Below are 72,089 nucleotides of genomic sequence, written 5' to 3'. Positions count from 1 at the left end.
ATCAGACTAGCCATCCTCCCCTCCTGTCCTCCATGTATGTAAGACTATCCATCCTCCCCTACCCTCCTCTCCTCCATGCATGTCAGACTAGCCATCTTCCCCTCCTGTCCTCCATGTATGTAAGACTATCCATCCTCCCCTACCCTCCTCTCCTCCATGTATATCAGACTAGCCATCCTCCCCTCCTGTCCTCCCTGTATGTAAGACTAGCCATCCTCCCCTCCTGTCCTCCCTGTATGTGAGACTAGCCATCCTCCCCTCCTGTCCTCCATGTATGTCAGACAAGCCATCCTCCCCTCCTGTCCTCCATGTATGTCAGACTAGCTATCCTCCCCTCCTGTCCTCCGTGTATGTCAGACTAGCCATCCTCCCCTCCTGTCCTCCATGTATGTCAGACAAGCCATCCTCCCCTCCTGTCCTCCATGTATGTCAGACTAGCTATCCTCCCCTCCTGTCCTCCGTGTATGTCAGACTAGCCATCCTCCCCTCCTGTCCTCCATGTATGTCAGACAAGCCATCCTCCCTCCTGTCCTCCATGTATGTCAGACAAGCCATCCTTCCCTCCTGTTCTCCATGTATATCAGACTAGCTCTCCTCCCTTCCTGTCCTCCATGTATGTCAGACAAGCCATCCTCCCATCCTGTCCTCCATGTATGTCAGACTAGCTATCCTCCCCTCCTGTCCTCCATGTATGTCAGACTAGCCATCCTCCCCTCCTGTCCTCCGTGTATGTCAGACTAGCCATCCTCCCCTCCCGTCCTCCATGTATGTCAGACAAGCCATCCCCCTTCCTGTCCTCCATGTAGGTCAGATTAGCCATCCTCCCCTCCTGTCCTCCATGTATATCAGACTATCTATCCTCCCCTCCTGTCCTCCCTGTATGTCAGACAAGCCATCCTCCCATCCTGTCCTCCATGTATGTCAGACTATCTATCCTCTCCTCCTGTCCTCCATTAACTTCAGACTAGCCATCCTCCCGTCCTGTCCTCCATGAACGTCAGACTAGCCATCCTCCCGTCCTGTCCTCCCTGTATGTCAGACTAGCCATCCTCCCCTGCTGTGCTCCACGTATGTCAGACCAGCTATGCTCCCCTCTTCTCCTCCATGTATGTCAGACTAGCCATCCTCCCCTCCTGTCCTCCCGGTATGTCAAACTCACCATCCTCCCCACCTCTCCTCTATGTATGTCAGATTAGCCATCCTCCCCTCCTGTCCTCCCTGTATGTCAGACTAGCCATCCCCCCCTCCTGTCCTCCATGTATGTCAGAAAAGCCATCCTCCCGTTCTGTCCCGTTCTGTATGTCAAACTAGCCATCCTCCCCTCAATGAATTTCAGACTAGCCATCCTCCCCTCCTCTGCTGCATGTATGTCAGACTAGCAATCCTCTCCTCCAGTCCTCCATGTATGTCAGACTAGCCATCCTCTCCTCCTGTCCTCCGTGTATGTCAAACTATCCATCCTCCCCGCCTCTCCTCTATGTATGTCAGACGAGCCATCCTCCCCTCCTGTCCTCCATGTATGTCAAACTAGCCACCATCCCTTCCTCTCCTTCATAACTGTTAGACTAGCCATCCTCCCCTCCTGTCCGCCCTGTATGTCAGACTAGCCATCCTCCCGTCCTTTCCTCCATGTATGTCAGTCAAGCTATCCTCCCGTCATGTCCTCCATGAACGTCAGACTAGCCATCCTCCCATTCTGTCCTCCATGTATGTCAGTCAAGCTATCCTCCCGTCATGTCCTCCATGAACGTCAGACTAGCCATCCTCCCATTCTGTCCTCCATGTATGTCAGACTAGCCATGCTCCCCTCCTCTCCTCCATGTATGTCAGACAAGCCATCCTCACCTCCTGTCCTCCCGGTATGTCAAACTAACCATCCTCCCCGCCTCTCCTCTATGTATGTCAGGCTAGCCATCCTCCCCTCCTGTCCTCCATGTATGTCAGACTAGCCATCCTCCCCTCCTGTCCTCCATGTATGTCAGAAAAGCCATCCTCCCATCCTGTCCTACATTAACTTTAGACTAGCCATCCTCCCGTTCTGTCCCCCCTGTATATCAGACAAGCCATTCTCCACTCCATGAATGTCAGACTAGCCATCCTCCCCTCCTCTGCTCCATGTATGTCCAACTAGCCATGCTCCCCTCCTCTCCTCCCTGTATGTCAGATTAGCCATCCTCCCCTCCTGTCCTCCATGTATGTCAGACTATCCATCCTCCCCTACCCTCCTCTTCTCCATGTATGTCAGACTAGCCATCCTCCCCTCCAGTCCTCCATGTATGTCAGATTAGCCATTATCCCCTCCTGTCCTCCCTGTAAGTCAGAGTAGCCATCCTCCCCTCCTGTCCTGCCTGTATGTCATACTAGCCATCGTCCCCTCCTGTCCACCCTGTAAGTCAGTGTAGCCATCCTCCCCTCATGTCCTCCCTGTATGTCAGAAACAGCCATTCTACTCTCCTGTCCTCCATGTATGTCAGACTAGCCATCCTCCTCTGCTCCATGTATGTCAGACTAGCCATGCTCCCCTCCTGTCCTCTCAGTATGTCAAACTAGCCATCCTCCCCGCCTCTCCTCTATGTATGTCAGGCTAGCCATCCTCGCCTCCTGTCCTCCATGTATGTCATACTAGCCATCCTCCCCTCTTGTCCTCCATGTATGTCAGAAAAGCCATCCTCCCATCCTGTCCTCCATTAACTTTAGACTAGCCATCCTCCCGTTCTGTTCTCACTGTATGTAAGACTCCCCTCCGTTCCTCTCGGTATGTCAAACTAGCCATCCTCCCCGCCTCTCCTCTATGTATGTCAGGCTAGCCATCCTCGCCTCCTGTCCTCCATGTATGTCATACTAGCCATCCTCCCCTCCTGTCCTCCATGTATGTCAGAAAAGCCATCCTCCCATCCTGTCCTCCATTAACTTTAGGCTAGCCATCCTCCCGTTCTGTTCCCACTGTATGTAAGACTCCCCTCCTGTCCTCTCCTGTCCTCCATGTATGTTAGACTAGCCATTCACCCCCCATGTACTCAATGCATGTCAGACTAGCCATCCTCCCCTCCTGTCCTCCTTGTATGTCAGACTAGACATCCTCCCCTCCTGTCCTCCCTGTATGTCAGACTAGCTATCCTTCCCTCCTGTCCTCCCTGTATGTTAGACTAGCCCTCCTCCCCTCCTGTCCTCCATGTATGTCAGACTAGCCATCCTCCCCTCCTGTCCTCCATGTATGTCAGACTATCCATCCTCCCCTACCCTCCTCTCCTCCATGTATGTCAGTCTAGCCATCCTCCCCTCCTGTCCTCCCTGTAAGTTAGAGTAGCCATCCTCCCCTCCTGTCCTGCCTGTATGTCATACTAGCCATCCTCCCCTCCTGTCCACCCTGTAAGTCAGAGTAGCCATCCTCCCCTCCTTTCCTCCCTGTATGTCAGACTAGCCATCCTCCCCTCCTGTCCTCCATGTATGTCAGACGAGCCATTCTCCCACAACCTGTCCTTCATGCATGTCAGAAAAGCCAACCGACTCTCCTGTTCTCCCTGTAAGTTAGAGTAGCCATCCTCCCCTCCTGTCCACCCTGTATGTCAGACTAGCCATCCTCCCGTCCTTTCCTCCATGTATGTCAGTCAAGCTATCCTCCCGTCATGTCCTCCATGAACGTCAGACTAGCCATCCTCCCATCCTGTCCTCCATGTATGTCAGACTAGCCATCCTACTCTGCTCCATGTATGTCAGACTAGCCATGCTCCCCTCCTCTCCTCCATGTATGTCAGACTAGCCATCCTCACCTCCTGTCCTCCCGGTATGTCAAACTAACCATCCTCCCCGCCTCTCCTCTATGTATGTCAGGCTAGCCATCCTCCCCTCATGTCCTCCATGTATGTCAGACTAGCCATCCTCCCCTCCTGTCCTCCATGTATGTCAGAAAAGCCATTCTCCCATCCTGTCCTACATTAACTTTAGACTAGCCATCCTCCCGTTCTGTCCCCCCTGTATATCAGACAAGCCATTCTCCACTCCATGAATGTCAGACTAGCCATCCTGCCCTCCTCTGCTCCATGTATGTCCGACTAGCCATGCTCCCCTCCTCTCCTCCATGTATATCAGTCTAGCCATCCTCCCCTCCTGTCCTCCCTGTATGTCAGACTAGCCATCCTACCCTCCTGTCCTCCCTGTATGTCAGATTAGCCATCCTCCCCTCCTGTCCTCCATGTATGTCAGACTATCCATCCTCCACTACCCTCCTCTCATCCATGTATGTCAGACTAGCCATCCTCCCCTCCAGTCCTCCATGTATGTCAGACTAGTCATCCTCCCCTCCTGTCCTCCCTGTATGTCAGATTAGCCATCCTCCCCTCCTGTCCTCCCTGTAAGTCAGAGTAGCCATCCTCCCCTCCTGTCCTGCCTGTATGTCATACTAGCCATCGTCCCCTCCTGTCCACCCTGTAAGTCAGTGTAGCCATCCTCCCCTCATGTCCTCCCTGTATGTCAGAAACAGCCATTCTACTCTCCTGTCCTCCATGTATGTCAGACTAGCCATCCTCCTCTGCTCCATGTATGTCAGACTAGCTATGCTCCCTTCCTGTCCTCTTTGTATGTCAAACTAGCCATCCTCCCCGCCTCTCCTCTATGTATGTCAGGCTAGCCATCCTCGCCTCCTGTCCTCCATGTATGTCATACTAGCCATCCTCCCCCCTTGTCCTCCATGTATGTCAGAACAGCCATCCTCCCATCCTGTCCTCCATTAACTTTAGACTAGCCATCCTCCCGTTCTGTTCTCACTGTATGTAAGACTCCCCTCCTGTCCTCTCGGTATGTCAAACTAGCCATCCTCCCCGCCTCTCCTCTATGTATGTCAGGCTAGCCATCCTCGCCCACTGTCCTCCATGTATGTCAGAAAAGCCATCCTCCCATCCTGTCCTCCATTAACTTTAGGCTAGCCATCCTCCCGTTCTGTTCCCACTGTATGTAAGACTAGCAATCCTCCCGTTCTGTCCTCCATGTATGTTAGACTAGCCATTCACCCCCCATGTACTCAATGCATGTCAGACTAGACATCCTCCCCTCCTGTCCTCCCTGTATGTCAGACTAGCTATCCTCCACTCCTGTGCTCCCTGTATGTTAGACTAGCCATCCTCCCCTCCTGTCCTCCATGTATGTCAGACTAGCCAGCCTCCCCTCCTGTTCTCCATGTATGTCAGACTATCCATCCTCCCCTACCCTCCTCTCCTCCATGTATGTCAGTCTAGCCATCCTCCCCTCCTGTCCTCCCTGTATGTCAGACTAGCCATCCTCCCCTCCTTTCCTCCCTGTATGTCAGGCTACCCATCCTCCCCTCCTGTCCTCCATGTATGTCAGACGAGCCATTCTCCCACAACCTGTCCTTCCTGCATGTCAGACTAGCCAACCGACTCTCCTGTTCTCCCTGTAAGTTAGAGTAGCCATCCTCCCCTCCTGTCCTGCCTGTATGTCATACCAGCCATCCTCCCCTCCTGTCCACCCTGTATGTCAGACTAGCCATCCTCCCGTCCTTTCCTCCATGTATGTCAGTCAAGCTATCCTCCCGTCATGTCCTCCATGAACGTCAGACTAGCCATCCTCCCATCCTGTCCTCCATGTATGTCAGACTAGCCATCCTACTCTGCTCCATGTATGTCAGACTAGCCATGCTCCCCTCCTCTCCTCCATGTATGTCAGACTAGCCATCCTCACCTCCTGTCCTCCCGGTATGTCAAACTAACCATCCTCCCCGCCTCTCCTCTATGTATGTCAGGCTAGCCATCCTCCCCTCATGTCCTCCATGTATGTCAGACTAGCCATCCTCCCCTCCTGTCCTCCATGTATGTCAGAAAAGCCATTCTCCCATCCTGTCCTACATTAACTTTAGACTAGCCATCCTCCCGTTCTGTCCCCCCTGTATATCAGACAAGCCATTCTCCACTCCATGAATGTCAGACTAGCCATCCTCCCCTCCTCTGCTCCATGTATGTCCGACTAGCCATGCTCCCCTCCTCTCCTCCATGTATATCAGTCTAGCCATCCTCCCCTCCTGTCCTCCCTGTATGTCAGACTAGCCATCCTACCCTCCTGTCCTCCCTGTATGTCAGATTAGCCATCCTCCCCTCCTGTCCTCCATGTATGTCAGACTAGCCATCCTCCACTACCCTCCTCTCATCCATGTATGTCAGACTAGCCATCCTCCCCTCCAGTCCTCCATGTATGTCAGACTAGTCATCCTCCCCTCCTGTCCTCCCTGTATGTCAGATTAGCCATCCTCCCCTCCTGTCCTCCCTGTAAGTCAGAGTAGCCATCCTCCCCTCCTGTCCTGCCTGTATGTCATACTAGCCATCGTCCCCTCCTGTCCACCCTGTAAGTCAGTGTAGCCATCCTCCCCTCATGTCCTCCCTGTATGTCAGAAACAGCCATTCTACTCTCCTGTCCTCCATGTATGTCAGACTAGCCATCCTCCTCTGCTCCATGTATGTCAGACTAGCTATGCTCCCTTCCTGTCCTCTTTGTATGTCAAACTAGCCATCCTCCCCGCCTCTCCTCTATGTATGTCAGGCTAGCCATCCTCGCCTCCTGTCCTCCATGTATGTCATACTAGCCATCCTCCCCTCTTGTCCTCCATGTATGTCAGAACAGCCATCCTCCCATCCTGTCCTCCATTAACTTTAGACTAGCCATCCTCCCGTTCTGTTCTCACTGTATGTAAGACTCCCCTCCTGTCCTCTCGGTATGTCAAACTAGCCATCCTCCCCGCCTCTCCTCTATGTATGTCAGGCTAGCCATCCTCGCCCACTGTCCTCCATGTATGTCAGAAAAGCCATCCTCCCATCCTGTCCTCCATTAACTTTAGGCTAGCCATCCTCCCGTTCTGTTCCCACTGTATGTAAGACTAGCAATCCTCCCGTTCTGTCCTCCATGTATGTTAGACTAGCCATTCACCCCCCATGTACTCAATGCATGTCAGACTAGACATCCTCCCCTCCTGTCCTCCCTGTATGTCAGACTAGCTATCCTCCCCTCCTGTGCTCCCTGTATGTTAGACTAGCCATCCTCCCCTCCTGTCCTCCATGTATGTCAGACTAGCCAGCCTCCCCTCCTGTTCTCCATGTATGTCAGACTATCCATCCTCCCCTACCCTCCTCTCCTCCATGTATGTCAGTCTAGCCATCCTCCCCTCCTGTCCTCCCTGTATGTCAGACTAGCCATCCTCCCCTCCTTTCCTCCCTGTATGTCAGGCTACCCATCCTCCCCTCCTGTCCTCCATGTATGTCAGACGAGCCATTCTCCCACAACCTGTCCTTCCTGCATGTCAGACTAGCCAACCGACTCTCCTGTTCTCCCTGTAAGTTAGAGTAGCCATCCTCCCCTCCTGTCCTGCCTGTATGTCATACCAGCCATCCTCCCCTCCTGTCCACCCTGTATGTCAGACTAGCCATCCTCCCGTCCTTTCCTCCATGTATGTCAGTCAAGCTATCCTCCCGTCATGTCCTCCATGAACGTCAGACTAGCCATCCTCCCATCCTGTCCTCCATGTATGTCAGACTAGCCATCCTACTCTGCTCCATGTATGTCAGACTAGCCATGCTCCCCTCCTCTCCTCCATGTATGTCAGACTAGCCATCCTCACCTCCTGTCCTCCCGGTATGTCAAACTAACCATCCTCCCCGCCTCTCCTCTATGTATGTCAGGCTAGCCATCCTCCCCTCATGTCCTCCATGTATGTCAGACTAGCCATCCTCCCCTCCTGTCCTCCATGTATGTCAGAAAAGCCATTCTCCCATCCTGTCCTACATTAACTTTAGACTAGCCATCCTCCCGTTCTGTCCCCCCTGTATATCAGACAAGCCATTCTCCACTCCATGAATGTCAGACTAGCCATCCTCCCCTCCTCTGCTCCATGTATGTCCGACTAGCCATGCTCCCCTCCTCTCCTCCATGTATATCAGTCTAGCCATCCTCCCCTCCTGTCCTCCCTGTATGTCAGACTAGCCATCCTACCCTCCTGTCCTCCCTGTATGTCAGATTAGCCATCCTCCCCTCCTGTCCTCCATGTATGTCAGACTAGCCATCCTCCACTACCCTCCTCTCATCCATGTATGTCAGACTAGCCATCCTCCCCTCCAGTCCTCCATGTATGTCAGACTAGTCATCCTCCCCTCCTGTCCTCCCTGTATGTCAGATTAGCCATCCTCCCCTCCTGTCCTCCCTGTAAGTCAGAGTAGCCATCCTCCCCTCCTGTCCTGCCTGTATGTCATACTAGCCATCGTCCCCTCCTGTCCACCCTGTAAGTCAGTGTAGCCATCCTCCCCTCATGTCCTCCCTGTATGTCAGAAACAGCCATTCTACTCTCCTGTCCTCCATGTATGTCAGACTAGCCATCCTCCTCTGCTCCATGTATGTCAGACTAGCTATGCTCCCTTCCTGTCCTCTTTGTATGTCAAACTAGCCATCCTCCCCGCCTCTCCTCTATGTATGTCAGGCTAGCCATCCTCGCCTCCTGTCCTCCATGTATGTCATACTAGCCATCCTCCCCTCTTGTCCTCCATGTATGTCAGAACAGCCATCCTCCCATCCTGTCCTCCATTAACTTTAGACTAGCCATCCTCCCGTTCTGTTCTCACTGTATGTAAGACTCCCCTCCTGTCCTCTCGGTATGTCAAACTAGCCATCCTCCCCGCCTCTCCTCTATGTATGTCAGGCTAGCCATCCTCGCCCACTGTCCTCCATGTATGTCAGAAAAGCCATCCTCCCATCCTGTCCTCCATTAACTTTAGGCTAGCCATCCTCCCGTTCTGTTCCCACTGTATGTAAGACTAGCAATCCTCCCGTTCTGTCCTCCATGTATGTTAGACTAGCCATTCACCCCCCATGTACTCAATGCATGTCAGACTAGACATCCTCCCCTCCTGTCCTCCCTGTATGTCAGACTAGCTATCCTCCCCTCCTGTCCTCCCTGTATGTTCGACTAGCCATCCTCCCCTCCTGTCCTCCATGTATGTCAGACTAGCCAGCCTCCCCTCCTGTTCTCCATGTATGTCAGACTATCCATCCTCCCCTACCCTCCTCTCCTCCATGTATGTCAGTCTAGCCATCCTCCCCTCCTGTCCTCCCTGTATGTCAGACTAGCCATCCTCCCCTCCTTTCCTCCCTGTATGTCAGGCTACCCATCCTCCCCTCCTGTCCTCCATGTATGTCAGACGAGCCATTCTCCCACAACCTGTCCTTCCTGCATGTCAGACTAGCCAACCGACTCTCCTGTTCTCCCTGTAAGTTAGAGTAGCCATCCTCCCCTCCTGTCCTGCCTGTATGTCATACCAGCCATCCTCCCCTCCTGTCCACCCTGTATGTCAGACTAGCCATCCTCCCGTCCTTTCCTCCATGTATGTCAGTCAAGCTATCCTCCCGTCATGTCCTCCATGAACGTCAGACTAGCCATCCTCCCATCCTGTCCTCCATGTATGTCAGACTAGCCATCCTACTCTGCTCCATGTATGTCAGACTAGCCATGCTCCCCTCCTCTCCTCCATGTATGTCAGACTAGCCATCCTCACCTCCTGTCCTCCCGGTATGTCAAACTAACCATCCTCCCCGCCTCTCCTCTATGTATGTCAGGCTAGCCATCCTCCCCTCATGTCCTCCATGTATGTCAGACTAGCCATCCTCCCCTCCTGTCCTCCATGTATGTCAGAAAAGCCATTCTCCCATCCTGTCCTACATTAACTTTAGACTAGCCATCCTCCCGTTCTGTCCCCCCTGTATATCAGACAAGCCATTCTCCACTCCATGAATGTCAGACTAGCCATCCTCCCCTCCTCTGCTCCATGTATGTCCGACTAGCCATGCTCCCCTCCTCTCCTCCATGTATATCAGTCTAGCCATCCTCCCCTCCTGTCCTCCCTGTATGTCAGACTAGCCATCCTACCCTCCTGTCCTCCCTGTATGTCAGATTAGCCATCCTCCCCTCCTGTCCTCCATGTATGTCAGACTAGCCATCCTCCACTACCCTCCTCTCATCCATGTATGTCAGACTAGCCATCCTCCCCTCCAGTCCTCCATGTATGTCAGACTAGTCATCCTCCCCTCCTGTCCTCCCTGTATGTCAGATTAGCCATCCTCCCCTCCTGTCCTCCCTGTAAGTCAGAGTAGCCATCCTCCCCTCCTGTCCTGCCTGTATGTCATACTAGCCATCGTCCCCTCCTGTCCACCCTGTAAGTCAGTGTAGCCATCCTCCCCTCATGTCCTCCCTGTATGTCAGAAACAGCCATTCTACTCTCCTGTCCTCCATGTATGTCAGACTAGCCATCCTCCTCTGCTCCATGTATGTCAGACTAGCTATGCTCCCTTCCTGTCCTCTTTGTATGTCAAACTAGCCATCCTCCCCGCCTCTCCTCTATGTATGTCAGGCTAGCCATCCTCGCCTCCTGTCCTCCATGTATGTCATACTAGCCATCCTCCCCTCTTGTCCTCCATGTATGTCAGAACAGCCATCCTCCCATCCTGTCCTCCATTAACTTTAGACTAGCCATCCTCCCGTTCTGTTCTCACTGTATGTAAGACTCCCCTCCTGTCCTCTCGGTATGTCAAACTAGCCATCCTCCCCGCCTCTCCTCTATGTATGTCAGGCTAGCCATCCTCGCCCACTGTCCTCCATGTATGTCAGAAAAGCCATCCTCCCATCCTGTCCTCCATTAACTTTAGGCTAGCCATCCTCCCGTTCTGTTCCCACTGTATGTAAGACTAGCAATCCTCCCGTTCTGTCCTCCATGTATGTTAGACTAGCCATTCACCCCCCATGTACTCAATGCATGTCAGACTAGACATCCTCCCCTCCTGTCCTCCCTGTATGTCAGACTAGCTATCCTCCCCTCCTGTGCTCCCTGTATGTTAGACTAGCCATCCTCCCCTCCTGTCCTCCATGTATGTCAGACTAGCCAGCCTCCCCTCCTGTTCTCCATGTATGTCAGACTATCCATCCTCCCCTACCCTCCTCTCCTCCATGTATGTCAGTCTAGCCATCCTCCCCTCCTGTCCTCCCTGTATGTCAGACTAGCCATCCTCCCCTCCTTTCCTCCCTGTATGTCAGGCTACCCATCCTCCCCTCCTGTCCTCCATGTATGTCAGACGAGCCATTCTCCCACAACCTGTCCTTCCTGCATGTCAGACTAGCCAACCGACTCTCCTGTTCTCCCTGTAAGTTAGAGTAGCCATCCTCCCCTCCTGTCCTGCCTGTATGTCATACCAGCCATCCTCCCCTCCTGTCCACCCTGTATGTCAGACTAGCCATCCTCCCGTCCTTTCCTCCATGTATGTCAGTCAAGCTATCCTCCCGTCATGTCCTCCATGAACGTCAGACTAGCCATCCTCCCATCCTGTCCTCCATGTATGTCAGACTAGCCATCCTACTCTGCTCCATGTATGTCAGACTAGCCATGCTCCCCTCCTCTCCTCCATGTATGTCAGACTAGCCATCCTCACCTCCTGTCCTCCCGGTATGTCAAACTAACCATCCTCCCCGCCTCTCCTCTATGTATGTCATACCAGCCATCCTCCCCTCCTGTCCACCCTGTAAGTCAGAGGAGCCATCCTCCCCTCCTTTCCTCCCTGTATGTCAGACTACCCATCCTCCCCTCCTGTCCTCCATGTATGTCAGACGATTCATTCTCCCACAACCTGTCCTTCATGCATGTCAGACAAGCCAACCGACTTTCCTGTTCTCCCTGTAAGTTAGAGTAGCCATCCTCCCCTCCTCTCCTCCATGTATGTCAGTCTAGCCATCATCCCCTCCTGTCCTCCCTGTATGTCAGACTAGTCATCCTCCCCCCCTTTCCTCCCTGTATGTCAGACTAGCCATCCTCCCCTCCTGTCCTCCATGTATGTCAGAAGAGCCATTCTCCCACCACCTGTCCTTCATGCATGTCAGACTAGCCAACCGACTCTCCTGTTCTCCATGTATGTCAGACTAGCCATTCTCCTCTGCTCCATGTATGTCAGACTAGCCATGCTCCCCTCCTCTCCTCCATGTATGTCAGACTAGCCATCCTCCCCTCCATGAATGCCAGATTAGCCATCCTCCCCTCCTCTGCTCCATGTATGTCCGACTAGCCATGCTCCCCTCCTCTCCTCCATGTATGTCAGACTAGCCATCCTCCCCTCCTGTCCTCCCGGTATGTCAAACTAGCCATCCTCCCCGCCTCTCCTCTATGTATGTCAGGCTAGCCATCCTCCCCTCCTGTCCTCCATGTATGTCAGACTAGCCATCCTCCCCTCCTGTCCTCCATGTATGTCAGAAAAGCAATCCTCCCATCCTGTCCTCCATTAACTTTAGACTAGCCATCCTCCCGTTCTGTCCCCCCTGTATGTCAGACTAACCATCCTCCACTCCTGTCCTCCATGTATTTCAGACTAGCCATTCTCCTATGCTCCATGTATGCCAGAGTAGCCTTCCTCCCCTCCTCTGCTCCAAGTATGTCCGACTAGCCATGCTCCCCTCATCTCCTCCATGTATGTCAGACTAGCCATCCTCCCCTCCTCTCCTCCCTGTATGTCAGACTAGCCATCCTCCCCTCCTGTCCTCCATGTATGTCAGAAAAGCCATCCTCCCATCCTGTCCTCCATTAACTTTAGACTAGCCATCCTCCCCTCCTGTCCTCCATGTATGTCAGACTAGCCATCCTCCCCTCCTGTCCTCCCGGTATGTCAAACTAGCCATCCTCCCCGCCTCTCCTCTATGTATTTCAGGCTAGCCATCCTCCCCTCCTGTCCTCCATGTATGTCAGACTAGCCATCCTCCCCTCCTGTCCTCCGTGTATGTCAGAAAATCCATCCTCACATCCTGTCCTCCATTAACTTTAGACTAGCCATCCTCCCGTTCTGTCCCCCCTGTATGTCAGACTAGCCATCCTCCACTCCTGTCCTCCATGTATGTCAGACTAGCCATCCTCCTCTGCTCAATGTATGTCAGACTAGCCATGCTCCCCTCCTCTCCTCCATGTATGTCAGACTAGCCATCCTCCCCTCCATGAATGCCAGACTAGCCATCCTCCCCTCCTCTGCTCCATGTATGTCAGTCTAGCCATTCTCCCCTCCTGTCCTCCCTGTATGTCAGACTAGTCATCCTCCCCCCCTTTCCTCCCTGTATGTCAGACTAGCCATCCTCCCCTCCTGTCCTCCATGTATGTCAGAAGAGCCATTCTCCCACCACCTGTCCTTCATGCATGTCAGACTAGCCAACCGACTCTCCTGTTCTCCATGTATGTCAGACTAGCCATTCTCCTCTGCTCCATGTATGTCAGACTAGCCATGCTCCCCTCCTCTCCTCCATGTATGTCAGACTAGCCATCCTCCCCTCCATGAATGCCAGATTAGCCATCCTCCCCTCCTCTGCTCCATGTATGTCCGACTAGCCATGCTCCCCTCCTCTCCTCCATGTATGTCAGACTAGCCATCCTCCCCTCCTGTCCTCCCGGTATGTCAAACTAGCCATCCTCCCCGCCTCTCCTCTATGTATGTCAGGCTAGCCATCCTCCCCTCCTGTCCTCCATGTATGTCAGACTAGCCATCCTCCCCTCCTGTCCTCCATGTATGTCAGAAAAGCAATCCTCCCATCCTGTCCTCCATTAACTTTAGACTAGCCATCCTCCCGTTCTGTCCCCCCTGTATGTCAGACTAACCATCCTCCACTCCTGTCCTCCATGTATTTCAGACTAGCCATTCTCCTATGCTCCATGTATGCCAGAGTAGCCTTCCTCCCCTCCTCTGCTCCAAGTATGTCCGACTAGCCATGCTCCCCTCATCTCCTCCATGTATGTCAGACTAGCCATCCTCCCCTCCTCTCCTCCCTGTATGTCAGACTAGCCATCCTCCCCTCCTGTCCTCCATGTATGTCAGAAAAGCCATCCTCCCATCCTGTCCTCCATTAACTTTAGACTAGCCATCCTCCCCTCCTGTCCTCCATGTATGTCAGACTAGCCATCCTCCCCTCCTGTCCTCCCGGTATGTCAAACTAGCCATCCTCCCCGCCTCTCCTCTATGTATTTCAGGCTAGCCATCCTCCCCTCCTGTCCTCCATGTATGTCAGACTAGCCATCCTCCCCTCCTGTCCTCCGTGTATGTCAGAAAATCCATCCTCACATCCTGTCCTCCATTAACTTTAGACTAGCCATCCTCCCGTTCTGTCCCCCCTGTATGTCAGACTAGCCATCCTCCACTCCTGTCCTCCATGTATGTCAGACTAGCCATCCTCCTCTGCTCAATGTATGTCAGACTAGCCATGCTCCCCTCCTCTCCTCCATGTATGTCAGACTAGCCATCCTCCCCTCCATGAATGCCAGACTAGCCATCCTCCCCTCCTCTGCTCCATGTATGTCAGACTAGCCATGCTCCCCTCCTCTCCTCCATGTATGTCAGACTAGCCATTCTCCTCTGCTCCATGTATGTCAGACTAGCCATGCTCCCCTCCTCTCCTCCATGTATGTCAAACTAGCCATCCTCTCCTCCTGTCCTCCATGTATGTCAGACTAGCCATTCTCCCACCCCCTGTCCTTCATGCATGTCAGACTAGCCATCCTCCCCTCCTGTCCTCACTGTATGTCATACTAGCCATCCTCCCCTCCTGTCCTCCCTGTAAGTCAGAGTAGCCATCCTCCCCTCCTGTCCTGCCTGTATGTCATACTAGCCATCCTCCCCTCCTGTCCACCCTGTAAGTCAGAGTAGCCATCCTCCCCTCATGTCCTCCCTGTATGTCAGACTAGCCATCCTACCCTCCTCTCCTCCATGTATGTCAGACTAGCCATCCTCCTCTGCTCCATGTATGTCAGACTAGCTATGCTCCCCTCCTGTCCTCCCGCTATGTCAAACTAGCCATCCTCCCCGCCTCTCCTCTATGTATGTCAGGCTAGCCATCCTCCCCTCCTGTCCTCCATGTATATCAGACTAGCCATCCTCCCCTCCTGTCCTCCCGGTATGTCAAACTAGCCATCCTCCCCGACTCTCCTCTATGTATTTCCGGCTAGCCATCCTCCCCTCCTCTGCTCAATGTATGTCAGACTAGCCATGCTCCCCTCCTCTCCTCCATGTATGTCAGACTAGCCATCCTCCCCTCAATGAATGCCAGACTAGCCATCCTCCCCTCCTCTGTTCCATGTATTTCCGACCAGCCATGCTCCCCTCCTCTCCTCCATGTATGTCAGACTAGCCATCCTCCCCTCCTGTCCTCCCGGTATGTCAAACTACCCATCCTCCCCGCCTCTCCTCTATGTATTTCAGGCTAGCCATCCTCCCCTCCAGACCTCCATGTATGTCAGACTAGCCATCCTCCCCTCCTGTCCTCCATTTATGTCAGAAAAGCCATCCTCCCATCCTGTCCTCCATTAACTTTAGACTAGCCATCCTTCCGTTCTGTCCCCTCTGTATGTCAGACTAGCCATCCTCCCCTCCTGTCCTCACTGTATGTCATACTAGCCATCCTCCCCTCCTGTCCTCCCTGTAAGTCAGAGTAGCCATCCTCCCCTCCTGTCCTGCCTGTATGTCATACTAGCCATCCTCCCCTCCTGTCCACCCTGTAAGTCAGAGTAGCCATCCTCCCCTCATGTCCTCCCTGTATGTCAGACTAGCCATCCTACCCTCCTCTCCTCCATGTATGTCAGACTAGCCATCCTCCTCTGCTCCATGTATGTCAGACTAGCTATGCTCCCCTCCTGTCCTCCCGCTATGTCAAACTAGCCATCCTCCCCGCCTCTCCTCTATGTATGTCAGGCTAGCCATCCTCCCCTCCTGTCCTCCATGTATATCAGACTAGCCATCCTCCCCTCCTGTCCTCCCGGTATGTCAAACTAGCCATCCTCCCCGCCTCTCCTCTATGTATTTCAGGCTAGCCATCCTCCCCTCCTCTGCTCAATGTATGTCAGACTAGCCATGCTCCCCTCCTCTCCTCCATGTATGTCAGACTAGCCATCCTCCCCTCAATGAATGCCAGACTAGCCATCCTCCCCTCCTCTGTTCCATGTATTTCCGACCAGCCATGCTCCCCTCCTCTCCTCCATGTATGTCAGACTAGCCATCCTCCCCTCCTGTCCTCCCGGTATGTCAAACTACCCATCCTCCCCGCCTCTCCTCTATGTATTTCAGGCTAGCCATCCTCCCCTCCAGTCCTCCATGTATGTCAGACTAGCCATCCTCCCCTCCTGTCCTCCCTGTATGTCAGACTAGCCATCCTCCCCTCCTGTACTACATGTACGTCACACTAGCCATCCTCCTCTCCTGTCCTCCCTCTATGTCAGACTAGCCATCTCCCCCGCCTCTCCTCCATTTAGGTGTTAGCTGGATGAACAGGAAGAATCAGCCCCCATCTCAGAGGGAGGTGAACGAGGAGTCACACTCTTTTCACACCTTCTCTCTTTCTCTCTCAGTCTGAGACACACACACTCACACACACATGCACAGTCTCTCTAGCTGGTCTCTCAAACGTTTGCATTCTCCCTCTCAGCTCAACCGTAGCGCCCACCAGACGAGAAAGAGGGGAAGCTCCTTATCTCTTCTTCGTCTTCTCTTTCCCTCCCTCTCTTGATCATCTGTCTTTCTCCCTCTCTGGGAGACTCCATCGTATCACACTAATCAGTGGATCTAAGATATGAAGATATGAACTTAAATAGTTTTGCTCATTTGGTTTTCCTAGGGGGTTTCACAGACTCCTCTCTGAAAAGTAGAGATTAACCTCTGTCTAGACATATTTTATCTAAATAAAACATCATATTTTAACCCAGTGGCAAGGACAAGGTCATGAGCACGGGTTCAACAGGATGCCAAGGTAAAAAAATAGATGAATGAATATGATCTATATAAAGCCTCGGCCTTCCACACTCCAACTGTAAAAAGCCCATTAGTGATTTAGAAGGAAACAAACACTCCTCTCCTACTTTGTAGTCTTCCTTCCTTTCCAAGCTGCACACTTATTCACTGGCACAGATAATTTCATAACAGGCTCGGGGAGGCGTTCGTTTGTGTGTATACATCAAAGCCCTGCACACGCACACAGAGGAACACGCCCAAAATAAAAGGAGCGCAAGAAAACAAACACAAGTCTTTGTTCTGGTGGTGGTGTCCCGTCTCGGCCCTGATTAGAGACGAAGGAAAAGAGCGAGAGAGAGAGAGAGAGACAGAGAGAGAGCGAGAGAGAGAGAGAGACAGAGAGAGAGCGAGAGAGAGAGAGAGAGAGCGAGAGAGAGAGACAGAGAGAGAGAGAGAGAGAGAGAGAGAGAGAGAGGGGGGAGGAGGAAGGCTCAGATCTTCCGAACTCTTGCTATGATGTTCCGATCTCAGCTCCCCCGTCACAAATGCTCCGGAAGCAGAAATAATTTTAGAAGGGTTCAGAATACTGAAAGAACCGGAAAGTGTCCATTGTCGTACCCTCGGATCGCTGGGAAGTGGCCCTGTGGTGGGGTTAGGGACGGTGGCACGACATGGCTAATAGCTGATTACAACCTGCAGCATGCTCTTGTTACGTGCCTTTGAAAAAGACTGTGCATCTTTCACTGAATGTGGGTTTGAAATTAAACATTGAAGATTTGCAATGAGCACCATGGAATAATGCATCTATCTAGTAGTGCATTCAAACTGGCTTTTTAACAGGTCTGTCTGAGTTCATCATTTGAAGTGAGATGCCTATTTTGAGCTGTCAAAATGTCTCACTTCTAACCTTTAACCCAATCACCCCTTCCTGCTCCCCTACAGCCCAGAACTAGCTGCCAGGATCCCAGACAGCATGCTCTGAGTAAACTTAACCCAGTGGCAAGGGCAAGGTCATGAGCACGGGTTCAACAGGATGCCAAGCTGCAAAAATAGATGCATGAAAATAATCAATATAAATCCTGTCAGTAGTGTCACTCTGATTCCACAGCAAGGGAAGGCAGGATTCAACAAATTGAGCGAGAGCTGCGTCTACTTTTTCTGATTCATGTGATTTTGGGCTGCACCTCCAATCCCAATGTTTGAAGAGCTGTCCAGTGTCCACTCCCCTCCTAAATCTCAACAGAAACATATCTTACATCATAACACTGCTACAAATGCTTTGCTTGTAACTGCTACCACTTCCATCACTATGCATTTCAATATGACATCACATTTAGCCTGGTTTGAATTGATGTATGGATGTGAAAAAATAGTTGTATGTTTGTGTGGTGTGTGAGATTGTATCTGACTGTTGTAAATCACACACAGGTGTGTTCCCTTCCTGCTTCCCATGACTGCCTCCCAGCTAACCTTCCGGCCACATACCCCATCTCTTTCTCCCCCCTCCCCTGTAACACTCTCTCTAACTCTCTTCCCATCTAACTCTCTCTCCCTCCCCCGCTAATTCTCTCTCTCCCTGTTTCAATCTCTCTCTCTCTAACTCTCTCTCTCAATTCAATTCAATTCAAAGGGCTTTATTTGCATGGGAAGTATATGTTTACATTGCCAAAGCAAGTTAAATAGATAATAAACAAAAGTGAACTAAACAATATAAAATTAACAGTAAAAATTAAACTCAAGAAGGTTCCAAAGGAATAGAGACATTTCAACTGTCATATTATGTATACAGTGCCTTGCGAAAGTATTCGGCCCCCTTGAACTTTGTGACCTTTTGCCACATTTCAGGCTTCAAACATAAATATATAAAACTGTATTTTTTGTGAAGAATCAACAACAAGTGGGACACAATCATGAAGTGGAACGACATTTATTGGATATTTCAAACTTTTTTAACAAATCAAAAACTGAAAAATTGGGCGTGCAAAATTATTCAGCCCCCTTAAGTTAATACTTTGTAGCGCCACCTTTTGCTGCGATTACAGCTGTAAGTCACTTGGGGTATGTCTCTATCAGTTTTGCACATCGAGAGACTGACATTTTTTTCCATTCCTCCTTGCAAAACAGCTCGAGCTCAGTGAGGTTGGATGGAGAGCATTTGTGAACAGCAGTTTTCAGTTCTTTCCCACAGATTCTCGATTGGATTCAGGTCTGGACTTTGACTTGGCCCTTCTAACACCTGGATATGTTTATTTTTGAACCATTCCATTGTAGATTTTGCTTTATGTTTTGGATCATTGTCTTGTTGGAAGACAAATCTCCGTCCCAGTCTCAGGTCTTTTGCAGACTCCATCAGGTTTTCTTCCAGAATGGTCCTGTATTTGGCTCCATCCATCTTCCCATCAATTTTAACCATCTTCCCTGTCCCTGCTGAAGAAAAGCAGGCCCAAACCATGATGCTGCCACCACCATGTTTGACAGTGGGGATGGTGTGTTCAGCTGTGTTGCTTTTACGCCAAACATAACGTTTTGCATTGTTGCCAAAAAGTTCAATTTTGGTTTCATCTGACCAGAGCACCTTCTTCCACATGTTTGGTGTGTCTCCCAGGTGGCTTGTGGCAAAATTTAAACGACACTTTTTATGGATATCTTTAAGAAATGGCTTTCTTCTTGCCACTCTTCCATAAAGGCCAGATTTGTGCAATATACGACTGATTGTTGTCCTATGGACAGAGTCTCCCACCTCAGCTGTAGATCTCTGCAGTTCATCCAGAGTGATCATGGGCCTCTTGGCTGCATGTCTGATCAGTCTTCTCCTTGTATGAGCTGAAAGTTTAGAGGGACGGCCAGGTCTTGGTAGATTTGCAGTGGTCTGATACTCCTTCCATTTCAATATTATCGCTTGCACAGTGCTCCTTGGGATGTTTAAAGCTTGGGAAATATTTTTGTATCCAAATCCGGCTTTAAACTTCTTCACAACAGTATCTCGGACCTGCCTGGTGTGTTCCTTGTTCTTCATGATGATCTCTGCGCTTTTAACGGACCTCTGAGACTATCACAGTGCAGGTGCATTTATACGGAGATTTGATTACACACAGGTGGATTGTATTTATCATCATTAGTCATTTAGGTCAACATTGGATCATTCAGAGATTCTCACTGAACTTCTGGAGAGAGTTTGCTGCACTGAAAGTAAAGGGGCTGAATAATTTTGCACGCCCAATTTTTCAGTTTTTGATTTGTTTGAAAAAAAAGTTTGAAATATCCAATAAATGTCGTTCCACTTCATGATTGTGTCCCACTTGTTGTTGATTCTTCACAAAAAAATACAGTTTTATATCTTTATGTTTGAAGCCTGAAATGTGGCAAAAGGTCGCAAAGTTCAAGGGGGCCGAATACTTTCGCAAGGCACTGTATATACAGTGTTGTAACAATGTGCAAATAGTTAAAGTACAAAAGGAAAAAAATATACATAAATATGGGTTGTATTTACAATGTTGTTTGTTCTTCACTGGTTGCCCTTTTCTTGTGGCAACAGGTCACAAATATTGCTGCTGTGAAGGCACAATGTAGTATTTCTCCCAATAGATATGGGAGTTGATCAAAATTGGATTTGTTTTCTAATTCTTTGTGGATCTGTATAATCTGAGAAAAATATGTGTCTCTAACATGGTCATACATTTGGCAGGAGGTTAGGAAGTGCAGCTCAGTTTCCACCTCATTTTGTGGGCAGTGTGCACATAGCCTCTCTTCTCTTGAGAGCCAGGTGTGCCTACGGCGGCCTTTCTCAATAGCAAGGCTATGCTCACTGAGTCTGTACATAGTCAAATATTTCCTTAATTTTGGGTCAGTCACAGTGGTCAGGTATTCTGCCACTGTGTACTCTCTGTTTAGGACCAAATATCAATCTAGTTTGCTCTGTTTTTTTCTTAATTCTTTCCAATGTGTCAAGCAATTATCTTTTTGTTTTCTCATGATTTGGTTGGGTCTAATTGTGTTGCTGTCCTGGGGCTCTGTGGGGTCCAGCTTGCTTAGGGGACTCTTCTCCAGGTTCATCTCTCTGTGATGGCTTTGTTATGGAAGGTTTGGGAATCACTTCCTTTTAGGTGGATGTAGAATTTAATGGCTCTTTTCTGGATTTTGATAATTAGCGGGTATCGGCCTAATTCTGCTCTGCGTGCATTATTTGGTATTTTACATTATAAACTACAGAGTCTCAATTTGGTGTTTCTCCCATTTTGTGAATTATTGGTTGGTAAGTGGACCCCAGACCTCACAACCATAAAGGGCAATGGGTATGTATATATTTTTGTGTGCTCTAGGTCAACGGTGTCTAGAGCCAGCCAGAAGAGGACTGGCCACCCCACATAGCCACCCCACATAGCCTGGTTCCTCTCTAGGTTTCTTCCTAGGTTTTGGCCTTTCTAGGGAGTTTTTCCTAGCCACCGTGCTTCTACACCTGCATTGCTTGCTGTTTGGGGTTTTAGGCTGGGTTTCTGTACAGCACTTTGAGATATCAGCTGATGTACGAAGGGCTATATAAATAAATTTGATTTGATTTGATTTGTCTAGATGGAATTTATATTTGTGGTCCTGGCAATTGGACCTTTTTTGAAACACCATTATTTTTGTCTTATGAGATTTAATGTCAGGGCCCAGGTCTGACAGATTCTCGAACTCTGTCTTTCTAATTCTCCCCCCCCCCCTCTCTCATGTGGTACCTGTAGCTAGCATACTGTATTATGACAATAATACACAATATGTACAGTACCAGTCAAAAGTTTTGTGAAGACATCAAAACTATGAAATAACACTTTCGGAATTATGTAGTAACCAAAAAATGTTAAACAAATCTAAATGTATTTTATATTTTTGATTCTTCATAAAGATAAACCCTGGAATAAATAGGTGTGTTCAATCTTTTGACTGGTACTGTATATGGTATAACAACAAGACAACATGTCAGCATAATATCACACTACTGTATGTTTTCATTCAGCACCTTGTGTCTGTCATATGTCATCTATCTCCCCATATGTTATTGTAAACGCCATTCATACAGAGCATACTCAGGGTTAAAGCATACTCAGGGTAATGCTACAGACACATTACAGATAGGGTTAAACTAGATTAATTACTCCCTGTGTTAATATAGGTTCATTATTCCCTGGGTTAATATAGGTTCCAAAGACAACTGCCTCCTTACTCCTCAGCATTTCAAATGGTGTGTGTGAGTGGCGGTGGCTGCAGACATCTGGCCAGACAGAGGACCCTCTGTTCCCTATGTGTTTTCCTTGGGAGCTCAAGGCTGAAACCTTGGTCTACCACCTATCTCTCATCATGTTTGAGATGAGAGCCATTTAAATCATCAAGGTCTATGTCTGTTGGCTGTACAGCACTGTAGGTTATATACTTTCACTTTCTCTATATACTGTGGTACATTAAGACAGGGATATTATCAATATTATGACAGTGTTGTGTACACATTATGACTGGAAATGGAATATCAAAAGATAGTAGCAGTTTTTTCAGCTTGCATCCTCCTTCATCTCCTACAGTCTCTAGTCTAGTGGTGGTAAATCTCTCTCACAATCCTGTCAACTAGGTACTTTCCCGGTATTTACTACAACAATGTGTGTGGTACTTTTTGGAATTAAAATAGGTGAGTACCTAGCAAATGGTTGTGCTTGTTTACAGAAAGCATTTGTGTTTTTCTATAATAGCCTGAGAGAGACTAGAATATCAGTTGAGACTATATCAGCTGAGACTAAATCAGAGGAGACTATATCAGCGGTGACTATATCAGATGAGACTGTATCAACTGAGACTATATCAGCTGAGACTATAAAAGCGGTGACTATATCAGATGAGACTGTATCAACTGAGACTATATCAGCTGAGACTACATCAGCTGAGACCATATCAGGTGACTATATCAGCAGAGACTACATCAGCGGAGACAATATCAGCAGAGACTATATCAGCGGAAACTATATAAGTGGAGACTATATTAGCGGAGACTACATAAGCGGAGACTATATCAGCAGAGACTAGGAAAGCGGAGACTATGAAAGCGGAGACTATATCAGCGGAGACTACATCAGCGGAGACTATATCAGCGGCGACTTTATCAGTGGAGACAATATCAGCGGAGACTATATCAGCGGTGACTTTATCAGCTGAGTCTATATAAGTCGATATAGTCTCAGCTGATATTGTCCCCGCTGATGTAGTCTCCGCTTATATAGTCTCTGAGACAATATCAACTGAGACTATATCAACTGAGACTATATCAACTGAGACTATATCAGCGGAGACTATATCAGTGGAGACTATATCAGATGAGACTATTTTAGCGGAGACTATTTTAGCGGAGAGTATATCAGCTGCGACTTTATCAGTGGTGATATTATCAGCTGAGTCTACATCAGCGGACACTATATAAGCTGATTCTATATGAGTGGAGACCACATCAGCGGAGACAATATCAGCGTAGACTGTATCAGCTGAGACTACATCAGCGGAGACTATATCGCGGAGGCTATATAAGCGGACACTATATCAGCAGAGACTACGAAAGCTGAGACTATGAAAGTGGAGACTATATCAGCGGAGACTACATCAGCGGAGACTATATCAGCGGCGACTACATCAGCTGAGACAATATCAGCGGACACTATATCAGCGGTGACTTTATCAGTGGAGACAATATCAGCGGAGACTATATCAGCGGTGACTTTATCAGCTGAGTCTATATCAGCGGACACTAGATCAGCTGAGACTATATCAGTGGAGACTACATTAGCGGAGGCAATATCAGCGGAGACTGTGTCAGCTGAGACTATATCAGCGGAGACTATATCAGCGGAGAATATATCAGCAGAGACTATATCAGCGGAGACTATATCAGCGGAGACTATATAAACTGAGACTATATCAGCCGAGACTATCAGCAGAGACTTTATCAGATGAGACTATTTTAGCGGAGACTATTTAAGCGGAGACTCTATCAGCGGAGACTTTATCAGCGGAGATAATATAAGCGGAGACTATATAAGCGGAGACTACATCAGCGGGGACAATATCAGCTGAGACTATATCGACAGACACTATATCAGCGGAGACTTTATCAGCCGAGACAATATCAGCGGAGCCTATATCAGCTGAGACTATATCAGCTGAGACTATATCAGCTGAGACTATATCAGCAGAGACTATATCAGCGGAGACTACATCAGCGGGGACAATATCAGCTTAGACTATATCGACAGACACTATATCAGCGGAGACTTTATCAGCCGAGACAATATCAGCGGAGACTATATCAGCTGAGAATATATCAGCAGAGACTATATCAGCGGAGACTACATCAACCGGAACTACATCAGCGGGGATTACATCAGAGGAGACTACATCAGCGGAGACTATATCAGCGGAGACTATATAAACTGAGACTATATCAACTGAGACTATATCAACTGAGACTATATCAACTGAGACTATATCAGCGGAGACTATATCAGTGGAGACTATATCAGATGAGACTATTTTAGCGGAGACTATTTTAGCGGAGAGTGTATCAGCTGCGACTTTATCAGTGGTGACATTATCAGCTGAGTCTACATCAGCGGACACTATATAAGCTGATTCTATATGAGTGGAGACCACATCAGCGGAGACAATATCAGCGTAGACTGTAGCAGCTGAGACTATATCAGCGGTGACTATATCAGCAGAGACTACATCAGCGGAGACTATATCAGCGGAGACTATATCAGCAGAGACTATATCGCGGAGACTATATAAGCGGAGACTATATCAGCAGAGACTATATCAGCGGAGACAATATAAGTGGAGACTATATCAGCGGAGACTACATCAGCGGAGACTATATCAGCGGCGACTTTATCAGTGGAGACAATATCAGCGGAGACTATATCAGTGGTGACTTTATCAGCTGAGTCTATATCAGCAGACACTAGATCAGCTGAGACTATATCATTGGAGACTGCATTAGCGGAGGCAATATCAGCGGAGACTGTATCAGCTGAGACTATATCAGCGGAGACTATATCAGCGGAGAATATATCAGCGGAGACTATATCAGCGGAGACTATGTCAGCGGAGACTATATCAACTGAGACTATATCAGCGGAGACTTTATCAGATGAGACTATTATAGTGGAGACTATTTAAGCGGAGACTCTATCAGCGGAGACTTTATCAGCGGAGACAATATCAGCGGAGACTGTATCAGTAGAAACTATATCAGTGGAGACTATATCAGCGGAGACAATATAAACGGAGACTATATAAGCGGAGACTATATAAGCGGAGACTTTATCAGCGGAGACAATATCAGCGGAGACTATATCAGTGGTGACTTTATCAGCTGAGTCTATATCAGCGGACAATAGATCAGTTGAGACTATATCAGTGGAGACTACATTAGCGGAGGCAATATCAGCGGAGACTGTATCAGCTGAGACTATATCAGCTGAGACGATATCAGAGGAGACTATATCAGCGGAGACTATATCAGCAGAGACTATATCAGCGGAGACTACATCAGCGGGGACAATATCAGGTGAGACTATATCGACAGACACTATATCAGCTGAGACAATATCAGCGGACACTATATCAGCGGAGACTATATCAGATGAGACTATTTTAGCGGAGACTATTTTAGCGGAGACTATATCAGCGGCGACTTTATCAGTGGTGACATTATCAGCTGAGTCTACATCAGCGGACACTATATAAGCTGGTTCTATATGAGTGGAGACCACATCAGCGGAGACAATATCAGCGGTGATTATATCAGCTGAGACTACATCAGCGGAGACTATATCGCGGAGACTATATCAGCAGAAACTATATCAGCGGAGACTATATCAGCGGAGACAATATAAGTGGAGACTATATAAGCGGACACTATATCAGCAGAGACTACGAAAGCTGAGACTATGAAAGCGGACACTATATCAGCGGAGACTACATCAGCGGAGACTATATCAGCGGCGACTACATCAGCTGAGACAATTACAGCGGAGACTATATCAGCGGTGACTACAGCAGAGGAGACTACATCAGCGGAGACTATATCAGCTGAGACTATATCAACAGAGACTATATCAGTGGAGACTTTATAACCGGAGACAATATCAGCGGACACTATATCAGCGGAGACAATATCAGCGGAGACTATATCAGCAGAGACAATATCAGCGGACACTATATCAGCGGAGACTCAATCAGAGGAGACAATATCAGCGGACACTATATCACCGGTGACTACAGCAGCGGAACCTATATCAACGGAGACTATATCAGCGGAGACTATATCAACTGAGACTATATCAACTGAGACTATATCAGCGAAGACTATATCAGCTGAGACTTTATCAGCGGACACTATATCAGCGGTGCCTAGATTAGCGGAGACTACATCAGAGGAAACTACATCAGCGGAGACTATATCAGTGGAGACTATATCAGCGGACACTAAATCAGATGAGACTATTTTAGCGGAGACTATATCAGCGGAGACTATATCAACTGAGACTATATCAGCGGAGACTATATCAGCGGAGACTTTATCAGCGGAGACAATATCAGCGGAGACAATATCAGCGGATAACATATCAGCGGAGACTATATCAGCTGAGACTATAACATTAGAGACTATATCAGCAGAGACTACATCAGCGGAGACTATATCAGCTGAGACTATATCAACAGAGACAATATCAATGGAGACTTTATAAGCGGAGACAATATCAGCGGACACTATATCAGCGGAGACTATATCAGCGGATACAATATCAGCGGACACTATATCAGCGGAGACTCAATCAGCGGAGACAATATCAGCGGACACTATATCAGCGGTGACTACAGCATTGGAACCTATATCAGCGGAGACTATATCAGCGAAGACTATATCAGCTGAGACTTTATCAGCGGAGACAATATCAGCGGACACTATATCAGCGGTGACTACATCAACGGAGACTACATCAGCGGAGACTATATCAGCGGACACTAAATCAGATGAGACTATTTTAGCGGAGACTATATCAGTGGGGACTATATCAGCGGAGACTTTATCAGCGGAGACAATATCAGCAAAGACTATATAAGCAGAGAATATATCAGCAGAGACTATGAAAGCGGAGACTATGAAAGCGGAGACTATATAAGCGGAGACTATATAAGCGGAGACTATATCAGCGGAGACTTCATCAGCTGAGTCTACATCAGCGGACACTATATCAGCCTAGACTATATCAGCGGAGGCAATATCAGCGGAGACTGTATCAGCTGAGACTACATCAGATGAGAATATTTTAGCGGATACTTTTTTAGCGGAGACTATAGCAGAGGAGACTATGTCAGTGGTGACTTTCTCAGCTGATTCTACATCAGCGGACACTATATCAGCTGATTCTATATGAATGGAGACTACATCAGCAGAGACAATATCAGCGGAGACTGTATCAGCTGAGACTATATCAGCTGAGACTCAATCAGCGGAGACAATATCAGCTGAGACTTTATCAGCGGAGAATATATCAGCGGAGACAATATCAGCGGATACTTTATCAGCTGAGACTATATCAGCAGAGACTATATCAGCGGAGACTGTATCAGCAGAGAAAATATCAGCGGAGACTACATCACCAGAGACGATATCAGCTGAGACTATATAAACAGAGACTATATCAGTGGAGACTTTATCAGCAGAGACTATATTGCAGAGACTTTATCAGCGGAGACAATATCAGCGGAGAAAATATCAGCGGAGACTAAATCAACAGAGACTATATCAGCTGAGACTAAATCAACAGAGACTATATCAGCAGAGACTGTATCAGCGGAGACAATATCAGCAGACACTATATAAACTGAGACTATATCAGCTGAGACTATATAAGCTGAGTCTTTATCAGCGATGGCTATATCAGCCGAGACTATATCAGCCGAGACTACATCAGCCGAGACTACGAGACTATATCAGCCGAGACTACATCAGCCAAGACTACATCTGCCGAGGCTACATCAGCCGAGACTACATCAACGGGGACTTTATCAGCGGAGACTATATCAGTTGTGACTATATCAACACAGACTTTATCAGCGGAGAAAATATCAGCGGAGACTATATAAGCAGAGACTTTATCAGCGGAGACTATATCAGAGGAGACTATATCAACTGAGACTATATAAGCGGAGACTATATCAGCGGAGACTATATCAGATGAGACTATTTTAGCGGAGACTATTTTAGCGGAGACTATATCAGCGGCCACTTTATCAGTGGTGACTTTATCAGCTGAGTCTACATCAGCGGACACTATATCAGCTGATTGTATATGAGTGGAGACCACATCAGCGGAGACAATATCAGCGGAGACTGTATCAGCTGAGAATATACCAGCAGAGACTATATCAGCTGAGACTATATCAACAGAGACTTTATCAGCGGAGACTTTATCAGCGGAGACAATATCAGCAGAAACTATATCAGCAGAGACTATATAAGCGGAGACTATATAAGCGGAGACTTTATCAGCGGAGACAATATCAGCGAAGACTATATCAGAGGAGACTATATAAGCGGAGACTATTTCAGCTGAGACTATATCAGCGGAGACTATATCAGATGAGACTATTTTAGCGGAGACTATTTTAGAGGAGACTATTTCAGCGGCGACTTTATCAGTGGTGACATTATCAGCTGAGTCTACATAAGCGGACACTATTTCAGCTGATTCTATATGAGTGGAGACCACATCAGCGGAGTCAATATCAGAGGAGACTATATCAGCGGCGACATTACCAGCAGAGACTATATCAGCGGAGACTACATAAGCGGAGACATTACCAGCAGAGACAATATCAGCAGACACTATATAAACTGAGACTATATCAGCTGAGACTATATAAGCTGAGTCTTTATCAGCGATGGCTATATCAGCCGAGACTATATCAGCCGAGACTACATCAGCCGAGACTACGAGACTATATCAGCCGAGACTACATCAGCCAAGACTACATCAGCCGAGGCTACATCAGCCGAGACTACATCAACGGGGACTTTATCAGCGGAGACTATATCAGTTGTGACTATATCAACACAGACTTTATCAGCGGAGACAATATCAGCGGAGACTATATCAGCAGAAACTATATCAGCGGAGACTATATCAGCGGAGACAAAATAAGCGGAGACTATATAAGCGTAGACTATATAAGCAGAGACTTTATCAGCGGAGACTATATGGGCGGAGACTATATCAGTGGTGACTTTATCAGCTGAGTTTATATCAGCGGGCACTAGATCAGCTGAGACTATATCAGTGGAGACTACATTAGCGGAGGCAATATCAGCGGAGACTATATCGACAGAGACTATATCAGCTGAGACTATATCAACACAGACTTTATAAGCGGAGACTATATCAGCAGAAAGTATATCAGCAGAGACAAAATAAGCGGAGACTATTATTGCGGAGACTATATAAGCAGAGACTTTATCAGCGGAGACAATATCAGCGGAGACTATATCAGTGGTGACTTTATCAGCTGAGTCTATATCAGCGGACACTAGATCAGCTAAGACTATATCAGTGGAGACTACATTAGCAGAGGCAATATCAGCGGAGACTATATCGACAGAGACTATATCAGCGGAGACTTTATCAGCGGAGACAATATCAGCGGTGACTACATCAGCCGAGACTACATAGGCCGAGATTACATCAGAGGAGAGACTACATCGGCGGAGACTATATCAGAGGAGACTATATCAACTGAGACTATATAAGCGGAGACTATATCAGCGGAGACTATATCAGATGAGACTATTTTAGCGGAGACTATTTTAGCGGAGACTATATCAGCGGCCACTTTATCAGTGGTGACTTTATCAGCTGAGTCTACATCAGCGGACACTATATCAGCTGATTGTATATGAGTGGAGACCACATCAGCGGAGACAATATCAGCGGAGACTGTATCAGCTGAGACTATACCAGCAGAGACTATATCAGCTGAGACTATATCAACAGAGACTTTATCAGCGGAGACTTTATCAGCGGAGACAATATCAGCAGAAACTATATCAGCAGAGACTATATAAGCTGAGACTATATAAGCGGAGACTTTATCAGCGGAGACAATATCAGCGAAGACTATATCAGAGGAGACTATATCAGCGGAGACTATTTCAGCGGAGACTACATCAGCGGAGACTATATCAGATGAGACTATTTTAGCGGAGACTATTTTAGAGGAGACTATTTCAGCGGAGACTTTATCAGTGGTGACATTATCAGCTGAGTCTACATAAGCGGACACTATTTCAGCTGATTCTATATGAGTGGAGACCACATCAGCGGAGTCAATATCAGAGGACACTATATCAGCGGCGACATTACCAGCAGAGACTATATCAGCGGAGACTACATAAGCGGAGACATTACCAGCAGAGACTATATCAGCAGAGACTATATCCGCGGAGACAATATCAGCGGAGACTGTTTCAGCTGAGACAATACCAGCAGAGACTATATCAGCGGAGACTTTATCAGCGGAGACAATATCAGCGGAGAACATATCAGCTGAGACTGTATCAGCTGAGACTATAACAGCAGAGACTATATCAGCGGAGACTACATCAGCGGAGACTATATCAGCTGAGACTATATCAACAGAGTCTATATCAGTGGAGACTTTATCAGCGGAGACAATATCAGCGGAGACTATATCAGTGGTGACTTTATCAGCTGAGTCTACATCAGCGGAGACTGTATCACCTGAGAGCATATCAGCAGAGACTATATAAACAGAGACTATATCAGCTGAGACTTTATCAGCGGAGACAAAATCAGCGGACACTATATCAGCAGAGACAATATAAGCGGAGACTTTATCAGCGGAGACAATATCAGCGGAGACTATATCAGTGGTGACTATCAGCTGAGTCTATATCAGTGAACACTAGATCAGCTGAGACTATATCAGTGGAGACTACATTAGCGGACGCAATATCAGCAGAGACTGTATCAGCTGAGACTATATCAGCTGAGACTATATCAGAGGAGACTATATCAGCTGAGACTATATCAGCTGAGACTATATCAGCGGAGACTATATCAGTTGTGACTATATCAGCGGAGACTATATCAGTTGTGACTATATCAACACAGACTTTATCAGCGGAGACAATATCAGCGGAGACAATATCAGCAGAAACTATATCAGCGGAGACTATATCAGCGGAGACAAAATAAGCGGAGACTATATAAGCGGAGACTTTATCAGCGGAGACTATATCAGCGGAGACTATATCAGTGGTGACTTTATCAGCTGAGTTTATATCAGCGGACACTAGATCAGCTGAGACTATATAAATGGAGACTATATAAACAGAGACTATATCAACTGCAACTCAATCAGCGGAGACAATATCAGTGGACACTATATCAGCGGTGACTACAGCAGCGGAGACTAAATCAGCGGAGACTATATCAGCGGAGACTATATCAACTGAGACTATATCAACTGAGACTATATCAGCGGAGACTATATCAGTGGTGACTTTATCAGCCGAGTCTACATCAGCGGAGACTGTATCAGCTGAGAGTATATCAGCAGAGAGTATATCAGCAGAGACTATATCAACAGAGACTATATCAACTGCGACTCAATCAGCTTAGACAATATCAGCGGACACTATATCAGCGGTAACTACAGCAGCAGAGACTATATCAGCGGAGACTATATCAGCGGAGACTATACCAGCAGAGACTATATCAGCGGAGACTATATCAGATGAGACTATTTTAGCGGAGACTATATTAGCGGAGACTATATCAGCGGCGACTTTATCAGTGGTGACATTATCAGCTGAGTCTAAATAAGAGGACACTATATCAGCTGTTTCTATATGAGTGGAGACCACATCAGCGGAGACAATATCAGCGGAGACTGTATCAGCTGAGACTATACCAGCAGAGACTATATCAGCGGAGACTTTATCAGTGGAGAACATATCAGCGGAGACTGTATCAGCTGAGAATATAAACGCAGAGACTATATCAGCGGAGACTACATCAGCGGAGACTATATCAGCTGAGACTATATCAACAGAGACTATATCAGCGGAGACAATATCAGCTGAGACTATATCAACAGAGTCTATATCAGTGGAGACTTTATAAGTGGAGACTACATCAGCGGAGACTATATGAGAGGAGACTATATCAGCGGATACTATATCAGCGGAGACTATATCAGCTGAGACTATATCAGTGGTGACTTTATCAGCTGAGTCTACATCTGCGGAGACTGTATCAGCTGAGAGTATATCAGCAGAGACTATATCAACAGAGACTATATCAATCAGCGGACACTATATCAGCTGAATCTATATGAATGGAGAATATATCAGCAGAGACTGTATCAGCTGAGACTATATCAGCGGAGACATTATCAGCAGAGACTAAATCAGCAGAGACTACATCAGCAGAGACAATATCAGCTGAGTCTATATCAGCAGAGACTATATCAGTGGAGACTACATCAGCAGAGACAAATCAGCTGAGACTATATCAGCGGAGACTACATCAGCGGAGACAAAATCGGCTGAGACTATATCAACAGAGACTATATCAGCGGAGACTATATCAGATGAGACTATTTTAGTGGACACTATATCAGCGGAGACTACATCAGCGGAGACTATATCAGCGGAGACTATATCAGCGGAGACTACATCAGCGGAGACTAGATTAGTGGAGACTACATCAGCGGAGACTATATCAGATGAGACTATTTTAGTGGAGACAATATCAGCGGAGACTATATCAGTAGAGACTATGAAAGCTGAGACTATGAAAGAGTAGACTATATCAGCGGAGACTATGTCAGCTGTGACCTTATCAGCTGAGTCTACATCAGTGGACACTATATCAGCTGAGACTACATCAGCTGAGACTATATGAGCTGAGACTGTATCAGCTGAGACTATATAAGCAAAGACTATATCAGCGGAGATTGCATCAGAGGAGACAATATCAGCTGAGACTATATCAACAGAGAATATATCAGTGGAGACTTTATCAGCGGACACTATATCAGCGGAGACTACATCAGCGGAGACTTCATCAGCGGAGACTACATCAGTGGAGACTACATCAGAGGAGCCTATAACAGTGGAGACTATATCAACAGAGACCATATCAGCGGAGACTGTATCAGCGGAGACAATATCAGCGGACACTATATCAACGGAGACTATATCTGCGGAGTCTACATCAGCGGACACTATATCAGCTGAGACAATGAAAGCGGAGACTATATCAGCGGAGACATATTAGCGGAGACTACATTAGCGGAGACTACATTAGCGGAGACTACATCAGCGGAGACTATATCAGCGGAGACTATATCAACAGAGACTATATCTGCGGCGTCTACATCAGTGGACACTATATCAGCTGATTCTATATGAATGTACACTACATCAGCAGAGACAATATCAGCGGAGACTTTATCAGCTGAGACTATATCAGCTGAGACTCAATCAGCGGAGACAATATCAGCTGAGACTGTATCAGCGGAGACTATATCAGAGGAGACTATATCAGTTGAGACTCAATCAGCGGAGACAATATCAGCGGAGACTATATCAGTGGTGACTTTACCAGCTGAGTCTACATCAGCGGAGACTGTATCAGCTAAGACTATATCAGCAGAGACTATATCAGCGGAGACTTTATCAGCAAAGACAATATCAGCAGACACTATATCAGCGGAGACTATATCAGCGGTGACTACAGCAGCGGAGACTACATCAGCAGAGACTACATCAGCGGAGACTACATCAGCAGAGACTACATCAGAGCAGACTATATCAGCGGAGACTACATGAGCGGAGACTATATCAGTAGTGACTACAGCAGCGGAGACTACATCAGCGGAGACTACATCAGCGGAGACTACATCAGCAGAGACTACATGAGCGGAGACTATATCAGTGAAGACTAAATCAACGGAGACTATATAAGATGAGACTATTTTAGCGGAGACTATATCAGCGGAGACTTTATCAGCTGAGTCTACATCAGCGGACACTATGTCAGCTGATTCTATATGAATGGAGAATACATCAGCAGAGACAATATCAGCGGAGACTGTATCAGCTGAGACTATATCAGCGGAGACAATATAAACGGAGACTATATAAGCGGAGACTATATAAGCGGAGACTTTATCAGCGGAGACAATATCAGCGGAGACTATATCAGTGGTGACTTTATCAGCTGAGTCTATATCAGCGGACAATAGATCAGTTGAGACTATATCAGTGGAGACTACATTAGCGGAGGCAATATCAGCGGAGACTGTATCAGCTGAGACTATATCAGCTGAGACGATATCAGAGGAGACTATATCAGCTGAGACTATATCAGCAGAGACTATATCAGCGGAGACTACATCAGCGGGGACAATATCAGGTGAGACTATATCGACAGACACTATATCAGCTGAGACAATATCAGCGGACACTATATCAGCGGAGACTATATCAGATGAGACTATTTTAGCGGAGACTATTTTAGCGGAGACTATATCAGCGGCGACTTTATCAGTGGTGACATTATCAGCTGAGTCTACATCAGCGGACACTATATAAGCTGGTTCTATATGAGTGGAGACCACATCAGCGGAGACAATATCAGCGGTGATTATATCAGCTGAGACTACATCAGCGGAGACTATATCGCGGAGACTATATCAGCAGAAACTATATCAGCGGAGACTATATCAGCGGAGACAATATAAGTGGAGACTATATAAGCGGACACTATATCAGCAGAGACTACGAAAGCTGAGACTATGAAAGCGGACACTATATCAGCGGAGACTACATCAGCGGAGACTATATCAGCGGCGACTACATCAGCTGAGACAATTACAGCGGAGACTATATCAGCGGTGACTACAGCAGAGGAGACTACATCAGCGGAGACTATATCAGCTGAGACTATATCAACAGAGACTATATCAGTGGAGACTTTATAACCGGAGACAATATCAGCGGACACTATATCAGCGGAGACAATATCAGCGGAGACTATATCAGCAGAGACAATATCAGCGGACACTATATCAGCGGAGACTCAATCAGAGGAGACAATATCAGCGGACACTATATCACCGGTGACTACAGCAGCGGAACCTATATCAACGGAGACTATATCAGCGGAGACTATATCAACTGAGACTATATCAACTGAGACTATATCAGCGAAGACTATATCAGCTGAGACTTTATCAGCGGACACTATATCAGCGGTGCCTAGATTAGCGGAGACTACATCAGAGGAAACTACATCAGGGGAGACTATATCAGTGGAGACTATATCAGCGGACACTAAATCAGATGAGACTATTTTAGCGGAGACTATATCAGCGGAGACTATATCAACTGAGACTATATCAGCGGAGACTATATCAGCGGAGACTTTATCAGCGGAGACAATATCAGCGGAGACAATATCAGCGGATAACATATCAGCGGAGACTATATCAGCTGAGACTATAACATTAGAGACTATATCAGCAGAGACTACATCAGCGGAGACTATATCAGCTGAGACTATATCAACAGAGACAATATCAGTGGAGACTTTATAAGCGGAGACAATATCAGCGGACACTATATCAGCGGAGACTATATCAGCGGATACAATATCAGCGGACACTATATCAGCGGAGACTCAATCAGCGGAGACAATATCAGCGGACACTATATCAGCGGTGACTACAGCATTGGAACCTATATCAGCGGAGACTATATCAGCGAAGACTATATCAGCTGAGACTTTATCAGCGGAGACAATATCAGCGGACACTATATCAGCGGTGACTACATCAGCGGAGACTACATCAGCGGAGACTATATCAGCGGACACTAAATCAGATGAGACTATTTTAGCGGAGACTATATCAGTGGGGACTATATCAGCGGAGACTTTATCAGCGGAGACAATATCAGCAAAGACTATATAAGCAGAGAATATATCAGCAGAGACTATGAAAGCGGAGACTATGAAAGCGGAGACTATATAAGCGGAGACTATATAAGCGGAGACTATATCAGCGGAGACTTCATCAGCTGAGTCTACATCAGCGGACACTATATCAGCCTAGACTATATCAGCGGAGGCAATATCAGCGGAGACTGTATCAGCTGAGACTATATCAGATGAGAATATTTTTGCGGATACTTTTTTAGCGGAGACTATAGCAGAGGAGACTATGTCAGTGGTGACTTTCTCAGCTGATTCTACATCAGCGGACACTATATCAGCTGATTCTATATGAATGGAGACTACATCAGCAGAGACAATATCAGCGGAGACTGTATCAGCTGAGACTATATCAGCTGAGACTCAATCAGCGGAGACAATATCAGCTGAGACTTTATCAGCGGAGAATATATCAGCGGAGACAATATCAGCGGATACTTTATCAGCTGAGACTATATCAGCAGAGACTATATCAGCGGAGACTGTATCAGCAGAGAAAATATCAGCGGAGACTACATCACCAGAGATGATATCAGCTGAGACTATATAAACAGAGACTATATCAGTGGAGACTTTATCAGCAGAGACTATATTGCAGAGACTTTATCAGCGGAGACAATATCAGCGGAGAAAATATCAGCGGAGACTAAATCAACAGAGACTATATCAGCTGAGACTAAATCAACAGAGACTATATCAGCAGAGACTGTATCAGCGGAGACAATATCAGCAGACACTATATAAACTGAGACTATATCAGCTGAGACTATATAAGCTGAGTCTTTATCAGCGATGGCTATATCAGCCGAGACTATATCAGCCGAGACTACATCAGCCGAGACTACGAGACTATATCAGCCGAGACTACATCAGCCAAGACTACATCTGCCGAGGCTACATCAGCCGAGACTACATCAACGGGGACTTTATCAGCGGAGACTATATCAGTTGTGACTATATCAACACAGACTTTATCAGCGGAGAAAATATCAGCGGAGACTATATAAGCAGAGACTTTATCAGCGGAGACTATATCAGAGGAGACTATATCAACTGAGACTATATAAGCGGAGACTATATCAGCGGAGACTATATCAGATGAGACTATTTTAGCGGAGACTATTTTAGCGGAGACTATATCAGCGGCCACTTTATCAGTGGTGACTTTATCAGCTGAGTCTACATCAGCGGACACTATATCAGCTGATTGTATATGAGTGGAGACCACATCAGCGGAGACAATATCAGCGGAGACTGTATCAGCTGAGAATATACCAGCAGAGACTATATCAGCTGAGACTATATCAACAGAGACTTTATCAGCGGAGACTTTATCAGCGGAGACAATATCAGCAGAAACTATATCAGCAGAGACTATATAAGCGGAGACTATATAAGCGGAGACTTTATCAGCGGAGACAATATCAGCGAAGACTATATCAGAGGAGACTATATAAGCGGAGACTATTTCAGCTGAGACTATATCAGCGGAGACTATATCAGATGAGACTATTTTAGCGGAGACTATTTTAGAGGAGACTATTTCAGCGGCGACTTTATCAGTGGTGACATTATCAGCTGAGTCTACATAAGCGGACACTATTTCAGCTGATTCTATATGAGTGGAGACCACATCAGCGGAGTCAATATCAGAGGAGACTATATCAGCGGCGACATTACCAGCAGAGACTATATCAGCGGAGACTACATAAGCGGAGACATTACCAGCAGAGACAATATCAGCAGACACTATATAAACTGAGACTATATCAGCTGAGACTATATAAGCTGAGTCTTTATCAGCGATGGCTATATCAGCCGAGACTATATCAGCCGAGACTACATCAGCCGAGACTACGAGACTATATCAGCCGAGACTACATCAGCCAAGACTACATCAGCCGAGGCTACATCAGCCGAGACTACATCAACGGGGACTTTATCAGCGGAGACTATATCAGTTGTGACTATATCAACACAGACTTTATCAGCGGAGACAATATCAGCGGAGACTATATCAGCAGAAACTATATCAGCGGAGACTATATCAGCGGAGACAAAATAAGCGGAGACTATATAAGCGTAGACTATATAAGCAGAGACTTTATCAGCGGAGACTATATGGGCGGAGACTATATCAGTGGTGACTTTATCAGCTGAGTTTATATCAGCGGGCACTAGATCAGCTGAGACTATATCAGTGGAGACTACATTAGCGGAGGCAATATCAGCGGAGACTATATCGACAGAGACTATATCAGCTGAGACTATATCAACACAGACTTTATAAGCGGAGACTATATCAGCAGAAAGTATATCAGCAGAGACAAAATAAGCGGAGACTATTATTGCGGAGACTATATAAGCAGAGACTTTATCAGCGGAGACAATATCAGCGGAGACTATATCAGTGGTGACTTTATCAGCTGAGTCTATATCAGCGGACACTAGATCAGCTAAGACTATATCAGTGGAGACTACATTAGCAGAGGCAATATCAGCGGAGACTATATCGACAGAGACTATATCAGCGGAGACTTTATCAGCGGAGACAATATCAGCGGTGACTACATCAGCCGAGACTACATAGAACGAGATTACATCAGAGGAGAGACTACATCGGCGGAGACTATATCAGAGGAGACTATATCAACTGAGACTATATAAGCGGAGACTATATCAGCGGAGACTATATCAGATGAGACTATTTTAGCGGAGACTATTTTAGCGGAGACTATATCAGCGGCCACTTTATCAGTGGTGACTTTATCAGCTGAGTCTACATAAGCGGACACTATATCAGCTGATTGTATATGAGTGGAGACCACATCAGCGGAGACAATATCAGCGGAGACTGTATCAGCTGAGACTATACCAGCAGAGACTATATCAGCTGAGACTATATCAACAGAGACTTTATCAGCGGAGACTTTATCAGCGGAGACAATATCAGCAGAAACTATATCAGCAGAGACTATATAAGCGGAGACTATATAAGCGGAGACTTTATCAGCGGAGACAATATCAGCGAAGACTATATCAGAGGAGACTATATCAGCGGAGACTATTTCAGCGGAGACTACATCAGCGGAGACTATATCAGATGAGACTATTTTAGCGGAGACTATTTTAGAGGAGACTATTTCAGCGGAGACTTTATCAGTGGTGACATTATCAGCTGAGTCTACATAAGCGGACACTATTTCAGCTGATTCTATATGAGTGGAGACCACATCAGCGGAGTCAATATCAGAGGACACTATATCAGCGGCGACATTACCAGCAGAGACTATATCAGCGGAGACTACATAAGCGGAGACATTACCAGCAGAGACTATATCAGCAGAGACTATATCCGCGGAGACAATATCAGCGGAGACTGTTTCAGCTGAGACAATACCAGCAGAGACTATATCAGCGGAGACTTTATCAGCGGAGACAATATCAGCGGAGAACATATCAGCTGAGACTGTATCAGCTGAGACTATAACAGCAGAGACTATATCAGCGGAGACTACATCAGCGGAGACTATATCAGCTGAGACTATATCAACAGAGTCTATATCAGTGGAGACTTTATCAGCGGAGACAATATCAGCGGAGACTATATCAGTGGTGACTTTATCAGCTGAGTCTACATCAGCGGAGACTGTATCACCTGAGAGCATATCAGCAGAGACTATATCAACAGAGACTATATCAGCTGAGACTTTATCAGCGGAGACAAAATCAGCGGACACTATATCAGCAGAGACAATATAAGCGGAGACTTTATCAGCGGAGACAATATCAGCGGAGACTATATCAGTGGTGACTATCAGCTGAGTCTATATCAGTGAACACTAGATCAGCTGAGACTATATCAGTGGAGACTACATTAGCGGACGCAATATCAGCAGAGACTGTATCAGCTGAGACTATATCAGCTGAGACTATATCAAAGGAGACTATATCAGCTGAGACTATATCAGCTGAGACTATATCAGCGGAGACTATATCAGTTGTGACTATATCAGCGGAGACTATATCAGTTGTGACTATATCAACACAGACTTTATCAGCGGAGACAATATCAGCGGAGACAATATCAGCAGAAACTATATCAGCGGAGACTATATCAGCGGAGACAAAATAAGAGGAGACTATATAAGCGGAGACTTTATCAGCGGAGACTATATCAGCGGAGACTATATCAGTGGTGACTTTATCAGCTGAGTTTATATCAGCGGACACTAGATCAGCTGAGACTACATAAATGGAGACTATATAAACAGAGACTATATCAACTGCAACTCAATCAGCGGAGACAATATCAGTGGACACTATATCAGCGGTGACTACAGCAGCGGAGACTAAATCAGCGGAGACTATATCAGCGGAGACTATATCAACTGAGACTATATCAACTGAGACTATATCAGCGGAGACTATATCAGTGGTGACTTTATCAGCTGAGTCTACATCAGCGGAGACTGTATCAGCTGAGAGTATATCAGCAGAGAGTATATCAGCAGAGACTATATCAACAGAGACTATATCAACTGCGACTCAATCAGCTTAGACAATATCAGCGGACACTATATCAGCGGTAACTACAGCAGCAGAGACTATATCAGCGGAGACTATATCAGCGGAGACTATACCAGCAGAGACTATATCAGCGGAGACTATATCAGATGAGACTATTTTAGCGGAGACTATATTAGCGGAGACTATATCAGCGGCGACTTTATCAGTGGTGACATTATCAGCTGAGTCTAAAAAAGAGGACACTATATCAGCTGTTTCTATATGAGTGGAGACCACATCAGCGGAGACAATATCAGCGGAGACTGTATCAGCTGAGACTATACCAGCAGAGACTATATCAGCGGAGACTTTATCAGTGGAGAACATATCAGCGGAGACTGTATCAGCTGAGAATATAAACGCAGAGACTATATCAGCGGAGACTACATCAGCGGAGACTATATCAGCTGAGACTATATCAACAGAGACTATATCAGCGGAGACAATATCAGCTGAGACTATATCAACAGAGTCTATATCAGTGGAGACTTTATAAGTGGAGACTACATCAGCGGAGACTATATGAGAGGAGACTATATCAGCGGATACTATATCAGCGGAGACTATATCAGCTGAGACTATATCAGTGGTGACTTTATCAGCTGAGTCTACATCTGCGGAGACTGTATCAGCTGAGAGTATATCAGCAGAGACTATATCAACAGAGACTATATCAATCAGCGGACACTATATCAGCTGAATCTATATGAATGGAGAATACATCAGCAGAGACTGTATCAGCTGAGACTATATCAGCGGAGACATTATCAGCAGAGACTAAATCAGCAGAGACTACATCAGCAGAGACAATATCAGCTGAGTCTATATCAGCAGAGACTATATCAGTGGAGACTACATCAGCAGAGACAAATCAGCTGAGACTATATCAGCGGAGACTACATCAGCGGAGACAAAATCGGCTGAGACTATATCAACAGAGACTATATCAGCGGAGACTATATCAGATGAGACTATTTTAGTGGACACTATATCAGCGGAGACTACATCAGCGGAGACTATATCAGCGGAGACTATATCAGCGGAGACTACATCAGCGGAGACTAGATTAGTGGAGACTACATCAGCGGAGACTATATCAGATGAGACTATTTTAGTGGAGACAATATCAGCGGAGACTATATCAGTAGAGACTATGAAAGCTGAGACTATGAAAGAGTAGACTATATCAGCGGAGACTATGTCAGCTGTGACCTTATCAGCTGAGTCTACATCAGTGGACACTATATCAGCTGAGACTACATCAGCTGAGACTATATGAGCTGAGACTGTATCAGCTGAGACTATATAAGCAAAGACTATATCAGCGGAGATTGCATCAGAGGAGACAATATCGGCTGAGACTATATCAACAGAGAATATATCAGTGGAGACTTTATCAGCGGACACTATATCAGCGGAGACTACATCAGCGGAGACTTCATCAGCGGAGACTACATCAGTGGAGACTACATCAGAGGAGCCTATAACAGTGGAGACTATATCAACAGAGACCATATCAGCGGAGACTGTATCAGCGGAGACAATATCAGCGGACACTATATCAACGGAGACTATATCTGCGGAGTCTACATCAGCGGACACTATATCAGCTGAGACAATGAAAGCGGAGACTATATCAGCGGAGACATATTAGCGGAGACTACATTAGCGGAGACTACATTAGCGGAGACTACATCAGCGGAGACTATATCAGCGGAGACTATATCAACAGAGACTATATCTGCGGCGTCTACATCAGTGGACACTATATCAGCTGATTCTATATGAATGTACACTACATCAGCTGAGACAATATCAGCGGAGACTTTATCAGCTGAGACTATATCAGCTGAGACTCAATCAGCGGAGACAATATCAGCTGAGACTGTATCAGCGGAGACTATATCAGAGGAGACTATATCAGTTGAGACTCAATCAGCGGAGACAATATCAGCGGAGACTATATCAGTGGTGACTTTACCAGCTGAGTCTACATCAGCGGAGACTGTATCAGCTGAGACTATATCAGCAGAGACTATATCAGCGGAGACTTTATCAGCAAAGACAATATCAGCAGACACTATATCAGCGGAGACTATATCAGCGGTGACTACAGCAGCGGAGACTACATCAGCAGAGACTACATCAGCGGAGACTACATCAGCAGAGACTACATCAGAGCAGACTATATCAGCGGAGACTACATGAGCGGAGACTATATCAGTAGTGACTACAGCAGCGGAGACTACATCAGCGGAGACTACATCAGCGGAGACTACATCAGCAGAGACTACATGAGCGGAGACTATATCAGTGAAGACTAAATCAACGGAGACTATATAAGATGAGACTATTTTAGCGGAGACTATATCAGCGGAGACTTTATCAGCTGAGTCTACATCAGCGGACACTATGTCAGCTGATTCTATATGAATGGAGAATACATCAGCAGAGACAATATCAGCGGAGACTGTATCAGCTGAGACTATATCAGCGGAGACTACATCAGCGGAGACTATATCAGCGGAGACTTTATCAGCAGAGACAATATCAGCGGAGAAAATATCAGCGGAGACTGTATCAGCTGAGACTGTATCAGCAGAGACTATATCAGCAGAGACTAGATCAGAGAAGACAATATCAGCTGAGACTATATCAGCGGAGACTATATCAGATGAGACTATTTTAGTGCAGACTATATCAGCAGAGACTACATCAGCGGACACTATATCAGCAGAGACTATGAAAGCTGAGACTATGAAAGCGGAGACTATATCAGCGGAGACATATCAGCGGAGACTACATCAGCGGAGACTATATCAGATGAGATTATTTTAGTGGAGACAATATCAGCGGAGACTATATAAGCGGAGACTATATCAGCAGAGACTATATCAGCGGAGAAAATATCAGCGGAGACTGTATCAGCTGAGACTATATCAGCAGAGACTATATCAGAGGAGACTACATCAGCATAGACAATATCAGCTGAGACTATATCAGCAGAGACAATATCAGCGGAGACTATATCAGCAGAGACTTTATCAGCAGAGACAATATGAGCTGAGAAAATATCAGCGGAGACTGTATCAGCTGAGACTATATCAGCAGAGACTATTTCAGCAGAGACTACATCAGCGGAGACAATATCAGCTGAGACTATATCAACAGAGACTATATCAGCGGAGACTATATCAGCGGAGACTATATCAGATGAGACTATTTTAGTGCCAACTATTTCAGCAGAGACAACATCAGCGGACACTATATCAGCAGAGACTATGAAAGCTGAGACTATGAAAGCGGAGACTATATCAGCGGAGACATATCAGCGGAGACTACATCAGCGAAGACTATATCAGCGGAGACTATATCAGATGAGACTATTTTAGTGGAGAAAATATCAGTGGAGACTATATAAGCGGAGACTATATCAGCAGAGACTATGAAAGCTGAGACTATGAAAGTGGAGACTATATCAGCGGAGACTATATCAGCGGTGACTTTATCAGCGGAGACAATATCAGCGGAGACTATATAAGCAGAGACTATATCAGCAGAGACTATGAAAGTCGGAGACTATATCAGCAGAGACTATGAAAGCGGAGACTATGAAAGCGGAGACTTTATAAGTGGACACTATATCAGTGGAGACTTTCTCAGCAGAGATAATATCAGCGGAGAAAATATCAGCGGAGACTATATCAGCTGAGACTATATCAGCAGAGACTATATCAGCGGAGACTACATCAGCGGAGACAATATCAGCTGAGACTATATCAACAGAGACTATATCAGCGGAGACTACATCAGCGGAGACTATATCAGCGGAGACTATATCAGCGGAGACTACATCAGCGGAGACTACATTAGTGGAGACTACATCAGCGGAGACTATATCAGATGAGACTATTTTAGTGGAGACAATATCAGCGGAGACTATATCAGTAGAGACTATGAAAGCTGAGACTATGAAAGAGTAGACTATATCAGCGGAGACTATATCAGCTGTGACTTTATCAGCTGAGTCTACATCAGTGGACACTATATCAGCTGAGACTACATCAGCTGAGACTATATGAGCTGAGACTGTATCAGCTGAGACTATATAAGCAAAGACTATATCAGCGGAGACATATCAGCGGAGACTACATCAGCGGAGACTATATCAGATGAGATTATTTTAGTGGAGACAATATCAGCGGAGACTATATAAGCGGAGACTATATCAGCAGAGACTATATCAGCGGAGAAAATATCAGCGGAGACTGTATCAGCTGAGACTATATCAGCAGAGACTATATCAGAGGAGACTACATCAGCATAGACAATATCAGCTGAGACTATATCAGCAGAGACAATATCAGCGGAGACTATATCAGCAGAGACTTTATCAGCAGAGACAATATGAGCTGAGAAAATATCAGCGGAGACTGTATCAGCTGAGACTATATCAGCAGAGACTATTTCAGCAGAGACTACATCAGCGGAGACAATATCAGCTGAGACTATATCAACAGAGACTATATCAGCGGAGACTATATCAGCGGAGACTATATCAGATGAGACTATTTTAGTGCCAACTATTTCAGCAGAGACAACATCAGCGGACACTATATCAGCAGAGACTATGAAAGCTGAGACTATGAAAGCGGAGACTATATCAGCGGAGACATATCAGCGGAGACTACATCAGCGAAGACTATATCAGCGGAGACTATATCAGATGAGACTATTTTAGTGGAGAAAATATCAGTGGAGACTATATAAGCGGAGACTATATCAGCAGAGACTATGAAAGCTGAGACTATGAAAGTGGAGACTATATCAGCGGAGACTATATCAGCAGTGACTTTATCAGCGGAGACAATATCAGCGGAGACTATATAAGCAGAGACTATATCAGCAGAGACTATGAAAGCGGAGACTATGAAAGCGGAGACTTTATAAGTGGACACTATATCAGTGGAGACTTTCTCAGCAGAGACAATATCAGCGGAGAAAATATCAGCGGAGACTATATCAGCTGAGACTATATCAGCAGAGACTATATCAGCGGAGACTACATCAGCGGAGACAATATCAGCTGAGACTATATCAACAGAGACTATATCAGCGGAGACTACATCAGCGGAGACTATATCAGCGGAGACTATATCAGCGGAGACTACATCAGCGGAGACTACATTAGTGGAGACTACATCAGCGGAGACTATATCAGATGAGACTATTTTAGTGGAGACAATATCAGCGGAGACTATATCAGTAGAGACTATGAAAGCTGAGACTATGAAAGAGTAGACTATATCAGCGGAGACTATATCAGCTGTGACTTTATCAGCTGAGTCTACATCAGTGGACACTATATCAGCTGAGACTACATCAGCTGAGACTATATGAGCTGAGACTGTATCAGCTGAGACTATATAAGCAAAGACTATATCAGCGGAGATTGCATCAGAGGAGACAATATCAGCTGAGACGATATCAACAGAGAATATATCAGTGGAGACTTTATCAGCGGACACTATATCAGCGGAGACTACATCAGCGGAGACTACAACAGCGGAGACTACATCAGTGGAGACTACATCAGAGGAGCCTATAACAGTGGAGACTATATGAGCGGAGACTATATCAGCGGAGACTATATCAGATGAGACTATTTTAGCGGATACTTTTTTAGCGGAGACTATATCAGTGGTGACTTTATCAGCTGAGTCTACATCAGCGGACACTATATCAGCTGATTCTATATGAATGGAGAATACATCAGCAGAGACAATATCAGAGGAGACTTTATGAGCTGAGACCATATCAGCGGAGAAAATATCAGCAGAGACTATATCAGCGGAGACTACATCAGCAGAGACAATATCAGCTGAGACTATATCAGCAGAGACTATATCAGCGGAGACTATATCAACAGAGACCATATCAGCGGAGACTGTATCAGCGGAGACAATATCAGCGGACACTATATCAACGGAGACTATATCTGCGGAGTCAACATCAGCGGACACTATATCAGCAGAGATTATGAAAGCTGAGACTATGAAAGCGGAGACTATATCAGCGGAGACATATCAGCGGAGACTACATCAGCGGAGACTACATTAGCGGAGACTACATCAGCGGAGACTATATCAGCGGAGACTATATCAACAGAGACTATATCTGCGGAGTCTACATCAGCGGACACTATATCAGCTGATTCTATATGAATGGACACTACATCAGCAGAGACGATATCAGCGGAGACTTTATCAGATGAGACTATATCAGCTGAGACTCAATCAGCGGAGACAATATCAGCTGAGACTGTATCAGCGGAGACTATATCAGAGGAGACTATATCAGCTGAGACTCAATCAGCGGAGACAATATCAGCGGAGACTATATCAGTGGTGACTTTACCAGCTGAGTCTACATCAGCGGAGACTGTATAAGTTGAGACTATATCAGCAGAGACTATATCAGCGGAGACTTTATCAGCAAAGACAATATCAGCAGACACTATATCAGCGGAGACTATATCAGCGGTGACTACAGCAGCGGAGACTACATCAGCGGAGACTACATCAGCGGAGACTACATCAGCGGAGACTATATCAGCGGAGACTATATCAGATGAGACTATTTTAGTGGAGACTACATCAGCGGAGACTACATCAGCGGAGACTACATTAGCAGAACTATATCAGTGGAGAGTATATCAGATGAGACTATTTTAGCGGAGACTTTTTTAGCGGAGACTATATCAGCGGAGACTTTATCATCGGAGACAATATCAGTGGTGACTTTATCAGCTGACTCTACATAAGCGGACACTATATCAGCTGATTCTATATGAATGGAGAATACATCAGCGGAGACAATATCAGCGGAGACTGTATCAGCTGAGACAATATCAGTGGAGACATTATCAGCAGAGACTATATAAGCGGAGAATGTATCAGCTGAGACAATATCAGCGGACACTATATCAACTGAGACTATATCAGCGGAGACTATATCAGTGGTGACTTTATCAGCTGAGTCTACATCAGCGGAGACTGTATCAGCTGAGAGTATATCAGCAGAGACTACATCAGCGGAGACTACATCAGCGGAGACTATATCAGTGGAGAGTATATCAGATGAGACAATTTTAGCGGAGACTATATCAGCGGAGACTTTATCAGCAGAGACAATATCAGCGGACACTATATCAGCGGTGACTATTTCAGCGGAGACTACAACAGAGGAGACTAAATCAGCGGAGACTATATCAGATGAGACTATTGAAGTTAATACTATTTTAGCGGAGACTATATCAGCGGAGACTTTATCAGCTGAGACTATATCAGCAGAGACTATATCAGCAGAGACTATATCAGCGGAGACTACATCAGCGGAGACAATATCAGCTGAGACTATATCAACAGAGACTATATCAGCGGAGACTATATCAGATGAGACTATTTTAGTGCAGACTATATCAGCAGAGACTACATCAGCGGACACTATATCAGCAGAGACTATGAAAGCTGAGACTATGAAAGCGGAGACTATATCAGCGGAGACATATAGGCGGAGACTACATCAGCGGAGACTACATTAGCTGAGACTACATCAGCAGAGACTATATCAGCGGAGACTATATCAGATGAGACTATTTTAGTGGAGACAATATCAGCGGAGACTATATCAGCAGAGACTATGAAAGCTGAGACTATGAGAGCGGAGACTATATCAGCGGAGACTATATCAGCGGTGACTTTATCAGCTGAGTCTACATCAGTGGATACTATATTACCTGAGACTACATCAGCTGAGACTATATGAGCTGAGACTGTATCAGCTGAGACTATATCAGCAGAGACTATATCAGCGGAGACTGCATCAGCGGAGCCAATATCAGCTGAGACTATATCAACAGAGACTATATCAGTGGAGACTTTATCAGCGGAGACAATATCAGCGGACACTATATAGGCTGAGACTACATCAGCTGAGACTATATGAGCTGAGACTGTATCAGCTGAGACTATATCAGCAGAGACTATATCAGCGGAGACTGCATCAGCGGAGCCAATATCAGCTGAGACTATATCAACAGAGACTATGTCAGTGGAGACTTTATCAGCAGACACTATATCAGTGGAGACTACATCAGCGGAGACTATATCAGCGGAGACTAAATCATCAGAGACAATGTCAGCTGAGACTATATCAGTGGAGACTTCATCAGCGGAGACAATATCAGTGGAGACTGTATCAGCTGAGTCTATATCAGCAGAGACTATATCAGCGGAGACTACATCAGCAGAGACAATATCAGCTGAGACTATATCAACAGAGACCATATTAGCGGAGACTGTATCAGAGGAGTCAATATCAGCGGACACTATATCAACTGAGACTATATCAGCTTAGACCATATCAACAGAGACTATATCAGCAGAGAATATATCAGTGGTGACTTTATCAGCTTAGTCTACATCAGCGGAGACTGTATCAGCTGAGAGTGTATCAGCAGAGACTACGTCAGCGGAGACTACATCAGCGGAGACTGTATCAGCGGAGACAATATCAGCAGAGACTATATCAGCGGAGACTATATCAGCGGAGACTATATCAGCTGAGATTATATCAGCGGAGACTATATCAGCGGAGACTATATCAGCTGAGACTATATCAGCGGAGACAATATCAACTGAGACAATTTCAGCGGCGACTATATCAACTGAGACTATATCAGCCAAGACTATATCAACAAAGACTATAAAAGAGGAGACTATATCAGCTGAGACTATATCAACTGAGACTATATCAGTCGAGACTATATCAACTGAGACTATATCAGCCGAGACTATATCAGCTGACTATGTCAATTGAGATATGCTTTGAGAATATAATTCCTATCAGAGATACACACTGCTGGGGTGTTGTATGAGTGACAGTGATGGGAAAAAAAATACATGGGACCCTTTGTGGATAGAGTACGGTACACACACACACACACACACACACACACACACACACACACACACACACACACACACACACACACACACACACACACACACACACACACACACACACACACACACACACACACACACACACACACACACACACCTATTAGTTCCACCACCCACACATGCAATGACATCTCCTGGTTTCAATGATGTTTCTAGAGACAATATCTCTCTCTTCATCACTCAATACCTAGGTTTACCTCCACTGTATTCACATCCTACCTTACCTTTGTCTGTACATTATACCTTGATGCTATTTTATCGCCCCCAGAAACCTCCTTTTACTCTCTGTTCCAGACGTTCTAAACGACCAATTCTTATTGCTTTTAGCCGCACCCTTATTCTACTCCTACTCTGTTCCTCTGGCGATGTAGAGGTGAATCCAAGCCCTGCAGTGCCTAGCTCCACTCCTATTCCCCAGGCGCTCTCTTTTGACGACTTCTGTAACCGTAATAGCCTTGGTTTCATGCATGTTAACGCTTTAGCACACTCTGCCAACCCAGATGTTCTAGCTGTGTCTGAATCCTGGCTTAGGAAGACCACCAAAAATTCAGACATTTTAATTCCAAACTACAACATTTTCAGACAAGATAGAACTGCCAAAGGGGGCGGTGTTCCAATCTACTGCAAAGATAGCCTGCAGAGTTCTGTCCTACTATCCAGGTCTGTACCCAAACAATTTGAACTTCTACTTTTAAAAATCCACCTCTCTAAAAACAAGTCTCTCACCGTTGCCGCCTGCTATAGACCACCCTCTGCCCCCAGCTGTGCTCTGGACACCATATGTGAACTGATTGCCCCCCATCTATCTTCAGAGCTTGTGCTGCTAGGCGACCTAAACTGGAACATGCTTAACACCCCAGCCATCCTACAATCTAAACTTGATGCTCTCAACCTCACACAAATTATCAATGAACCTACCAGGTACCTCCCCAAAGCCTTAAACACGGGCACCCTCATAGATATCATCCTAACCAACTTGCCCTCTAAATACACCTCTGCTGTTTTCAAACAAGATCTCAGCGATCACTGCCTCATTGCCTGCATCCGTAATGGGTCAGCGGACAAACGACCTCCACTCATCACTGTAAAACGCTCCCTGAAACACTTCAGCGAGCAGGCCTTTCTAATCGACCTGGCCGGAGTATCCTGGAAGGATATTGATCTCATCCCGTCAGTAGAGGATGCCTGGATATTTTTTTTAAATGCCTTCCTAACCATCTTAAATAAACATGCCCCATTCAAGAAATTTAGAACCAGGAATAGATATAGCCCTTGGTTCTCCCTAGACCTGACTGCCCTTAACCAACACAAAAACATCCTATGGCGTTCCGCACTAGCATCAAACAGCCCCCGTGATATGCAGCTGTTCAGGGAAGCTAGAAACCATTATACACAGGCAGTTAGAAAAGCCAAGGCTAGCTTTTTCAAGCAGAAATTTGCTTCCTGCAACACTAACTCAAAAAAGTTCTGGGACACTGTAAAGTCCATGGAGAATAAGAAAACCTCCTCCCAGCTGCCCACTGCACTGAAGATAGGAAACACTGTCACCACTGATAAATCCACCATAATTGAGAATTTCAATAAGCATTTTTCTACAGCTGGCCATGCTTTCCACCTGGCTACTCCTACCCTGGTCAACAGCACTGCACCCCCCACAACAACTCGCCCAAGCCTTCCCCATTTCTCCTTCTCCCAAATCTGCTCAGCTGATGTTCTGAATGAGCTGCAAAATCTGGACCCCTACAAATCAGCCGGGCTAGACAATCTGGACCCTTTCTTTCTAAAATTATCTGCCAAAATTGTTGCCACCCCTATTACTAGCCTGTTCAACCTCTCTTTCGTGTCGTCTGAGATTCCCAAAGATTGGAAAGCAGCTGCGGTCATCCCCCTCTTCAAAGGGGGTGACACTCTTGACCCAAACTGCTACAGACCTATATCTATCCTACCATGCCTTTCTAAGGTCTTCGAAAGCCAAGTCAACAAACAGATTACCGACCATTTCAAATCTCACTATACCTTCTCTGCTATGCAATCTGGTTTCAGAGCTGGTCATGGGTGCACCTCAGCCACGCTCAAGGTCCTAAATGATATCTTAACCGCCATCGATAAGAAACATTACTGTGCAGCCGTATTCATTGATCTGGCCAAGGCTTTCGACTCTGTCAATCACCACATCCTCATCGGCAGACTCGACAGCCTTGGTTTCTCAAATGATTGCCTCGCCTGGTTCACCAACTACTTCTCTGATAGAGTTCAGTGTGTCAAATCGGAGGGTCTGCTGTCCGGACCTCTGGCAGTCTCTATGGGGGTGCCACAGGGTTCAATTCTTGGACCGACTCTCTTCTCTGTATACATCAATGAGGACGCTCTTGCTGCTGGTGAGTCTCTGATCCACCTCTACGCAGACGACACCATTCTGTATACTTCTGGCCCTTCTTTGGACACTGAGTTAACAACCCTCCAGGCAAGCTTCAATGCCATACAACTCTCCTTCCGTGGCCTCCAATTGCTCTTAAATACAAGTAAAACTAAATGCATGCTCTTCAACCGATCGCTACCTGTACCTACCCGCCTGTCCAACATTACTACTCTGGACGGCTCTGACTTAGAATACAGGGACAACTACAAATACTTAGGTGTCTGGTTAGACTGTAAACTCTCCTTCCAGACCCATATCAAACATCTCCAATCCAAAGTTAAATCTAGAATTGGCTTCCTATTTCTCAACAAAGCATCCTTCACTCATGCTGCCAAACATACCCTTGTAAAACTGACCATCCTACCAATCCTCGACTTTGGCGATGTCATTTACAAAATAGCCTCCAATACCCTACTCAACAAATTGGATGCAGTCTATCACAGTGCAATCCGTTTTGTCACCAAAGCCCCATATACTACCCACCATTGCGACCTGTACGCTCTCGTTGGCTGGCCCTCGCTTCATACTCGTCACCAAACCCACTGGCTCCATGTCACCTACAAGACCCTGCTAGGTAAAGTCCCCCCTTATCTCAGCTCGCTGGTCACCATTGCATCTCCCACCTGTAGCACACGCTCCAGCAGGTATATCTCTCTAGTCACCCCCAAAACCAATTATTTCTTTGGCCGCCTCTCCTTCCAGTTCTCTGCTGCCAATGACTGGAACGAACTACAAAAATCTCTGAAACTGGAAACACTTATCTCCCTCACTAGCTTTAAGCACCAACTGTCAGAGCAGCTCACAGATTACTGCACCTGTACATAGCCCACCTATAATTTAGCCCAAACAACTACCTCTTTCCCTACTGTATTTAATTTATTTATTTATTTTGCTCCTTTGCACCCCATTATTTTTATTTCTACTTTGCACATTCTCCCATTGCAAATCTACCATTCCAGTGTTTTACTTGCTATATTGTATTTACTTTGCCACCATGGCCTTTTTGCCTTTACCTCCCTTATCTCACCTCATTTGCTCACATCGTATATAGACTTGTTTATACTGTATTATTGACTGTATGTTTGTTTTACTCCATACTCCATGTAACTCTGTGTCGTTGTATGTGTCGAACTGCTTTGCTTTATCTTGGCCAGGTCGCAATTGTAAATGAGAACTTGTTCTCAACTTGCCTACCTGGTTAAAAAAAGGTGAAATAAATAAATAAAACACACACACACACACACACACACACACACACACACACACACACATACACGGACGCACACATACACGGACGCACACAGGCACTCGCGCACACACACACACACACACACACACACACGCACACACACACACACACACACACACACACACACACACACACACACACACACACACACACACACACACACACACACACACACACACATTTCATGGTGCTATAGGGAAATAGATGATGTCTAAGGGGAAGTTCACCTGTGTCTGCTTCCCTATCTCTCCTCGGTCACAGACTGCCCTCATCTATCTGTCAGACCAGAGGTGTTGACGCACAACATGTTCCCTGTATCTGGGAACAACCTATACCTCCCTCCTCCTGTTCACCAACACCATCCTATCTACCACCTCCATCCCTCCTACCCCAACGTGAGGCCAGAGTCCTCCTGGGAACCAAGCATCTCCACCCACCGGCAAATCAGATTGTTGACATATATAGAGATACACTCGCAATGAAAATATTTTCCTTCTCTGAACACTGACATTGGCCTACATGCTCTTTCTCCCCTTTGGAAGAGCTTCTGTGTGTGTGTGTGTGTGTGTGTGTGTGTGTGTGTGTGTGTGTTGACATGTGCACTAAATGTCTCCCACTGGCATTCCTTGCCTCTTTCTCACTGTGAGGGGGGTTGACAAGGAAAGGGGGGTCAGACTGAGGGTAGACGGTCATTTTAGGGTATTAGTTAGACTTGGGGGTTGGTAATGGGATAGGGGACATCTAAGCATGCAATGTGTGGTGTCAATAGAGGCTAGCATAAGGGCCTTGTTGGTCAATCCAGTGAGACAGAAGGTCAATACGTCGGAAATAGATAGATAGTAGGGAACCAATTTGTAAAAGAGTAGACGAGAACAGGACTCACTCACAAATTCCTGTCACAACGGCAGGAACATAGTGCAGCAACAAAGGCTCTCCGCTTCTGTTGCTCTCTGTCCCCACTGTTCTCCACCACACCATGTCTTGGAGCCTGCCCACTGGAGTCCAATGGATAGCTGTTCTTGGGATGGGGGATGGAGTAAAAGGAATGGTTCTGGGAGCAATACAAACCACAATGTGGTGTGCTGGGGTAAAGTGAGGGGACTGGAGGTGATGGTAGCTATGATTCTTGGCTGAAGACCTAAAAGGCTAGGTCACTTCCTCAAACCCCCTTATACTGCCCCGACGCTACCCCAAAGGATCCCAGTGAAAACAATCACTGATCTGGGACCACCGAGGACCCCAGTGGACATATACATATGTGGAACTGCCTGATTATTTTTACCCGACACAAGAAGGACCCCTCTGATAATAAACGGTGTGTGTGGGGTGATGACAGATCTCGTTAACCCTTTAATTAACGAGAGGATCACTGGAACGGAGAGACAGGGGTGGTGGGGTGTGATGTGAACGTGTACATAGACGGCTCCCCAAGGTTTTCCCCAGACCTTTAAAAACATAATGGAGATCACACACACAGCATAGACCACCATCCTTTCACTTAAATCCAATACGGATTGACTTCCAAGATACAGGTATAGTCCTCAATTAAAAGATTTTAATTAATCAATTCTGTCACGCCTTGATCTGTTTCACCTGTCCTTGTGATTGTCTCCACCCCGCCAGGTGTTGCTTATTTTCCCCGGTGTATTTATCCCTGTGTTTCCTGTCTCTCTGTGCAAGTTCGTCTTGTGTGTTTCCAAGTCAACCAGTGGTTTTCCCGTTCTCCTGCTTTTTGCATTCTCCTTTTTCTAGTCCTCCTGGTTTTGACCCTTGCTTGTTTCTGGACTTTGTACCCGCCTGCCTGACCATTCTGCCTGCCTTGACCACGAGCCTGTCTGCCACTCTGCAACTCCTGGACTCTGATCTGGTTTTGACCTTTTAGCCTGTCCACGACCATTCTCTTGCCTACCCCTTTGGATTAATAAACATTGTAAGACTCAAACCATCTGCCTCCTGTGTCTGCATTTGCTTCATCCCTGTGCCTTCCTGTACCATCGTCTCAATCCTGCTGAGAGGAACTACAATGTTGGCCACCGAGAACAACTGGCGGTGAAGATGGCATTGGAGGAGTGGAGGCACTGGCTGGAAGGAGCAGAACAGCCATTCCTGGTCTGGACCGACCATAAAAACTTGGAATATCTCCGTTCAGCCAAGCGCCTCAACTCAAGGCAGTCCCGGTGGGCCCTCCTGTTTACCAGATTGAACTTGACCATTTCCTACCATCCTGGGTCTAAAACTGCGAAGCCTGATGCTCTCTCCCGCCTATACAGTTCCTATGCCACACCCTCGACCTCTGAAACCATTCTCCCTACCTCATGCTTTGGTGTCACTGTGGATTGGGGTATTGAGAACCTGGTTCGTGAGGCGCAACGCTCCCAACCTAGACCTGATGGGGGTCCGGCTCACCGGCTGTTTGTCCCTAACCCAGTCCGGTCCCGGGTCCTGGAATGGGCTCATTCCTCCAGGCTGACCTGTCATCCAGGGTCCCGTCGTACACTAGCCATCCTTCGACAACGTTTCTGGTGGCCCACAATGGTCCCTGACGTCTCTGGCTTCGTCACCGCATGCACTGTGTGCTCAAAACAAGACTCTGCGGCAAGATCCTTCTGGCCACCTGCAGCCACTACCGGTTTCTCATCATCCCTTGTCTCATATCTCTGGACTTTGTCACTGGGCTCCCTCCGTCTGATGGCAACACTGTCATTCTAACGGTAGTCGACCAGTTCTCCAAGTCCGCCCATTTCATCCCCCTCCCCAAACTACCTTCTGCCAAGGAGACGGCCAAGCTTATGGTGCAGCATGTCTTCCGGATCCATGGACTCCAAGTAGACATGGTCTCCGATCAGGGTCCTTAGTCCTGGAAGGCATTCTGCACCCTTATTGGGTCATCGGCCAGCCTGACATCCGGATTCCATCCCCAAACTAATGGTCATTCGGAGCGAGCGAACCAAGACCTGGAGACCACCTTAAGGTGCCTTGTCTCAACCAACCCCAATCCCTGGAGCCGTCTACTGGTCTGGGTGGAGTATGCCTGAAACATTCTTCCCAGTTCTGCCATGGGACTCACCCCATGGAGCACTCGAAAGGGGAATCAGCCTCCACTCTTCCCTAAACAACAGCAGGAGGTCAGGGTACCCTCGGCCCAGATGTTTGTCCACCGCTGTCGCCGTACCTGGAGAAGAGCCAGGGCGGTTATTCTGAAGACCAACTCCAGGTATCGTCGACAAGCGGATCCCCGCTACCGCATTGAGCAGAGGGTATGGCTTTACATTCAGGATCTTCCCCTTCTGGTAGAGTCCTGCAAGCTGTCTCCCCGGTTCATTGGTCCTTTTCCCATCTCCAGAGTCCTGAGTTTCACTGCTGTCCATCTTGTATTACCACGTACCCTCCGTATTCACCCTAAGTTCCATGTGTCAAGGATTAAGCCTGTGTCTCACTGTCCTTTGACTTCTGTCTCCAGGCCCATCCCTCCCCCCGGGTTATCGGTGGCCAGCCAGCATATACAGTGAGACGCCTCCTGAAGGTTCGACCACGGGGCAGGTGTTTCCAGTACCTGGTTGACCGGGAGAGTTATGGCCCGGAGGAGAAGTGCTGGGTTCCTGCTAAAGACCAGCTATCTTGGACCCAGCCCTCATTGCCGATTTCCACCGCCGACACCCCGGTCAGCCAGGTATGCGCCCAGGTAGGACGCCAGGTGGCATCCCAAGGGGAGGGGTGCTGTCACGCCTTGATCTGTTTCATCTGTCCTTGTGATTGTCTCCACCCCTCCAGGTGTCACTTATTTTCCCAAGTGTATATATCCCTGTGTTTCCTGTCTCTCTGTGCCAGTTCGTATTGTATGTTTCCAAGTCAACCAGCGGTTTTCCCGTTCTCCTGCTTTTTGCATTCTCCTTTTTCTAGTCCTCCCGGTTTTGACTCTTGCCTGTTTCTGTACTCTGTACTGCCTGACCATTCTGCCTGCCTTGACCACGAGCCTGTCTGCCACTCTGTACCTCCTGGACTCTGATCTGGTTTTGACATTTTTGCCTGTCCATGACCGTTCTCTTGCCTACCCCTTTGGATTAATAAACATTGTAAGACTCCTGTGTCTGCATTTGGGTCTCTCCTTGTGCCTTGATAAATTCAAAAGTCATTAGATATTTATATATTAAGGTATATGACCATGGATTGTAGTATGTGTTGAATGCAATGTGGGGAATACTAAACCCCCTGAACAACACTGGACAGGGTCATAAGGAACCAAACCACAGCATCTAGGAACCAGAGCCTTATGGGCGGACTAAAGTCTACCTACTATTACCTTGCCAGCTACATCAACACTACGGCCTAGTCAGATGTTGACCACAGACAGATGTTTGGCTCCTGAAGATAGCCAATACTAATCGACTCAGAGAATGACAGACAGAAATGTACTGTGGACCATCTAACAGTCTTGACTGAGACACAGTGAGACAGGCCCATACCAACTCTGCCAGCTGCCACCCTGTTGACCACAAGAACAACCTAACTCAGAGCAGGTGAACAAGTGTACCCTCTATAGAAGAGCTGATAGGCCACAGCACTATGACATTCACTGAAAACCAGAAAGACAGATGGAAGAGAAACATAAAATGATGGACAGAAAGAAAGTGAGAAAGAAAGTGATGAATAAAATGAAAAGACAGTGGATAATAAGAAAGGGTTTAGGAAAAGTAGAGGAAATCAAAGAAAATTAAGAAAAAGGGAATAAGAGAGCAAAGGGGAAAGAAATGTCCAGTGCAGTTGACATCCCAGGCATTCCATTGGTAGTTGGCCTGTGGCCAGCGTTCTAATGAGTGTCCAGTAGGAAATGGACTGATTCCCTCTCCCGAGCTTCAAACCAACTTCCTGTGGAGTCCCCACTCCTTTGAAGGGGGCACGTAGAGGGGTAGTGTGCCACTAGGTCGCCAAGGTGACGGGACGGCCTGGCAACAAAAACAGGAAGTAGGGGTAAGGCGGTGGCGCTCTGATTGGACTACTCCCCACCTCGCTCGTGTGAGTGCCCTCAGATAAGAGGCTGAGTGGTGATGCATTCCCCGCCCCTTACCTCTGTATAATTTGTCATATGTGTTAATGGGACTGGCACTTAAAACAAACATGAGGATTATCAAATTGTGATTTATATGTACTAAGCCAAGCAGACACACACACACACACACACACACACACACACACACACACACACACACACACACACACACACACACACACACACACACATACACACACACACACACACACACACACACACACACACACACACACACACACACACACACACACACACACACACACACACACACACACTGTACCATGTATGTAGGATCAATACACCCTTTAGGCTTATCCATCTCTCTCTCCCTCTCTCACACCCACACCAACACAAGGGCAGGGCATGGTAACTCCCTCCCCTATATCTCTCTCTTTATCTTTCTCTTTCTCTCCCTCAGGCTTGTCTGTCCTTGAGCTCCATATCAGACAAAACACTGACCCTCCTTCACTGAAAGCCAGTTGTCTGAAAAGCTTAAGGTTCTACCAACTTAACCAACCTGGGGAATACAATCTATGTGTACGTGGCGCACATACATGGCAAGGTACAATTGTGTGCTTGTGTGTGTGTGTGTGTGCTTGTGTGTGTGTGCGAGTGCCCTCATCTGAGCCCCCAACACCTGAGAGAGAGATGTGGGGTCTGAGAGTTTGTCACAACTCTAGGGGCTGCTCTCACATGTACCCAGACAAAGACCCCAACACCTGCAGGTGTAGAGGTCAGGGGTTAGGGTGGGAGAGAAGGGGGGTCACTGCGGGCCTGTCTTTTAGCATGAGCAGAGAAGAACATGACTGGGTGTGTGTATGTGTGTCCATGTATTCATGTACCTGTGAGTGTGTGTGTAGATATGTGTGTGTGTAACATGCACAAGTAAAGAGGGATAGGAATAGGATGTGTGTGTAACATGCATGAGTAGAGAGGGATATGAATAGGATATGTTTGCGTGCAGGTTTGTGTGTGTGTCTCTCTCCACGTCAGTGCCTCTCCATACAGCACAGGTGTGCAGTGGGGCTATTGTGATCCGTCGGTATCGCCCCCCACTTCTACCTGTCAGCTACCTGGTCTTTGAAGTCTGCAAAGCCTTTCACACTCCCTGTGTGTGTGTGTGTGTGTGTGAAGCTTTGAGCCGTTGGAATGCTGACACACACACACAAAGGGACGGAGGGGGAGCGAGAGAGGGAGAGAGGAAAGAAATAACAAGAGAACAGGAGGAGAGTGAAGTATATGAAAACACTTGTTCTATATCAAAGACATAAGCTCCCAATTCTACACCACCATATCCTACATTGTGATGTGAATTTCACTTAAGACAAACAAAAAACTCTATGTATCGCATCAATTAACTTGCATTGAAATTGTACTTGTAGGGCAAATTAATTTGATATGTATTTAAAAAAAAAAAAATTTACATGGCACAACTATACCGCCCACCCACCCGTTCTCTCTACCCTCTATCAACCTCCCTAAACATCTCTGGTGATATGAAGTTTGGCTTACTAGGGTAATCTAGTCTCTCTTTCTTTCAGCTATTTTCTTAGGCACTGTAAATATGCAGTAAAAACAAATATATCTCCCCACTCTCTCTCCCTCTACTCTCCTCCTTCTCTCCACCCCCCTTCCTCTCTACCTCTGTCCCTGTCAATATATACTAGTTAGTTCTGTCTGGATGTCTCTGGTATCATGTATTAGTTAGTTCTGTCTGGATGTCTCTGATATTATGTATTAGTTAGTTCTGTCTGGATGTCTCTGGTATGATATATTAGTTAGTTCTGTCTGGATGTCTCTGATATTATGTATTAGTTAGTTCTGTCTGGATGTCTCTGGTATCATGTATTAGTTAGTTCTGTCTGGATGTCTCTGGTATCATGTATTAGTTAGTTCTGTCTGGATGTCTCTGGTATCATGTATTAGTTGGTTCTGTCTGGATGTCTCTGGTATCATGTATTAGTTGGTTCTGTCTGGATGTCTCTGGTATGATATATTAGTTAGTTCTGTCTGGATGTCTCTGGTATCATGTATTAGTTAGTTCTGTCTGGATGTCTCTGATATTATGTATTAGTTAGTTCTGTCTGGATGTCTCTGGTATCATGTATTAGTTGGTTCTGTCTGGATGTCTCTGGTATCATGTATTAGTTAGTTCTGTCTGGATGTCTCTGGTATCATGTATTAGTTAGTTCTGTCTGGATGTCTCTGATATTATGTATTAGTTAGTTCTGTCTGGATGTCTCTGGTATCATGTATTAGTTAGTTCTGTCTGGATGTCTCTGGTATCATGTATTAGTTAGTTCTGTCTGGATGTCTCTGGTATCATGTATTAGTTAGTTCTGTCTGGATGTCTCTGGTATCATGTATTAGTTGGTTCTGTCTGGATGTCTCTGGTATGATGTATTAGTTAGTTCTGTCTGGATGTCTCTGATATGATGTATTAGTTAGTTCTGTCTGGATGTCTCTGGTATCATGTATTAGTTAGTTCTGTCTGGATGTCTCTGGTATCATGTATTAGTTAGTTCTGTCTGGATGTCTCTGGTATCATGTATTAGTTAGTTCTGTCTGGATGTCTCTGGTATCATGTATTAGTTAGTTCTGTCTGGATGTCTCTGGTATCATGTATTAGTTAGTTCTGTCTGGATGTCTCTAGTATCATGTATTAGTTAGTTCTGTCTGGATGTCTCTAGTATCATGTATTAGTTAGTTCTGTCTGGATGTCTCTGGTATCATGTATTAGTTAGTTCTGTCTGGATGTCTCTGGTATCATGTATTAGTTACTGCTGTTTGGATGTCTCTGGTATCATGTATTAGTTGGTTCTGTCTGGATGTCTCTGGTATCATGTATTAGTTGGTTCTGTCTGGATGTCTCTGGTATGATGTATTAGTTAGTTCTGTCTGGATGTCTCTGGTATCATGTATTAGTTAGTTCTGTCTGGATGTCTCTGGTATCATGTATTAGTTAGTTCTGTCTGGATGTCTCTGGTATCATGTATTAGTTACTGCTGTTTGGATGGCTGTGGTGTTTTCTCAGGCAGGCTGGGTGATGGCTACTGTCAACTCAGATGAAGACAGATGACAGGCCTCTGATCACACAAACACACCCTTACCAAGTGTGTGTGTCTCTCTATGTGTGTGTATGTGTGTGTGTGTGTGTGTGTGTGTGTGTGTGTGTGTGTCTGTGTAACCATAATTTTACTGGTTATAATCTATGTGACCAGACATGCACATCTTTTTAACATCTGTTTGCTTGGAACAATGAAAAGGATAGATAGAGGGAAGGGTGGTGTCTAGGTGCATTCAGGTTCCTTTTTGTATTTGACCGTTGCACTTTAAAGGTTGGTTTTACAGTTCACGTTAATTAATGCAGAGATGTGTGTGTGCTGGTGTGTGCATGTGTGTGTTGAGCCCATGTCTGTGTATCCCAGGTGTGTTATGGTGCTTTTATCCCAGGCAGATCCTGGGGAATGGTAAGAATTTCTCCCAGCCGGTCCGGTCACAGTTCCCCGGCCCAAGCCCCACTCTCACTCTACACCCCTGCCCTTACACCACTGACAGACAACCCGCAAAGAGCAGACACCTGGTCTATCTCTCTGACACACACACACACACACACATTCGCATGCACTCGATCACATGCACAAAATCAAAGAAAACAATCTGACAAGCATGCACACACAGGCTTATAAACGCACTCACATACACACATTCATGAACACACATGCTAACAAACGCACTCACATACACACAATCATGTACACACAAAGACACACACACACAAAGACTCAAGGCACTCTCATACACAGATGCATACTATAACTTGCACATACACACACACTGACACAGAGACACACACCCAGTCACCCCTTGGGAGCTGCGAGGAAACCCAGGGATCAGCAGAAACACTCTAGAGAAATAAGAGAAGTGAAGAGAGACCAGATGGAAGATAGAACTCAACACCAGTCATCAGAGAGAGAGAGAGAGATATGAGGAAGGAGGGAGAGAGAGAGAAATAAAGAGAGAGGGAGAAATATAGGGAGAGGGAGAAAGGGAGAGTGAAATAGAGAAGAGAGCGAGAGAGAGAAGTGAGAGAGAGAGGGAGAAGAGAGAGACACAGTGAGAGGGGGTGAGAATTGAGAAAAAGAGAGAGCAAGCGAAGAAAGGAATACGAAAGTGAAAAAAGAAAGATGTGTGAGTGAAGGAACCAGCCCATTATGTCTTGTTTATGGAGGCTAAAAGGTTAAGGTTGTCTTCTGTCTGTCTGAGTGTCAGCGAAGGTGAGGCCAACCTGTCAATCAGCCGTTAACACCACCTGAGTGCTCTTTCAACCCTCACTTCCTCTCCTCACCACTCCCTGTCAATCACACCAAGCCTCACAGACACCACACTCACTGTGTGTTTTTGGTTTTACTATCCTTGTCGGGACCAGAAAAAATAAAATAAGTGCCGACATTTAGCCGGTCCCCACATGGAAAAATGCAATTTTAAGGCAAGGGATTAGGTTTAGGGTTAGAATTAGGATTAGGGGTTATCTTCAGGAGTTAGGGTTAGGTTTAGGGTTTGGGGTTAAGGATAGGGTTAGGTTAAGGGTTATGGAAAATAGGATTTTGAATGGGAATCAATTGTTTAGTCTCCATAGGATAGTAAAACAAATGTCACTGTCTCTCTCTGTGTGTGTGTGTGTGTGTGTGTGTGTGTGTGTGTGTGTGTGTGTGTGTGTGTGTGTGTGCGTGTGCGTGTGCATGTGTGTGTGTATGTGTGTGTCAGTGTGAGACCCTTAAATAAGATGTGCATCTAAATTGTTTGTGGAATATTTATTTCATTCATATTTTTGAAGTTTAACAATCGTCTCCACTTGAGTGATTTAAAGCATTGTCTCCTCAATAGACCAACTTAAGGAGCAACAATAATTTAGCTAGAAGAGAATCCCCCACCTCTCTCCCTTCCCCCTTCCTCCATCCCAAACACCCCAGGGCATGACCCGCTCTGTCTCTTTTTCTACACCTCTCCAGCCAAGACAAACACAAGGTGTGATACATTCACATTCTCCTCCGCCCTCCAACCCCTCACCTGGCCTAGTGTCAGCACATATAGGGCTGAGGGAGGGGGGCTGCACCACCATGGCAAAGCTGACTGCAGCAACAACCAGGGGCGGACTAGTACAATAATTCAGCCCTGGCATTTTATCCACACCAGCCCACATCACTGCGCAAACATTTATTTTGGGATTTACTGTAACTGTAGCAATTCTGACATTTTGCATCGCAATATGCAATGATTGAGTGATCCATATTATGCTGTAAATGTGGTGTGATTGGTTGAAATTGCGAGGCCGTTTTTATGCACTGAGTTCATGGGTCCGTTTTATGTGATAATATTGGAATGATTACACTTTTTATGTAGAAATTGGTGGAATTTTCAAGCCTTTGCATAATATGCAAGGAATTTATGTTTTTTCTTTAAAAAGTTTGCGATCATGTGTTCTCCCTGAATCAATGCCTACCCTAAGTGTTAATTACTAGCTCAGGGCTCCAGACTAACATGTCACTGGTGCCACTAACTTTTATACAACTTGAACTTTTATCCAAGAAATAAGTATATTTTAAATAACACGTCGAAGCAGGAATGCATGACTCAAGATATTTTGTGCATCCTAATCCAGTTACTGTCATGAATGTTGGTTTGACAATTAGACTATAGTTGCTATATATTTACAGTCAAAATCTGACAAAATGGCACTAAATAATATCATGGGCTAATTAATTTGGGGTTCAGCACCTGAGGAAGTGTAGACACAAAACACCTTAACTAGATCGCTAACTCTAAATATAATAACCTCGGCTAATAGCCATGTGTTCATCCAGCAGTAAATGTAATGTCCTTAAAAAACTGCAGTTGTAGGCTACTACCCATTACCAGGGGTGGGCAATTCCAATTCTCAAGGGCCTGATTGGTGTCACAGTTTTGCCCCAGCTAACACACCAATAACTAATCATCTCCAATAATCACCTAATCATAATTTTCAGTTTAGAATGCATTTTGATTAAATCAGCTGTGTTTGCTAGGGATGGGGAAAAAGTATGACACCAATCAGGCCCTGGAGGACTGGAGTTGCCCACCCCTGCATTTGACCTATAGGCCTATGTCCTCTCAATGGCCTGTGTGCACTTTAAAGCCATATCAAATATCTTGGTTGCAAAATAGTCGCTATTGAGCTGAATATTTAATGTACCTACAGAAAGCTGAGGCCCTTCTCTCTTCGACAAGGACAAGGGAACGAAATTTCCAAAGCTGTGTTTTTCCCGCAATTACATTTTGAAATGTTATACGATCAGAACACATTTTTCTTTTGAGCGCATGGGGGGAGAGGAGAGGGGCTCGCTCATTACAGCAGCAGGCCCCAGAGAAACAGGCACAGGGTCATGGCACACACTTCCATTACAGGAATCATAAGAATACTTTATTACCAAATCATGGTTTTAGCCACCCAAATATGTTACGTTTTGGGTGAGGTGACAATGTAGAATGTGCTCTTTCTACATTTATAGGCACCCTTTCTGTTTTATACGATCTTGATCTTGGCTGTCTATATCTAACTGATGAAAGAGTTGGAGCAGGTCTCTTTGCTGATGCCGCATGACCTCAAATCAGCCTGTCAGAAAACCGGGCCGGACTATCTTGGCAGGTTGGCCGGCCGTTTCCCACTGATCAGCCAAAGGATCATTATATATCAGTATAACAGAAACATTTCACAAAAATATAAAATTATCTTAAAAAACTATTAACAGGCCCATGGGCCCCTGGCCATGTCACCTTTTTTATTTATTTGTAATTTTATAAATAAAAAATATTCTTCTGTATGTCAATTTTGACCAACCCACCCAACTAAAAAATGGACCAGGCCATCTGGCAATTTGCCAGAATTGCCAGATGTCCAATCCGCCCGTGGCAACACCCATACCTTCATATGAAACCAGTTCAGTTTTGTTATATGTTACTTCTAAGCTGTTAGTGAGGGATACAGACAAATGACATTATTGCTATAAAAGTGAGATAAGTAAGATAATACAAAGGATCACCATAGCATGGAGCAATAAAAGACAGCAGGATAAAATGAAAGAAACAACAGAGAGAGAAAGCCACCCTAAGTGCATGTATCCACACAGCTGTAGTGTCTCTGTCACTGTTGATCTCTGTTTCACTGAGAATTCCACTGTGGGCCTCTAATAGGCTGGAGAGGCCCCTGACTGCACACAGTGACATGCTATTGGTTCCCCAGGGGCCACGGACCTCCCCCACACACAGACAGACAGCACACACACTGGCCCTGTCACAGTCAAAATCAAATCAAATCAAATTGTATTGGTCACATATACATGGTTAGCAGATGTTATTGCGAGTGTAGCGAAATGCTTGTGCATCTAGTTCTGACAGTGCAGCAATATCAACAAGTAATCTGACAATTCCACACCAACTACCTAATACACACAAATCTAAGTAAAGGGATGGGCTAAGAATATGTACATAAATATATGGATGACCAATGACCGAGCGGAATAGGCAAGATGCAATAGATGATATATACAGTATATACATATGAGATGAGTAATGCAAGATATGTAAACATCATTATTAAAGTGACATTAATAAAGTGACTAGTGATCCATTTGTTAGAGTGGCCAATGATTTGGCCAAAAGTCTGTATGCATGCAGCAGCCTCTCTGTGCTACTAATGGCTGTTTAACAGTCCGATGGCCTTGAGATAGTTTCTATTTTTCAGTCTCTCGGACCCAGCTTTGATGCACCTCTACTGACCTCGCCTTCTGGATGGTAGCGGGGTGAACAGGCAGTGGCTCGGCTGGTTGTTGTCCTTGATGTTCTTTTTGGCCTTCCTGTGACATTGGGTGCTGTCAGTGTCCTGGAGGGCAGGTAGTTTGCTCCCGGTGATGCGTTGTGCAGACCGCACTCTGGAGTGCCCTGCGGTTGTGGGCGGTGCTGTTGCCGTACCAGGTGGTGATACAGCCCAACAGGATGCTCTCAATTGTGCATATGTAAATATTTGTGAGGGTTTTAGGTTACAAGCCAAATTTGCTCAGCCTCCTGAAGTTGAAGATGCACTGTTGCGCCTTCTTCACCACACTGTCTGTGTGGGTGGACCATTTCAGTTTGTCTGCGATGTGTATGCCGAGGAACTTAAAACTTTCCACCTTCTCCACTGCTGTCCCGTCGATGTGGATACGGGGGGGAGTGAAAGGTTGTTTTCCTGACACCACACTCTGAGTGGCCTCACCTCCTCCCGATAGGCTGTCTCGTCATTGTTGGTGATCAAGCATACTATTGCGTCGTCTGCAAACTTGATGATCGAGTTGGAGGCGTGCATGGCCACACAGTCATGGGTGAACAGGGAGTAAAGGAGGGGGCTGAGCACGTACCCTTGTGGGGCCCCAGTGTTGAGGATCATTGAGGAGGAGATGATGTTTCCTACCTTCACCACCTGAGGACGGCCCGTTAGGAAGTCCAGGACCCAATCGCACAGGACGGGGTTGAGACCCAGGGCCTCAAGCTTAATGACTTCTCCCCATCCTAGCTACTGTTGTATCAATATGTTTTGACCCTGACAGTTGAATCCTACAGACGAAGAACCATATATGTGACATTTACAAAAAAAATGAGATATACATGAACAATCATTATTGGACACCCTTTTTCTATAGTGAACCGGTTTCACAAGCTTTCCACGCGCTAATTAACAATAATTTTAAATTTAAAGATAGGCTCTCGTGGAATAACCGTTTATGTGCACCACTCAGAATGGACGGACAAGCGCACAACCTTTCTGTTGCTGATGAAAATCGCAGAAATGTGGGAAAGAAACGTAAAACAAAACTAAAAGAATGGGAAGACAAGCAAAGGAAGATCTTACGGGATGCGGGAAAACCCTATACAAATCGTAAGGGTCAAGAAAAAACTGGGTAAAGCTGTCCAAAAGAGGTTTGTGGAAGAACCGTATATCAAACAATCAAGCTAGCTAGCTATAGAGTACAGTAACTAACATGTATGTTGTGGGTTGTCTAATTTGTAACTATAGAGAAAACATATTAGCTAAAGTTCGTTGGCTAATAACTCATACATTATCGTTACAAATGTTATTGCTAGATTATAGAAGAAACATAGGTAGCTACTTTTTCTCCATCCACCGGATGATTTGACATGGCTACAGTCGCTAGCTAGTTACACTGTATCCTGCAGGGAAGAGCGTGTTCCACGACGTGCAGAAAGGAGTGTGGAAAGTGACTGATGAGCGCAAGCTGCATCTGTTCAACAGTTTCTACACTGTCCCATACGAGAAACAACAAGCGTTGATTCTCTCCGGCTTAGAACAGGAATAAGAAATAAGACAAAACGCCTATTATTATAATAACTATATTGAACACTTGCATAGTTTAACTTTGACAGTAATGATACGTACATTAACGTTAACTCTAAAAGTGCTGTGTTACACAATGGTGCAATACAAACTCATTCTGTGTATAGATTGGGAGTGTTTTGTAGTTCTATGGTATGTTCACATTGAGGGCTTCATTTTAAATGAGACTAAGATTTCATGACTCAAATTTTAAGAAAAGTAATCAGTGCTAAAGTTGATAGACCACCTTAAAATGAACCTCCATACAAATGAATTAACTACATATTGCATTTAAGTTATTTACATGAAGGGCATCGGTACTTGAAAGTACTTAAAACATCCTATCAGGTGTTAAACAAGGACATCTTACAAGAGTCATGCAAAATGTCACATATACTGTTCTTCCACAAACTGAAATCAACACTAGAGATATACTGTTCTTCCACATTCTTAAAATTAAAACGGCAATAAAAAAAGTATTTTTTGAAATAACAAAAAAATAAAAATTGTTGTTGGAAGATATGGGTATGGTAAATTATTTGTCAACCATAAAACACCTAATGTAGTACACACAATTAATAATATAAAAATAACTGATTATCTTAAAATGGAAAAATTGTCACATATATGGTTCTTCGTCTGTAGGATTCAGTTTACAATCCAGGGTTATTCCAAGCAGTTTAGTCACCTCAACATGCTCAATTTCCACATTATTCATTAAAAGTTTTAGTTGAGGTTTAGGTTTTAGTGAATGATTTGTCCCAAATACAATGCTCTTAGTTTTTGAAATATTACGGACTAACTTATTCCTTGCCACCCATTCTGAATCTAACTGCAGTACTGTGTTATTCAATGTTGCAGTCATTTCAGTAGTAGCTGATGTGTATAGTGTTGAGTCATCAACATACAGACACACTGGCTTTACTTAAAGCCAATGGCATGCCTTTAGTAAAGATTGAAAAAAGTAATGGTCCTAGACAACTGCCTTGGGGAATTCCTGATTCTACCTGGATTATGTTGGATAGGCTTCCATTAAAGAACACCCTCTATGTTATGTTAGACAGGTAACTCTTTATCCACAATATAGCAGGGGGTGTAAAGCCATAACACAAGTTGCCAGCAGCAGACTATGATCGATAATGTCAAAAGCAGCACTGAAGTCTAACAAAACAACCCCCACAATATTTGTATCATCAATTTCTCTCAGCCAATCATTAGTCATTTGTGTAAGTGCTGTGTTTGTTGAATGTCCTTCTCTATAAGCATGCTGAAAGTTTGCTGTCAATTTGTTTACTGAAAAAAACCATTGTATCTGGTCAAACACAATTTCTTCCAAAAGTCTACTAAGGGTTGGTAACAGGCTGATTGATCGGCTATTTGAGCCAGTAAAGGGGTCTTTACTATTCTTAGGTAGCGGAATGACTTTTGCTTCCCTCCAAGCCTGAGAGCACATACATTCTAGTAGGCTTAAATTTAAAATATGGCAAATAGGAGTGGCAATATCGTCCACTATTATCCTCAGTAATTTTCCATCCAGATTGTCAGACCCGGTGGATTGTCATTGTTGATAGACAACAATATTTTTTTCACCTCTTCCACATTAACTTTACAGAATTTAAAATTACAGTGCTTGTCTTTCATTATTTGATCAGTTATACTTGGATGTGCAGTGTCAGCATTTGTTGCTGGCATGTCAAGCCTAAATATGCTAATCTTGCCAATGAAAAAATCATTAAAGTAGTTGGAAATATCAGTTGGCTTTGTGATGAATGAGCCATCTGATTCAATGAATGAGGGTGTTAGAGCCAAATAGTTAATTTGTATTTCTATACAGCAACCTGAGCATTATTAGTTTAATTATTTACTGCACACAATAGCCTTCATTTATTGCACTTATAAGGTACTAGAATTAGAGGAATTATGAGGAACATTTTAGTTTTCCCATTTTTTATATTAGAAAGTCTGTAAGTTTTATATGCTTGAACAAAGAAGCATCCTTTATCACGTTTCAGGTAAGACCCAAATGCAGACTGTGTTGAAGTAACAATGTGTATTACAGCAACAGGGGCAGGCAAACGACAGGTCAAGACAGGCAGGAGTCGATAATCCAGAGTAGTGGTGCAAAGGTACAGGACGGCAGGCAGGCACAGGTTAGGCAGAGGTTGGTAATCCAGAGTTGCGGGGCAACAGTACAAGACGTCAGGCAGGCTCAGGTTCAGGGCGGGCAGAAAAGGTCAAAACTGGGAAAAAGAGGAAGAATCAATAGACAGGAACAGAGGGAAAAATGATAGTAGGCTTGACGAAACAAAATAAACTGGCAACAGACAAACAGAGAACACAGGTATAAGTACCCAGGAGATAATGGGGAAAATGGGTGACACCTGGAGGGGGGTGGAGACAAGCACAAGGACAGGTGAAACAGATCAGGGCGTGACATCCTTTTGTTTGTAAACTTGCAATCCGAAGTGCCAGACTGCCATCATCTCTATGGACGTGCAGTAAAGCCTGCAGTGAGAGTATGTCCCAAATAGCTCCTCTCACGCCAGGGCAGTGGTCATATTTATTGGATGGAATAGAGAAAATATGCCATTACAGATGGAGCTGAGTTTGCCTTTTTACCCAGAATTTCATTTAAGATCCTCCAAAGCTTTGTACTATCATTCTTTATTTAATTTATCTTTGTTTCATAGACAACTTAGCGACACAATGGTAGGGATGAAATGAGCTGGGCTTGGGTCATTGATAAGACATTGTCTCAACGCAGCCTTATAATGTCGTGAAAGGATCCAGGAACCCAAATTATTTGGGTGGATCCCATCCTCCTTGTAAGAAAGCCTGTCCCTTCAAGAACTCAGTGATTACATGACAGTTATCACAAACTGGCAGAGTGTTTTAGTTCCTTACAAAGTGCAGCTCGTCACCTACTGCTGTGAACTCAAATCTCAGTTTTGGACATGATTTCCTTTCTGACCAATTTATTTATCACTGTGCGTGAATACCAAAACTGTAAGTAAGGTATATGTTTTCCCCCTGTTTTACTAATGACGGTGTCAATAGGTTAAGAATATTTTAGTCATTATTACAACTTTATGTGTCTCTTTTTATGCTAGCTATCTAACATTGTTAGCTACATGTTCACCTGTCATTGTTAGCTGGTTAGTCTGATGTTGCTAACTACTTGTATTTTTGTTTCAGTCATTGGATTAATATAACAGATGAGAGCTGTAACGTTATATCTTGTTTTGTTATTGCTAAATGAATGTACCTTATCTTAGTATTGATGCCATTGTGTTCATGTTTATTAATTACATTTCGAAGATAATCAAAGCTGAGTAACATGGCACAGACTTGCAAACGTTGTTAATCTCCAATCAACCTAAAAGAACCCTTGTCACGTTCTTGAAAATGATCAGACCAAGGCGCAGCGTGAATTGAGTTCCACATCTTTAATTACAAAGTAAAACTTACAAAGACCGTGACGACGTAGTGCTCAAACACACTAACACAAACAATATCTCACAAATGCAGGTGGGGAAAGAAACCTAATAATATGATCCCCAATTAGAGGCAACGATTACCAGCTGCCTCTAATTGGGAACCACACAAACCACCAACCTAGAAATCTATAAACTAGATAACCCCCCCAGTCACGCTCTGACCTAAACACCATAGAGAACCGAGGGCTCTCTATGGTCAGGGCGTGACAACCCTAAACTGAGGAACTGTCTCTCTCTCTCTCGCCGTCTCTCTAATAGGAGTACAATCTCCATAAATTCACCAACTCAATCAGTGTATAAATTCCAGAGGCATCACCCTTTAATTCACTCCTTATAATACAAGCTTTTTTTCCAGAAGTTATCAAAATTGTAAATACATTTTACACCCACAGAGCTGCAATTGTCTCGTTGCCAGTTAGAGGGCTAAAAGTCTGCTGAGCCGTTCAATGCCTCGATTCAGGGAGTGCAGAGGGAGAGATATTATGGGGCGTTTGTTGGTGTCAAGTAGTGATCCAATCAGTTATTTAAAATTCATCTTCAGCTGTTCTGAGATGCCCTTCATAATGCCATTGAATCCCACATGAACTATGATAGACTCAATTTCCTGATGCTGATTTAAAATGGAGCAGCTTATTGGTGTCCTGTACTCGTGCTCCTGGAGAGCACAACCGTCATTGTAAATAAGAATTTGTTTTTAACTGACTTACCTAGTTAAATAGAGGTTAAATAAAATATTAAATAATAAAACATTTTAAAAGATCCAGAGAGAGGGAAAGGAGCAGGAATCCAGAGAGAGGGAAAGGAGCAGGAATCCAGAGAGAGGGAAAGGAGCGGGAATCCAGAGAGAGGGAAAGGAGCGGGAATCCAGAGAGAGGGAAAGGAGCGAGAATCCAGAGAGAGGGAAAGAAGACACTACTAAAGTCAGCGTAGTTGGAGTCAGCTCCCGCCCGCTTAGCAGCATGCCGCTGCCTTCGGTTTCCACAACTTGTGACAT

The sequence above is a fragment of the Oncorhynchus mykiss genome, chromosome 27 (genome assembly GCF_057628025.1).
Source record: "Oncorhynchus mykiss isolate SJ-2025 chromosome 27, ASM5762802v1, whole genome shotgun sequence".
Classification (NCBI taxonomy): domain Eukaryota; kingdom Metazoa; phylum Chordata; class Actinopteri; order Salmoniformes; family Salmonidae; genus Oncorhynchus; species Oncorhynchus mykiss.
The sequence above is the reverse complement of the archived record's forward strand: the minus strand, read 5'-3'. Positions refer to the sequence as shown.